At 46.3% G+C, this 72,089-nt stretch overlaps 3 protein-coding genes and 1 pseudogene across 3 annotated transcripts; 3 read left to right on the plus strand and 1 right to left on the minus strand.

Annotated features, from left to right (window-relative positions):
* The first annotated feature begins 6,969 nt into the window (after positions 1-6,969).
* Positions 6,970-9,445, plus strand: LOC123101204 (putative disease resistance protein RGA3; annotated as a pseudogene).
* Positions 9,446-12,297: 2,852 nt separating this feature from the next.
* Positions 12,298-14,828, plus strand: LOC123101214 (putative disease resistance protein RGA3). The gene is made up of 2 exons (XM_044522767.1): positions 12,298-14,080; positions 14,445-14,828. Exons 1-2 carry the CDS (start codon positions 13,250-13,252, stop codon positions 14,457-14,459), a joined length of 846 nt encoding a protein of 281 aa, XP_044378702.1. The 5' UTR covers positions 12,298-13,249; the 3' UTR covers positions 14,460-14,828.
* A 6,853-nt stretch (positions 14,829-21,681) lies between these two features.
* LOC123101225 (berberine bridge enzyme-like Cyn d 4) lies at positions 21,682-23,528 on the minus strand. Its single transcript, XM_044522773.1, has one exon. The coding sequence runs from the start codon at positions 23,493-23,495 to the stop codon at positions 21,879-21,881; it is 1,617 nt and encodes a 538-aa protein (XP_044378708.1). The 5' UTR covers positions 23,496-23,528; the 3' UTR covers positions 21,682-21,878.
* Positions 23,529-47,538: 24,010 nt separating this feature from the next.
* Positions 47,539-60,508, plus strand: LOC123101236 (putative disease resistance protein RGA1). Its single transcript, XM_044522778.1, has 4 exons — positions 47,539-47,882; positions 48,658-49,794; positions 51,612-54,266; positions 60,037-60,508. Exons 1-4 carry the CDS (start codon positions 47,583-47,585, stop codon positions 60,082-60,084), a joined length of 4,140 nt encoding a protein of 1,379 aa, XP_044378713.1. The 5' UTR covers positions 47,539-47,582; the 3' UTR covers positions 60,085-60,508.
* Positions 60,509-72,089: the final 11,581 nt, after the last annotated feature.

Genomic DNA, 72,089 nt, shown 5'->3' on the forward strand with positions numbered 1-72,089 from the left:
TCTGTGATGGTTTTTGGCGATCTACTCATTCTTAATGCTACGGTGGATTGAGGTGAGGTTGCTTGTGTCTTCAAACCACTTAACCATTGTGGTGTTCGTCATAGACTCTCTATTTGCAGACAATGCGACTGTGTTCTTAAAACTAAGGAGAGTGAGTTCGTGGCTATGAAGGAAATTCTTGCGGTTTTCTTCTGGTGGATCTGCAGCCGCTAAGAGATCCTGTAGCCAACAGATGGGCTACCTGGTGGACGTCGATGTTGTTCACCTCTTGGAGGCTTACATTGATTTGATTCAATATGTGCTTACGGCGATCACCATTTATCATGTGCTTTCTCTCGAGCTGCCCCCTTTGTACTCAAAATCATTAACAAAATCTGCCGAGTTTTCTTCTGGTGAGGATCCGAGGAGGTGAAAGGAGGCTATTTTCTGGTGGCCCGGGAACAAGCGTGCAAGCCACGGTGGTGTGGTGGGCTCGTGATTTTATTTTATTTTTGAAACAAGGGTGGGCTCGTGATTCATCGCCTTGATCACTTGAACGACGCGTTACAAATGAGATGGCTTTGGTTGCAGCGGACTAACCCAACCAGATCTTGGTCTGGTCTGTCTCCTGAGGTCTCCCCTAAGGCCACACAATTGTTCCTCGCTGCCAGCCTGCCACGAGGTGTTTTGTTGGAAGGGGAGATAGAGTGAGCTTCTGGAAGGATCTGTGGCTTGACAGTCGTAGTGCTCTTGACATCGCTCGTAATTTGTATCAGTTCATCAAGGCGACCGGTGGTAAAAAGAGGACGGTGGTGGATGCTCTTCATGAGGATAGACGGATCCACTACTAGGAAAAAGCCTACTAATGGTGCACTGGTTTTGCCTACTAATGACACATTACCAGTACGTCATTAGTAGCACGCCACTAGTATTTTTACTAATGGCGCATCACTGGTGCGCCATTAGTATATGGTATACTAATGGCGCACCAGGCAGTGCGCCATTAATTTTGCCAACAGTGTGCCACTAGTGTCTTCTATACTAATGGCGCATCACATGGTAGTGCGCCATTAGTAACAATTTTTTTATTTTTTTTTTCTTAATCTCAGGTCACTATTTCACCTATGAGATATCCAACACATATATATACAACAAGCATCCATATAACAATCATAGCCAACACACAAGTTTCATCATATATACATACATAGCCAACACACAAGTTTCATCATATATACATACATAGCCAACACACAAGTTCCATCATATATATATACATAGCCAACACATAGTTCCATCGTTATATATTACAAAAGTTTCACATTGTTCATCCAACACTGTTATCCATCAATTCACAAAAATTTCACATTGATACAAAATAAAAACATAAATAGAAAAGAAGCACTCCATCCACGCAAGCTTCCGTCAATTAAATCAAATCTGCAAAATGATAAACAAGAAGTTAGAAGAAGAAAAAGAAGAAGATTAGAAGAATACTAGAAGAAGAAGAACACTAGAAGAAGAATAAGAAGAATTTTGGAAAAGAAGAAGAATAAGAAGAAGACTATAAGCTTATTATGTAAACTTGATCATTTTGTGCTAACATAAGTTATTTTGGAGCTAACCTATAGGAAACTAAGCATATAAGCTCTAAGTTAGCATATTAGAGCCAACTTAGGTAAAAATGAAGCTAACCTATAGGAAACTAAGCATATTAGAGATAACATAGGTAAATAAGTATATATATATATATATATCATTTTGGATAACTAACCTATAGGAGATCTGACATACCTGACAAAGTTCAGTTCTCATCCATTGTTCTTCTCCTTCTCCTTCTCCTTCCTCTCCCTGATGCGCCAAGAGCGGCGAGGCGATGGAGGCAGTGGAGGCAGTGGGATGTAGTCTTCTACCACAATTGGCGTGGTCATGTCGCCCAGCTGTGGGATCGCCGGCGCCACCACCGGTGCGTGGTCATTGTCAGGCACCACCACCATCACGAGGCCACCTTCAGGCACGACCATCGCTAGGTCATCCTCAGCCACCTCCATCTCTTGCCCATGGTCAGCCACCACCATCTCTTGCCCTTGGTCAGCCACCACCAGCGCTAGGTCATCCTCAGCCTGATGCCCATCGTCATCCTGCAGCTCCTCATCCTCACTCTGCTCCCCTTCTCCCGCACTCCAGTCCGGATCATCCTTCTTGTTGTCTATGCTGCTGCCAGAATCGCTGCTGCTTTCACTACAGCCAGAATCGCTGCTGCTTCCGCTACGGCCATAGTCGCTGCTGCTTTGGCTGTAGCCAGTGTCGCTCTGCTCCCATTACCTGTCCAAAATGCAACAATGATCATTAACAATCGATGTGAGACAAAGCCAAATGTAGAGGAATAAGAAGAGGCAGAACGTACCGGCATCATCATCGGCAGCGTAGCGCATGCGACACATAGTCGTGTTGAACACCTTCACGATGAGCATGGTGGCGTCGTCGTCGTACCTGAAGAGAAGGAAGTACCCCAGCCGCAGGTCGTAGGCACGGTAGAACTTCTCCCACCCATGAGACAAGTACATGTGGCCCTTCTTGATCACCAACTCCACATCCCACTGCTTGCGAAACCCGCTGCCGGCCTCGCAGCTTCACATTATTTGGCGAATCTTCACCCATCAGCATGTTCATAAAACTGTCAAGCAGCCTCTGCAGTTTGGGACAATGAGTGATGTAGCAAACAACAGATATCATAATGAGATGGGTGAAGGGGAGATATCTCGTTTTATATACCTGCATCATGGATGATACTGAAGTCTCAAGTATGATAGTGAAGAACTCGGAAGCATCCAACTCGTACTGCGGTGTCGTAGATCGGCGGTGGCTGCTTCCCGCCATCTCTGATAAGCAGCAGAAGAGACCAATTAGTACCCTTACAACAGATCATAAAACATGCATGATAACAAGCATTAGTCGCAAGTACCCCATATGTCCTATTTTTAGCAAAGTCATGCTAAAATTCACGGAAAATTTTAGCATTAGCTTTGCTGAAACTAGGACATATGGAGTACCCGAATTTGCCGGAACGAAAGTTAATCGACATTCCGGCAAACTCAAGGGCCTCTCGGGATACCTACAACATCATCACAAGTACAACAACAGCAGCAGTGAATACAGGCATAACAGTAGCAAAACTGACTTGCTGTTAATGTACAGTGGCCAAAGATATATAAAACTACATTGCAAATGTGCCATCTCAATAAAACAACTCATGGAAGTAAACTACTAGCAGGCTCAAAGGTCAAGTAAACTGAAGATTATGACAGCTTGCAAACACAGGACCATGTCATTATCATGGCAGTCCACTATATATTTTTATGACAAAATACATCATTATCAAGGCACATTATGGCCATTTTCTTACATGATGCTAACTGTACCTAACTGAATTTTTTGACAGTAGCTCAAGTTTTTGACAGTAGCTCCTCACTTTCTGTTGCCTGCAACACTTTTTATGCTAGCAGCTCAAGTTTGTGCCATTGGAGCAAATAAGCAGGAACCAACATATGTAAGGTTTCAACAAGACTCATCATCAGTATATATAAGGAGGATCTTTGTAAACAAACGAACACTAAGAGCAGAATGTTCTTGCAACAAACATTATTGTGTGACATCGAAAGGCATCACTCTGCTTAAAGGGAAGGATGACTTAAGTGGCAGATGTATATGATTGCACCACTTGATCTGCACTTCTCTATATTATATGATGTACTGAAGAACTTGAGCAAAAAAAGATAAATAGGAACATATTTCTCACCTTGGAGGTGTTGCTGCTGCTGCACTGTCTGAACTTCACTTCCTTTACCTCCTCGGAAACCTGAAATATGCAGATGTTAGAAAGGTTAATGAACCAACAGATGCCCTAATGGAAGTAATAACAACATGACAGCAAACAACCAACAAACATGATGGGCTTAAGATTAATGAACCAACATCGACAAACCAGATGGACAGAGATGTAGTGAGAGGAAAATTCTTTTCTGAATTTTTTATTTGTCTTTGAATCTGTTCCCAAAGTCAGCCAGAACAAACACAACATTATTATATATGATGCGCTTGCTCCTTGCTACCTTGTACACTTAGGAGCTCACTGAAAAGCAATGACATATTCATGATCTAGTTTAGCAGCAGGTTGCAATATTCCCCCTAATTGCAAGATGCATCATTTCTAATTAATTAGGAGAACCTACCTAGCGAGTCTCTGATTCGTTTATACCGTCAATAAAAAAAATTCTACAAGAAAAAAAGGTAGGCCAAATATTCATGTCACCTCCATTAGGGCATCATCTTCCTACAACTACCCATCTTCAGCAGCACATGATACTACTACTGTATCTAATACAACAACATGACACTTGTTACTGTATCTAATGTTCCTACAACTACTGTATCTACAATAGTAGCACATGATACTGCTACTGTATCTACAACTACAACTACTACAACAACATAAAACTACTATGCATCATCTTCCTACTATAATTGCTACTCATCTTTAGAACCAAACACCAGCAAAAACAGAACCAAACTACTATCCATCCATCTAGCAAGCAACTAGCACAACTCATCCATCCATCCATCAAGCATCATATACCTAACTAACATCAACATACATACATCTATCTAACATCCATTGATCCGTGTAACAAGACAGGAACAGGGAACAGTGACATGGACAAGAAGCATAGAGGCAAGGAAGAGAGGCTCACCCCAGGCCGCGGTCGAAGGAGAGCAGCCGCTGGCCACGCGCAGGAAGAGACGGCGGGAGGTGGTGGCGAGGGTCACGGCACCGTCCTTGGCTCGCCGGCTGCTGCGGAGGTGACCGGTGGTGGAGGACGGCAGGGGCAGGCGGGGTGGGCGTGTCGGGGCCGCGCTCGCCGGCTGCTGCAGGGGCCTGTACCGGAGGCGGGGCAGCGGAGGGTTCGGCCGGCTGGGCGCGCCGCGGCGGCGGGCCGGCAGCGGTGGCGGCGGCTAGGAACCCTAGCTGTCGCGCTCGGGAGGGAGGTTGACGCAGGCGGGACCGCGGGGGGAGGGGGGACGGCGAGGGCGCGGGCGCGGGCGGAGGGGGGACGGTGAGGGAGGTGGTCGGCGGCGGAGGGTGGTCGGGTGCACGGCCGGGGACGGCGAGCACGGGCGAAGTGGTGGTCGGCGGGTGAGATGAGGCAGGGGAGGGATTAGAGTGTGGATTGGGGATTGGGGATTTTAGTGTGGGGGAGGCTTAGCAATGGCGCACCACCCAGGGGTGCGCCATAAGTACATCCATAGCAATGGCGCACCACCGAGGGGTGCGCCATAAGTAATTTAATCTAGCCCGACTTGTCAGGTTATATACCACCTAACCCTATCTACAATAGAACCCGCCCACTAGCACGACTGGTCAGTACGCAGCGCACACACCAGGAGGTCTTGGGTTTGATTCCCAGGCTCCCCAATATTTTTTATGCATTTTAAATCCTGTTTGATATTTATTTGTGTTTAAATATGTTCAAACTTGTTTAAATCATAACAGTAATTTTTTTTTTTAAAAACAATAATAATTTTTTTTAAATATGTTCAAATTTTTACTTGAAAATATCATCGGCGGCGGCGGTGGAGCGGGGGAGGGTGCGGGGGGTGCCCGTTGGCGGCGGTGGAGCGGGGGAGGGTGCGGGGGGCCGGGGTGCTCGTCGGCGGCGGTGGAGCGGGGGAGGGTTGCGGTGGGTCGTCGGCGGCGGTGGAGCTAGCGGGGGAGGGTGCGGGTGGGATCGAGATCGAGATCAAAAAGTATCCATGAAATTTAAAAATATTCATGATATCAAAAAGTGCCCATTAGTAGTTTAAACTAGTAATGGCACACTTTGACACGGTGCGCTATTAGCAGTTTTGCAAAAAAGTAAAATAAATATATATATATATATATATATATATATATATATATATATATATATATATATATACTAATGGTGCACTGTTTATAAGGTGCGCCATTACTTGTTAGAACTAGTAATGGCGCACTTTGACATCATGCGCCATTAGTATGTATGAAAAATGGAAAAAAAATCAATACTAGTGGCGCACCGTGTGTCTGGTGCGTCATTAGTGTGGAAGACACTAATGGCGCACCTCCAACCGGTGCGCCATTAGTATGTAGTAGTGGCGCACTGCTTACCTGGTGCGCCATTAGTATCAATCCTATCTATAACTTTTTTCTAGTAGTGATCAATGACATCATTTCTACGTATGACGCTAAGAGTAAGAGGTGCCAGTAGCGTTTCTCTAAAACCCTGATGCTCACCAATGCTCGCTGCATCCTAGGCATTTTGTATATTCTTGTTGTTGCCAGCGAACATTGATGCTCACTGCATCCTAGCTAGATGCTTTATATCTGTCAAATCCTCTTAAATTAATGAAAAACAAAGATGGATAACACCTATACTATTCTCCAGCGGTTTGATTACTGAACCAGAAGATCAAAAGCTGTAACCAAGCTTAAACTACTCCACGCACTTAGCAGCATGTGCAAGGCACTTCACATGACTCCACTCACTTTCCGGCACCAAACACGTTATGTCTGCCAAAGTTTGCACTGAGGCGGCACATTCGCCGAAACTACCCACACACTTTGGTAATTACTCGCTCTTCCTATATTTTTCTCTTATATTATTGTAGTGTCAAAAAATGTCTTACATTATGAAACGGAGGGAGTAAATTAATAACCATACTAACTCAAGCGCATATAGAGGGACGCGGCTCCCCTGATGTGCCGTTGACATACTGGCATGTGGACCCGGGCCCGCACGTCAGTGGCTCCACGTCAGGGGGCAGTACGTCAGAGGATCCACTTCCCATATAGAGCTGCCCTAGCACACCAAGCATACAGCTGTTAAGTATCGATCTAAACAAAAAATACTATACAAGTCATAGAGATGCGTACAACTCTTCAGTAAAAAATGAACACACACAAGGACTGAGCATAGAGTTGTTGTCTTGATCCAATTACCAAGGTCCGATCCAGCACCCAAACTTCAACAAGCAAGATCCCATCACGCACCTCGTCATCGTCTGCCCTACCAGTCTTCCTCCCAGCACCTTCAACCCAACACCTACGTATTGAGAGGCGGCGGCCATGGCGGCGCTCGGCAGCATGCTTGCTGCTACCATCCTCAAGGTGGTGGGTGACCAGGTTGGTTCTCTGATTGGAGGTCAGATCGCGCTACAGATGAATTTGGACAAGGACCTCAAGAAGATGAAGATGGCGCTGGAGTCTGTCAAGGCAGTGCTCAAGGTCGCGGAGAGGCGGTCCATCACCGACGAACTGACGGGTCTTTGGCTGAAGCGGCTCAAGGACTTCTTGTATGAGGTCTCTGACATGATTGATGAGTTCGAAGCAGACACACGAGCCATCACCCAGCCGTCTGCGCGCAAGGTATGCATTTGTGCAGTAAATTGACGCAGTTCTTTAATTTGTGAGTATGCTACTCTTCTCTTTTTGAGAAACAAGTGCTTTACGTCTGCTGCATCCAGATGCACATCTGGGTGCAGAGTGGTAGCTTTGCTTGGCTACAAAATGAGCTGCCATATAGGTATTCGAAAATAATTTGAAAAGAATTATTTAAACATACTGAGCTGTTGAATCTGCTAGTAGATTGTTTGGCTTGATCTTGGATCTATGATTGTCCACATCCTCACCAACACTATTTTTTAACAAATGACGGATTTTATCGACTCCAAATGAAATATCAAGCGGACACAAACACAATGATTTTAACACTCTGCTTCTTAATAGCTAGGATGCACACAGCTAATAAACAAGTCCACATCTTTACAACACTTGGAAATCTGTTATCCAGTATCGTCAATAATAATTTGGGAACCAGATCCTTGGATGAACTAGACATGGTTTTGACAGGCCTCAGCCTTCGGGCCGGGCATCTGAAACATCTCCATACCATTTTTTTAGCTCAAGTGCTCAGCACATCATTAAAGGTGGCATTGATCTTAACCTTGGCAGTTACAGTCGGAGGTTCTTAGAAATAAGAGGATGTGCCTCTTAATGTTTTAACAAAATTTTCTGTTGGCTGAATGCATTTTGTAATATCCTACTATGCTAAACTGCCGGGTGCTGGTGATTTTGTATTTTACTAACAAAGCAACTGTCTTGCAGTTCTCCTTCAAAAAATATTTGGTGTTCATGATCCCTTGTCTCACAATTGGCCCCAACATTACAATGGCCAATAGGATGAAGAACATGAGGGACGACCTCAAGGTCATAACAGATCAACACAAGGAATTCAAGTTACCAGATTGCACTAATGCCAATGAGCCAAAGGTGAATGATATACGGGAAACATCATCAAACCTGGAGACACAAATCATTGGGAGGACTGAAGAGAGAGACATAATATTGGCTTCTTTATCTGAGAGCATGACAAAGGATATCACAATCCTTCCTATATATGGCATTGGAGGCCTTGGCAAGACAACCTTGGCAAAAATGGTTTACAATAGTTCCCAATTCAATGAATACTCTCAAGTGTGGGTTTATGTGTCTCAGACATTTGATTTGATCAAAATTGGGAACTCTATAATATCACAACTATCAGAGAAAGATAAAGAGAGTGGGTACACTGGAAAGCAGATGATCCATAATTCCCTTGAAAAGCTCCTTGCCAACAAGAAGGTTCTGATTGTTTTAGATGACCTGTGGGAAGACAACATATCTCAGTTGGAAGAACTGAAAGATATGTTAAAAGCTGCGGAGAGCAGTAAGGTGGTTATTATAGCAACCACACGAAGTGAAGGTATTGCGAAGAAAATGTCTACCATCCAACCATACAAATTAGCACCATTGACTGATGATATGTGTTGGTCTATTATAAAGCAAAAGAGTGCATTTGAATCTAGAGGTGACAAAGAACAATTGGAAGAAATAGGGAAGGTCATTGCAATGAAGTGTGCGGGTGTGGCTTTAGCAGCTAAATCACTTGGGCACATGTTGCAATCTATGAAATATGGTCAATGGGAATCAGTGAGAGATAGTAATATCTGGACTGCACCTTCTTTGGAAGATACATCTTCTACACAAGTGCTTGCATCTCTAAAGTTAATTTATAGTGTTTTGCCTTCATATCTGAAGCTATGCTTTGCCTATTGTGCAATATTTCCAAAAGGTCACAAGATACTTAAAGATGATCTTATTCATCAGTGGTTTCTCTTGGTTTCTCTTCCTGGGAACTCGGCGAAAGATACATTAGTCAGCTTTTGGGCCTTTCTTTTCTTGACCATTTCAACTACCTTTTACGATTTGTTTTCATTGTTCTGTTGGAACTGATGTAAGGTAACTCAAGTATAGTTCTAAAGTACACAAGCTGATAGATATTGAAATTGTAATGTAATTCTAAAATTGCTGAGAATGATTCGGAGTACATCACATAATCATTGCTTAGAGTGCAGCTTTTCCAAATATCTTCTTGACAATATCTCAACGATTGATACACACAAATGCAACCCAACACATCCCGACAATATTCAATTATTGGTTTTACTGTAGCATGCTAGTTAAATAAGAAGTACACATTAGTAAGTACTCTGGCGACAAGTAATATGGATCCAAGGGAGAACTAAGGCCGTCGGGAGAATCATAATGTCCTATTGTAAGAAATGCCCACCCCGAGGTCTTTAGTTCGCAATCCAGATGTGGCATATGCATTTGCATAAACACAATCTCTTACTTACACATGCCATTGGGCTTACTGTGACTAGCATGATTATTTGGTGCGAGAAGTTAATCTCCCTGTTCTTTTTTTGATATTCTTTTAGAGTCAGTCTTTTTACAACATTAATCATAAAATATACACCAATATATTTCGGTTCACTGTAGCGGTTATAGATATTCAGGACTAAAACACTCATCCGATGCGGTCTTGGAAACCATCATGGAGAATCACCCCTGGTATACATGCAAACTAGACAGTACCATCACAAAACATAGAACTGTTTCAGACATACTCCCTCCGCAACTTAATACTCCCTCTGTTCCGTAATGTAGTGCCTATAGATTTTTGCAAAAGTCAAACATTACAAACTTTGACCATATTTATAAAGAAAAGTAGGTACATCTAGAATTCCAAATGCACGTCATTGGATACATCGTAAGTTATATTTTCAGAATTTACATGTTTGCTATTGTAGATGTAGACATTTTTTTACTTACCCTTGGTCAAAGTTGACAAAGTTTGACTTTCACAAAAATCTATAGGCACTACATTGTGGAATGGAGGGAGTATAAGATTTTTTGACATTCTTATAGTGCCAAAAACGTCTTATATTAAGTTATGGAGATACTATAGTACATTATGTGTTTTACCAGCCACCAGTACGCGCGGGACAGAGATAGCTCGAGCTAACACACGTGGACAGAGTAACCCGCCAATGAACACATGCATCAGACGGTCAATCAAGGCAATCGCTAGCCATCTTCTATTAGCCAAATGTAATAATAATAATAATGATAATAATAATAATAACAATATTATTATTATTATTATTATTATTATTATTATTATTATTATTATTATTATTATTATTCCTGCTAGCGAGCTCACATTACAAAAGCATTGATGTAATTCCTTTCACACAAAATGGTCAAATAGACAAATAAACGTTTCTGTACAACTAAGAATAAGTTCATACATATAATTATAAGCATATTTTCAGAAACCAGTATTATCCCATGTTTAATGGACCATGGCAGCTATCACCGCCAGGTTTCGTCAAAATTGCTGGTGATGTATCTTATGTGATAGGTTTTTTCGTACTAGTGAGAGACTGAAAAATTGTGGTTGCTGCCGCCGGATATGATATGACGCGGGCTGCCTGTTGCAGCTACCTCACATGGAGGCCGAGGCTACCTACCACCTGCCTACATAGGGAGGTGGGAGAAGATGAACTACAACCCCCTCGTCTTTCTCGTTGATAGGTGATCATCCATAGAGGCGCTGCTGTGTTTTCATTTTCCTACATTTTCTTGTTTTTTTGTGCTTCTGTTGCATTAGTGTTCGCAATATTCTTTTTCCTTCTTCTGAATTTTATCAAATAATTATTTTTCTTCCCAAGTTTCCTTGAATTCACATATTTTTTGTAAATAAAATCATGTTTAACTCGCAGACACTGGCGCAAAAGAACCGTCGCGTCATCGAATATGATTTTGCAATGTTTGAGAGAAGAAATTCGTATGGGCTTGAGACTCAAAGTTTAAAATTGTCCAGTCTAGATCTTAAAGACCAAATCTATACTTTGGAAATAGCAGGGGACCAAGAATAGTATTTAGTATTTAATAAAGGAGTTGACGCATAAAATGGTTTAGATTTAAGGAATGAAGTCATAAATTGTTTAAATATAAATGAGTCCAAAAGTCTGACACTGCTGAATGATTTTGTTGCAGAATTTTGAGCCATATGATGAACATGTTATATTATTGACCATGCATGACCTGGTGCACGATTTAGCAAGACCTGTTCTGGAGGATGAAATTATTTTTGTTGGCAAAGTCAATAATGCTGAAGGAAGCCGCTACCACTATGCATTGCTAGATGATTGTAGCAGGCCATTGGGATCAGACTTATCCAAGATAAGAGCGTTGCGTTTTATGGATTGTGACAAATATGAACTTCATGATGCTGCATTTTCATCTGCCAAGTCTTTGCGTGTCTTGGACTTAAGTGAGTGCGCCATATATACGTTGGCGGATTGTATTGGTGAACTCAAGCAATTGAGATATCTTAATGCTCCAAGAGTCCAAGATGCAAAGATTTCAGACACTATCACCAAGCTCTCAAAATTGATTTATCTGAATCTTCATGGATCTCCTACAATCTTAGCATTACCAGAGGCAATTGGAGAAATTGAGAGTCTAATATATCTTGATTTGTCAAGTTGTTCGGGAATTACAAAACTGCCAGAATCATTCAGGAGGCTACAAAAACTGGCGCATTTGGACTTATCAAATTGCTCTTCTGTGGGAGGAATATCAGTGTTCTTGGAGAGTCTCACACAGCTAGAGTATTTGAACTTATCATACTGCCCAAAAATCGGAGATATACCAGAAGTTCTGGGCAGCCTATCCAAACTGCAGTATTTAAACTTATCAAACAGCTCATATCTTCAACGTGGTAAAGAAGCAGAATTTTTGGGTGCCCTCACCAAACTCGAGTATTTGAACTTATCTTCATGGGATTGTGAAATCAAAAAGCTCCCTGAATCTTTGGGCAGATTCAGTCAACTCAAGTACTTAAACATATCAGGTTGGGCAGATATGAAAAAATTGCCAAGATTATTTGGGAGTCTGAAGAATCTGCTCCATCTTGACCTATCATATTGTTATATGGTTGATGGTGTACATGAAGCTTTGGTCGGTCTTGCCAGTCTGCAATATTTGAATTTAGAAAAAACACATGTCAGTTCCCTGCCAGATGATCTTACCAAGCTCCGGTATTTAAATTTGTCTGGACTAAGAAATCTATCTCCGGTAGACTCCTTGGATGATCCTCTCTCTGCAGAAACCTGGGACAGTCTAATCAACAATATATGCAGAATTGATCTTTCAGAGCTAGAGCATTTGGACTTGTCTGTAAATCATAATATGAAAAGAATACCTGAAAGTATTTGTAGCCTGACAAAACTGCACACATTGGACCTCTCGGGATGCACAGATTTGGAGAAAATACCTGAAAGTATATGCACAGTTGGTAGCTTGAAGTTTCTTTATTTAGAGAATTGTTACAGTCTTGATGAAATACCTCAACTCAGTAGCAGTGCAATGTCGTTACCACACTTTGTGGTGCGTGCTGGTAGTGATGGATCTAGCAGTAATCTAGTCCTGCTTAAGCCCACAGATCCTTCTGAGCTGGAGATAACTAAGCTTGAAAATGTGAAGTCCGCAGGAGAGGCACATAGTATAAAATTAATGGAAAAGCAAAGCATTCGGAAGTTGAAACTGGAGTGGACTCGTGGTGTTGACAGATTTGTGGATGACAAAATATTGCTGGAAAAACTAGTGCCTCCAAGCACATTGAGTAAATTGGAGATATGTGGTTATAATAGTGTCATCTTTCCAGGCTGGGTAGTGGGACAACTACGAAACCTAGACTCACTGGTTCTCAGAGATATGGCAAATCTGGAAGAGTGGGACACTTCATACGCCACCGGTTAGGAGAAGGTGTTAAAAGGAGTGAAAATACTTGGTTGCCCCATGCTAAGGATGAAAAGGCCTCTGCCTAAAGCTAAAAAATGGGAGATAATATGCAGTGACAATGTGTTATTATCGTGGAATGAGTGCATTGTGTCACAGAACAGTGCTTCCTCTTCTCCAGTAACTACTAGGCTGTCAGTTGGAGCCTGCAAGGGGCCTCACCAATGGAGGTGGCTTCAACACTTTCCTGGACTCCTTTCTTTGGATATTGCCAATTGTGGCGATCTAACCTGCTCACCGTATATCATCCAACTACTGTCCTCTTTGAAGGAACTATGCCTAGAAGACGAAGACATGGAAGAACTGCCAATATGGTTGGGCGAGCTACCATCCCTAAAGTATCTGAATATACATGGTAGCAATGGTGTAAAGGAGTTGAATGAGAACATGAAGCAACTCACAAAGCTTGAATCACTGGAACTGTATTTCTGCAAAAGCATATCTGCAGTGCCACATTGGCTAGGCGAATTGACCTCTCTCAAGAAACTTTGGATACATAACAATGAAGGCTTGAGGTCTTTGCCGGCAAGCATCCAACAACTCACCAGCCTCCAGGAAATAGTACTTATTCACTGCTATGCATTAGAGCAGGTGGTTGCTGAAACAGAGGAGGGAAAGATGAAGCTGGCTGACAACCAACAAAGGGAATCTGCACTGCCCACCTCTCTAAAGAGTCTTTATCTGTATGAATGTGTTAGTATCAAGTCTTTTCCCGAGGGAATACATAAACTCACTAACCTACAGGACCTAACAATAAGGAGGTGCCCGGGACTAAAGGAATGGTGTGAATTAGAGGAGACCAAGACCTTTCTGGCTCGCATAGGAAAGAAGGTATGTGCCCTGACACGCCCTAAGTGGGTTCTTTCATGCATAAATGCCGAGATATTCGTCTGCTTTGCTTTGCAATTTCCCTTTTGTTTAAAAGCACCTTGTTTTGCAAAAATATAACAATAGCACAAATACAACTTGTCTAATTTCTAGAGTACCTCTAGCGTCTAGTGAGAGTGTACCGCTACCAATGTAAAGATGGACACAATAAGTGTCTTGGGAATTTGTTTGCAGTACAGGCCAGTGCGTTACACTTTTCTTCTTGATCTGAACAAAACATCTTACTTGTGTATATTGAACCTGCACTTATCACTCATATCAACTAGAACCGAATCTAATCAAGTAATTTTCACCATTCGTTTTACAGCTGATTGAGTTCTAGACAGTGCATGCATGCATATACTGCACAACCAGGTTGCGACCTGAATCAACCTGCAAGATTTTGTTCTGGGTAATTTAAATTGTTGGAGTTGAAGAAGGAGCTGAAATTACAAGCCATGGTGACGTGAAACTCGTTTGCAAGACCTGCAGCATCTGACTTTGAAGCTGCAGGCCATCGCCTGTACTAGTGTTCTTTGTGCTTAGTTTGGAGGTATATGTTCCCTGCTCCTTTCACCGCCTCTCTGTTTTTGTATGTTTACCAAACAGGAGATTGCAGTACTTGTAACGTCTGTGATTTCCATTTATTCGGTCCTGGTGAGCGTGGGGGGTACACCCCTCGCTTGTGTTGAGCATGCCTACCACTTGTAATCTGTTGTTAGTTTGTCTGTAAGGAAACTACTCTACTCTTTACAGTCTTACTCGGTGTTAGCAGTGAAAGCAGAGTTACCTGGAATCAACCCTCAAGGTTTTGTTGTAGGTGTTGTGCTGTTAAATTTACAGAGTTGAAGGAGGAGCGGAGTTTTGCAAGATGTGCAGCATGCATGCAACTCTGAGGCTTTACTAGTGTTCTGCTCTGCATAATTTTGTGCTTAGTTTGCATATTTTTGTTACCTGCTTCGGCAACTGTCCAAATGATTGTAGAACTTGCATGTTCGTGGCTTGTATTCATTCCGTCCTAGAGTGTACTTGCTTGCTTATACAACTTGTTGCTAGTTTAGTTTGTCTGTCAGCAAACTAATCTACTCGGTGTTAACAGGCAGCTAACCATGCTGAAGAAAGCCTGAAACATACTATAACAATGGCAGTACATTGTCTTACACGAGTGGTGCCCACGTGTCGTCGCCGGTGACCTTTGTCTCCCTCGTCATCCCCGGAGGTCGCCGCACGCCGACCTCCTCTGCTCCAGCTCCACGGTGGCGGGAGGGCGAGAGGATGGCGGTGGACCGAAGGTGAAAGAATTCCAGCCGTCCTAGCGCTTGCATGAAGGGGGGAGGAAGATTGATTCCAGCCGGCTCGCCGGCGCTGTGTTGCGCGTGATTTGGGGAATTTGACAAGACGACGAGCCATGTCGGTCTCAGACTGGACTCGAGCCCAGCCCACTGTCGAACAGGCAGAACTTGTATTTCGACGAGAAAGGGTTTCCCTGCTTTGAAATACTTGTCGAAGGAATGGATGTATCTAGATGTATTTTAGTTTTATATACATTCATTTTTATGCATTTCTCCGACAAGTATTTCCGGACGGAGGTTACAAAGCAGAAAACCTATTTAACGCGTTTTCGTCGAACAGTCCACGGGCGACCTAGAGCGGGATTTTGCCAGGCCCAACTGTTCTGGTTTTGGGAATCTTCTAGAGCATTCCCAGCTAGTTTTTACTAGTCTTCGAAACCTTCTAGAAGTCCTGGACTGGTTTTTCTTTTTCTCTTTCCTTTTTTCTGTTTCTTTTTTCTTCTTTTTTTTCCTTTTTTCTGTCTTCATTTATTTCTTTTTTGTATTTCTCTTTCTTTTTTCTTTTCTCTATTTCTATTTTAATTCTTAGTCTACTCGATTTTACTTTCTATTTTTACTTTTCAGAATTCCAAAAATTGTTCAAAAATTCTAGAAATGTTCTGAAGTTAAAAATTGTTCCTGTTTTATTGATTTTGTTCAGAAGTTCCAAAAAATTTAGTGATTTTTACAAAATGTTCTCGTATTTCAAAAAATGTTCATAAATTAAAAAGATGTTCCTATTTGAAAATATGTTCTTAATTTTAAAAAAATGTTCGCCTTTCAAAATATATTCATAACTCAAAAAATGTTCTGCTTTTCAATTTTTGTTCACAAATTCCATCAATGATCATAATGTTCGCTATTTCTCAATTTTGTTCAGAGTATCAATTTTTGTTCACATATGCAAAAACTTTTCCTTTTGTCCAAAATGTTCTTGTTTTAAAATTGTTCATTTTTCGACATTTGTTCATAAATTCGAAAAAGTTCCTATTTTAAATTTGTTCGCATATTGAAAAAGTGTTCACATCTTTTTAAAACTTGTTCATGATTCTAAAAAAATGTTCCAGTTTTCAAAAAAAAAGTCAACAATTCAAAAATGTTCTTGTTCTCAAAATTTGTTCACAAATTCAAATATGTTCACTTTTTAAAAAGTGATCAAACATTCACAAATTATTAGCATTTTGTCAAAACTTGTTCGTTATTGTCAAAAATTGTTCGGAATTTAGAAAACGTTCCTGTTTTTTCAAGATTTGTTCGCAAGTTCAAAAAATGTTCATGTTTTTAAAAGCAAATCACTATTCAGAAAATTGTTCACATTTTCTAGAAACATTTTCTTTTTTATCAAAAAATGATCGTAATTTAATAGAAATGTTCCTGTTTTTCAATATTTGTCCACAACTTCAAAATTGTTCCTGTTTTTCAAGTTTGGTTACAAATTCGAAAAATTGCTAACTTTTGTTCAAAACTTGTTTGTTTTCTGTAAAAAAGTTTGTACTTTCCAAATAATATATTCAGAATTTACAACAAATGATAGGAAAAGGAAAAATAATCCGATTCTTTAGATGTGGCTAGGTCTAAAGGACTCACATTGCAATTTCACTATCGAACAGAGTCTGGCGTAGTGGCTAGCTGCGCTTGTCTACAAGCTCTCGGTCGTGCTTCGAATCATATGCGAAGCCTGGACATTCTGCCGCAGAATGCGACAAATAGAAAGTCCCTACAAAGCAACCAACCGATACAACCAACGATAGGTACTGCGACGAAACATCACAGACGCGCCCAAAAGAAACGAAAGAAAAAATAAAGGGAACAAATGCCGACAACGGCGGATAGACAAAAAGGAAAAAGCCTCACGAGCACTGCACCCACTGTAGATCTCCCACCAAGATCCTAGACTCCGAAGCGCCGGTACCAATCAACACCTCCAATAAGGATCATGACGATGACGGCGTTGCTGCCAAGGGTTTCCCCTGGTACTCGACAAGGAGAGAAGAAGGATAGCCCCCGATGCCCTCCAAGAAGGTCCGGCGGCACCCTCAAGCGATGATACGTCTCCGTCGTATTTATAATTTTTGATTATTTCATGCCAATATTATTCAACTTTTACATACTATTGACAACTTTTTATATGCTAACTTACTTATCCAGTGCCCAGAGCCAGTTTCTGCCAAGGGAAGCCTCTGGTCAAACCTGGTACTCCTCTAACAACGATGATGCGAAGATTTCATGAGTGGTACATGGACATCTGCAGCAAGTCTGAGACGGATACTTTGACGCTGAGAGTTAAAGAGGAGCACGACCTCGTTGGAATTGATCTGTTGTCTGTTCCATATGAGGAGTTCTTCCAGTTTTTCAATCAATAGGCCCTTGATAAAACAATCATCACTTACTACTATCTGTAAGTACTACTTCTGTAATTAAGCCTCTATATATAGCTCAGCTCTTTTATTGCATGTGTATATAATTATCCTCACTATATTATGCAGATTGAAGATCGCCGAATTGAAGAAAAGACAAATCAATAATATTGGGTTCATAACACAAATCTCATGGATGAATGGAATGTTAAACATGATGCCAAACAAATCGAGGCCAACTTGCTCGCATCGTTACTTCGAAATCAAAACAAAGATACATTACTCTTTCCTTATGAATACATGTGAGTGTTACTGTCTTGTGCATATTCGGTTTCCCTTATTACTCGAGGTTATAATAATGTAATTGATGAGTTATGTGTGCGCAACTTTCACTTTATTCTGCTAGAGATTAAACTTGAGCAGGGACTAGTAACCGTCATAGACTCGAAACGAAAAAATCCCGAGGAGTATGCGACCATGACTAAAACACTGCAGGTCATCGCCCGTACTAGTGTCCTGTTCCACGGGGTCTTGAAGCTCTCAACCTAGTTCGTTTCTACTTTGTGCTTAGTTCGCATAGTTTTGTTTCCTGCTTCGATCAATGCATGGCTAGTTTTCGTATGTTTGACCAGAGAGACGGATGATTGTACAACTTGTATGTGATATACGAGTAGGTCCTGAAGAGCGTGATAGGTACTGTACTTGCTTGTTGAGGGTGATAGCAAACTACTCTACTCGGTGTTAACAGGCAGCTAATCATGCTGAAACCTGAAAGATATATATTGCGAAAAGAAATCTGAAACATATGGCAGTGGCAGTACATCGTCTTACCCGAGTGGTTGTCCGGTGGCTTCGCACGATGCCCACGTGTCGCGGTGACCTCTGCCTCCCTCGCCATCTCCGGTCGCCGCACGTCGACCTCCACCGCTCGATCTCCACGGTGGCGCTAGGGCGAGAGGATGGCGGTGGACCGGCGGTGAAAGAACCCAGCCGTCCTAGCGCTTGGATGAAGGGGGGAGGAAGTCAATGGCGGGAGAAGATTGATTCCAGCCGGCTCGCCGGCGTTGTGTTGCACGTGCACGTGATTTGGGGAATTTGACAAGACGACGAGCCATGTCGGTCTCAGACTGGACTCGATTTGCCCAGCCCACTATCGACCATGCACAACTTGTAAAGCAGGAAAACCCCGAAATCACTAGTTAGTTAAGGAGTACTCCTTGCGGAGATCACTCCAACTCCCCCAGGTTGCGACAAGTGGCGCGCTGCATGTGCGCCACTTCTCGCAACCTGCGAGTTTTTCCTTTTTTTTGTAGATCCGTTTATTCAAAATATTTTATCTCTTAAACCGTGCGTCCAAATCTTGAACCGTTTTCGCCGTTGGATTCCTCGCGTCAAGATCTGATAGGTTTTGACGAACTTTTTTATGAAAAAAATGAACGAAGAAAACCAGACGAAAAAACTAAACTGGGAGCACGGTTTTTTCCCCTTTCTGAAAGAAGCACGGCCATGACTCTCGCGAAAGCACAACCGTGCCTCTCGCGGAAGCAAAAGCGTGCCTCTCACGAAAGAAAAAAAACAAAAAATGCGTTTTTCCCGTTTTCGAAGACGCATGGCCGTGACTCTCGCGAAAGCACAACCGTGCCTCTCGCGGAAGCAAAATCGTGCCTCTCGCGAAAAAAAAAGAAAACGTGTTTTTTTTCGTTTTCAAGAGGCACGGCCGTGACTCTCGCGAAAGCACAACCGTGCCTCTCGCGGAAGCAAAACCGTGCCTCTCGCGAAAGAAAAAAAAACAGAAAACAAGTTTTTTTTTCGTTTTCAAGAGGCACGGCCGTGCCTCTCGCGAAAGCACAATTGTGCCTCTCGCGAAACAAAACCGTGACTCTCGCGAAAAAACAAGTTTTCTTACGCAAATAATTTTTTTTCCAATTTTTTTGTCAAAAAGCTAGGGAAGACCGGTGAAAAACCAAAACGTCAAAAAAACCCGAAAAAAATATTTAAAAAGCCAAAAACGCGTGCAAAAAAATAAAAAAATAAAATCCGGAGGGAACGCCCAGATCGCGACGCGTGGCGATGGCTGAGAGTGCGCCAAGTGGCGCTGATCGTTGCGAGGCTCCCGAAGGAGCGCTCGTTAATTAGTTGCTCCCGGAAAACCCCTATTTGCGTCAAACAGTGGACGTATCGCACAGGCGGGCAACCTAGAGCGGGATTTGGGCCAGCCCAACTATAGCGTACGTATAGGTTCTTGTTTTGGGAATCTAGAGCATTCCCAGCCGGTTTTTACTGGTTTTGGGAACCTTCTAGAAGTTCTGAACCAGTTTTTCTTTTTCTTTTTTTCTTTTTTCTTTTTTCTTTTTCTGTTTCTTTTTTTCGTTTTTCTTTTTGTTTCTTTTTTTATGTTTTCATTTATTTCTTTTTTGTATTTCTCTTTCTTTTTCTTCTCTCTATTTCTATTGTAATTCTTAATCTACTCATTTTTTCTATGTCATCAGAACGTCATCGATGTCTCGCCCTATCGCCGAGTGTGATAGGCTGGTGAAAAGGCCGACCTGGTGTGGCGACAACGTTGTGCAAGCCCGTTGTTGCCGTTGAAGATGTTTGAGGGCATAGCATTGCCCCGGTGATGTTGTTGTAGAGTTGCCGTAATACCGACAACTGAGGGGCGGGGCCACCTTCAGTGTCATCATCATGGTTTGAAGCTTGGTGTTGTTGTAGTTGACGATGCCTACGGCTTGTGGTGTTGAAAACGACGTCGTGCAGGGATGCCGCCGTCGAGCGAATGATCGAGGGCCTAGCGTCGCCCTGGTGGTGTCGTTGTTGTGGAGGCGACAAAGTGCTAACACTGAGGGACAGTGCCGCCCTTGACGTCAATGTTGATATATTCTTTTTATTTTAATACTATTTATAGTACAAAATCTCATCAAACAGTCACCATTGCCCTAAGACATGGTAGTCACATTGATGTGGGCCTTGTATACTGGCGCTCATGCATCGAATCATGGAACTTTGAGATGGTTTACGGTTATCTTTTTTGTTGTTCACAATAACCCTTTTGAATCATAGTAATGATAAACTTGTATGAGAACTTTGAGATGGTTTACGGTTGATCCTACTATGTTTAACACCTGGTGGCTGTTTCCTTTGGTTGGAGTCATCTCCTTCGGTATTATTATGAAATGGTTCACATGTACCGTTTTATCCTCGTGCATGCACACTATGATACTTGACGCAGAATAGCACAAAGTGGAGCTCGCATTTGGTGCATTCCAATGACCAACCATCACCTTTGGTGTTTTGAATTTGCTGTAGTAATATGCATATTTGATTGCGTGTCTGTGCTCTGTTCGATAACGAAGAGCCATCTTTGATCGTAGTAGTGTCTTCCGTGCAAAGACACACCTACCGCAGCGAAGAGCCTAGTCACAGTTTGGACAAAAGGGAACGAATCAACTTGTGGTTGGATGGCTTGTACCGCAGTAGTGTCTTTCCATGCTGTAGTACTCCCTTCATTTTTTTTGTCTGCATATAAGATTTGATAAAAAGTCAAACCTTGTTAATTTTGACTAAGTTTATAGAAAAATATATCGATATTCACAATATGAACTCAATATTGTTAGATGCATCATGAAATTAATTTTCATACCATATAGCTTTAGTGTTTTAGATGTTGATATTCTTTTCTACAAAGTTGGTCAAATTTACAAAGTTTGATTTTGACCGAATCTTATATGCAGACTAAAAAGAAATGGATGGAGTAATATGCACATTTGATTGCGTGTCCGTGCTCTGTTCGAGAACAAAGAGCCATCTTTGATTGTAGTAGTGTCTTTCGTGCAAGGACACACCTATCGCCGCGAAGAGCCCAGTCACAGCTTGGACAAAGGGAGAATATCATTCCATTTTATTTCTTATTTTTCATAAACTTTACATTTTTTTTCACCCATGATTATAAACACGTCACATCACCAAGACGCACAACATTTTAGCAGCATCACCAAGAACGAAATTAAGAGACGAAACATGCAAAGACAATACACTCCAAAGAAATGAAAGCTCCCATATCAGATGAAATGGAGTCTACGGTATCATTTTGGCAGCAGCGGGAAGAGGAGGGATGCTCTGCTCATTCCTGAAGAAATCATGGGGATCCACCATGGTCTTCACAGCTGCCAACCTCTTAAAATTTCCTTTGAAATACTTGTGTCCCCAGCTGACTCTAGCCTTCTCATAGCTGGTCACGTTACCGTCCAACTCATTCGTCCCCAGGTCAAGGTCCCTGTAGTTGACATACACAGCCCTTGGGTTGTTGGACACGTAAGGCTCCATCTCCTTGTACAGTCCCCTGACCCAGCTCATTCGCTTCTCCGCTGCCGCCGTCCCGTTCTCGTACCAGACTGAGTAGTACTGGAGCTGGTAAAGGTTCCCCTGCCGGTGCGGGAACGGCGTTTCCGACGGTGAGATGCTGCTCATCAAGCCACCGTAAGGGTCCAGCATGAGCAGCGCCGCCTCGGGCTTCTCGAGCCACGCCGTCCATATGCTCTCCCACACGTCCTTTGGAATGGGCTCTTGCACGTGGTCGGACTTGACCTTGAGATAGTAGCGCGGATTGCTGCTCCTGTTGAGGAGCTGCTTCAGTGGTATGGACGTCGCGGAGAAGCCGAAGAAGACCGTGGACTGGACCCAGCTCACCTCCTGGCAGTTTTGCTCCGTCATTCCAAGCTCAGGGAAGCGATATTGCATGAGCCGATGGAGGTCGCCGCATCGGCCAAGAAACAGCGCCTGGAAATTAGCCTGCTGGTTCAGCACGAGCACGCGGAGGTACAGGTCTTGCGGTGAAGCCGGTGCCATCTCCTGCCATTTGGTAATCAATTCGATAGCGGATTGGTTCCTTGACCGGATGATGCTGAACACCGTGACGGTCTCCGGCACGGGGACTAGCCGCACCTTCCACGACAGCACGACGCCGAAGCTCTCGCCGCCTCCGCCACGGATAGCCCAGAAGAGGTCCTCCCCCATGGTGCTCCTGTTCATCAGCCTTCCGTCAGCGTCCACGACGAGGGCGTCGAGGACATTGTCGGCGGAGAGGCCATACTTGCGTGCCAGCGAGCCGAACCCGCCGCCGCTCAGGTGGCCACCAATGCCCACGGTGGGGCACGAGCCCGCCGGGAACCCGAGCGAGCAGCTGGCGGAGCCGACGGCGTAGTAGAGCTCGCCAAGGGTGGCGCCGGACTCGACCCACGCCTCAGCACGCGCCGGGTCGACGTGGATCGCCCGGAGGGCGGCGAGGTCCAGCACCGCGAAGGGCTCCTTGTGCTTGTTGAGGTGGACGGAGGCGTAGGAGAGGCCCTCGTAGTCGTGGCCGCCGCTTCGCACGCGGACGCGGACGCCGTGGCGGCGGCCGCAGCACACGGTGGTTTGCACGTGGGCGTGCTCGGTGGCCGCGATGATCCCTAGAGGCTTGGAGGTGTCCGGCAGGATGTAGCGGAGGTTCCGGGCGGTGGAGAGCAGGAGGGCAGAGTAGGACGGGGTTGCCGGGGTCTGGATGAGGCGAGACGGGATGTCCGCGGAGAGGCAGCCAAGGAATTCATCGATCGCAGCAGTGGAAGCTAAAGAGGACGTGTTTTGACCCGAGAGGACGCAGAGAGTTAGGACAAGGTGGTGTAAAATTGTCGTCCTCGGTGGTGTCCTTGCCATGTTTGCTTGATCCGCTAGTCAATTGGCAACTATATCTGGCTGTGAGCGCTATATAGAAGGCGGCAACTATCATATATAGTCGAAGCATCATCTGTATGAAATTTGATTTTGCCAACCACAATGTCTCATGCGGTAGTTGAAGCATCATCTGTCATATCTAGTTGACCTAGTGGTTCCACAGCTGGCCAATATGTTCCGTACAAGAAAAAGCAAAACCGTGGAGGAAATCAGAGACACCAAGAGTTCAATATATGTTTTATGTCTAATCTCACCTATACTAATCCACTTCACCCCCATTGCAGTGAAGCTCCATATACGCCTACCTTCGCTGAACCATTTTTGGAAAACAGAACCATTGTGCTGGGATGTTTTTGTTTCCTCGTTTGGTAGAGTTCCTGCAAAAGATGCTGCCTCTATTTTAGTTATTGAGTAACTTTTGTTCGCAACATATTCCAAATTACAGGGACATTTTTTTTTTTGCAAAACAGAGAGATATCTTTTTGTTAACTCAGTTACTCAACATTCTTCAAAATGTTTGTTTGCCATTTTCTATGAACAATTCGGCCGTCTAGTAGCACGGGCAAAGTGGGCGACAGAACAGGGCCCCCAAATTTGTAGGGGCCCCAAATTTCCAATCCTCTTGTGCTGCCAAAGCTAGGAGCACCCTCACTGTCTCAGGTTGAGCAACCGGTGCAAACACCTCCTTATAGTCAACTTCTTGACGTTGTACATAGCCCTTTGCGACGAGTCTTGCCTTGTACTTCACAATGGCACCCTTCATGTCCTTCTTTAACTTCTAAACCCACTTTAAACCTATGTCCTTATGGTTCGGAGGTCGGGTTACCAAAATCTACGTGCCATTTCTCTCGATCGCCTTTATCTCCTCATCCACAGCGTGTGTTCAGTTAGGACATTTGCTCACCTCTACGAAGTTCGCCGGATCCCTAACTCCGAGCAAAAATAGTCCGGAGTACTCGAGCATAACTGGCTTTGCGTACTTGTAGACTTTTTTGAGGGTCTTGTAAAGACTAGGCCCAGAAGAATCTGTTGTGGCTTGTGAAGGAGGCGACACAAATTGTGTCAGCGTCAATGCACTTGAGGAAGACGGTTGAGTCCCGAGCGTGGTAGATGCCGGGTCATTAGTATCCGCGTCGTCGACATACTTGTTATGACCATGACAATCATATTGATTGTCATCGTCACTATGGACCTCGTTGTCGATGTTGTCGCCCGTGTCGTGCATGTCGTTCTCACTATCACCTTGCGATCCATGCGCGTCGTCATCGGTGTTGGCACCATGGTGATCACTGCCATTGCGGTCATCTTGGTTTGGTGTCTTTCCAATCACCTGGATGTCCCCCCCTATATCATCATCAGTTGGAAATTCAACCATGAATATGTTACCGCTTGGAGCATCGTCGGCTGCTGCACTCCAATTCCACGCTTGGTTTTCTTCAAACACAACATCGCGTGAAATCCGTAGACGCTTGGCTCATGGATCGTAGAAGCGGTATGCCTTGGTGCCGGAACTCCTCTCGTACCCGATGAACACCATGTTTGTGCTACGATCGGCAAGCTTTGAGAGATGCGGCTCCGTCGCCTTCACATGGGCCACGCACCCGAACGTCCGTAGATGAGACACATTCGGCTTACGTCCGTAAATTGCTTCATACGGATTCTTGCCGATCACCGCCTTCGTTGGAGCCCGGTTGAGAAGATAGACTGCCATCGAGACAGCTTCTCCCCAAAAAGTTGTCGCCAGGTTCTTGCTCTTGAGTAAACTCCTTGTCGTGTCAATGACGGTTCGATTACGCCTTTCAACAAACCCCGTTCTGCTGCGGCGTATAAGGTACCGTGAGGAACCTTTTTATGCCAATCTTCTCGCAGTAGTCATTGAACTCGTTCGACGTAAACTCCCCGCCGCGATCTGTCCGTAGAGCGCGAACCTTCAACTTGTGTTCCATCTGTGTTGTAGACTTAACTTTTTGAACGCTTCAAATGCCTCATTTGTAGATCGTAGGAGAACGACCCACATGTATCTCGAGTAGTCATCTAACACAACGAAGTACTTCTTTCCTCCCTGAGTTGCTGGGTGATAGGGCCACATAGATTACCATGGAGCAGCTCGAGTGCATCACTTGCACGATAGGTAGACTAAGCAGGGAACGGCTTGCAGTGCTGTTTTCGAACCAAGCACCTATCACATGCTCGATCAACAAGGTCGATAAATGGCATCCCGGATACCATCTCCATCTTCAACATCTTCTTCAAGGTGTAGAAGTTAACGTGTCCAAATCTAGCATGCCATAACCACGAACCATCATCACTCTTAGCGAGTCAACACTCTGGTTGAGATTGATCAAGGTTGAGGATATAGAGTCTAATCCGCGTGCGATTCACACGCGCTAGCACGTTTCGGAGGTTTTCGAAGATTTTCATCACTCCTTTCTCAATATCCACCTTGCATCCATTCTCGTCAAGTTTCCCGACAGAGATGATGTTGCTGCGAAGCCGTCGGATGTAGTATACTCTGGTGAGTATGCGATGTTCTCCCGTGAGACCCTCGAAGAGGACAGAACCTTGCCCGCAAATCTCCACATTTGAACCATCACCGAACTTGACCGAGCCTTGAACATAATATTCTAGCTCGAGAAATTTCTCCTTGCACCCCGTCATGTGGTTACTGGCACCCATGTCTAGATACCATGACACGTTCTGGTTCCTGGATAACTTTGGTATTACTTTTTTCTCATGAAGTAGAACCTTCCGGTTTGGTTTCACAACCACCGTTTGGACGAGATCAAAAACTTCGGCCCTCAGAAGACCTGGACGTTCGTCTTAATGCTTCGCCAAATTTGCCTTGATCTTCCGCTTGTTAGGATCCGGACAATCCTTCGCAAAGTGACCCATCTCGTTGCAGTTATAGCACTTGACCTCGGACATATCCAGTTCTGTGGCTTTCGCTCTTTAGATCAGTCCGCCTTACCACGACCTTGTGGCTTGCCTTTTCCGGTTTGTCCGCCGCGCTTCGCGTTGCTTGAGCCTTCGCCACCGTCACGCCTTCCTTTGCTACTTGGGGACACCCAATCTACGTGCGAGTACATGAATTGGTCACTACCTCCTCCTTTGCCTTTTGGACAGCCACGAGCATTCTATTCCCATGTCCGCAAGCGTCTGATCGCCTCCATTATGGTCATGTCGTCGATGTCGTAAAGCTGCTCGAGCGTGCCGATGATGTACGTCAATTTATCAGTCACTGAACTGAAAATTTTCTCCATGCACTCGGCTTCCTCGAGCTTTGCACCAAGCACATGGATCTCTCCCACCAAAGTCGTTCACCGATTCAGTTTCCTTCATTCGCAACTTGTGAAATTGGTGCTTCAACACTTGTTGACGCAATATTCTCCGATACTCATCTTTTTAAGTGTGTTCCACGCCTTTCTTGCTGTCTCGAACTCCGCCAATGTCATCAGCACAGAATCTGGCATAGACTAGGCTATGGCGGCCATGACGCCTTCATCGCACAACTCGTCGACGTCGTTGTCCGTAAGGGCCTCCCACACTCGTAGGGTTCGGAGAATGATCTTCATCTTAACCGCCCATACACCGTAGTTGGAATTGTTGAGCATTGTGTACTGGATGGGGATGTTGCGATGCGCCAGTACGTTGGCGCCGCCCGTTCCGCCACCACTGGTTGCTGACTTGCCGCCTTTCTTCACCTTGTCGTTGTTCTTGTTTCCCTTGGAACCATCGTCGTCGGACTTGTTTGCTTTGGAACCGCCGTTGCCGGACTTGACAGACTCAGCGTCGCTCTCCCCATCGTAGATCGTCGAGGCTTTAGATACCAATTGTTCGTTTTTTAGCCCTGGATCAAATCAGTAGACCTACAGCGTGTACATGCAGCAAAGCTAGCAAGCAAGCTAGCTAGTAGCTTGACTGATCTTGCATGCAAGAGTACACGTAGGTAGGCGACTTGGTTGAAGTTGGCTTGCCGCGATGGATCGAATCAACTCAGCTCTCTCAACGAAACCTTTCAACAAGAACGAACAAACGCTAAGGCACTAAATTGTTCTGATGGCCACAGGTGCCTGTCGCACCTGTTGATAGGATCGTGTGGGGAAAAGATCTCCGGGCGTGCAACTTTGCTCGTCCACGATGGAGAGAGAAGAGTTGAGGGCTATTCAAAGTGAACGGATGACCCCCAACTCAAAACTTTAGAAGTAGGAAAGATGCATAAGATTTCTGCTAGTCTCCATTTTATAAAATTGGATTGTGATTTGATACAGAAATTCAGTGTCCTCCGGTACTCCCTGACATTTTGTGATTCTACCCCCACTGCAGTATAGATCAATCTTGAGCCATTATATTAGAAAGAATGAAACAGTCCAAACTTATTTTCAAGTATCGTAAAAGATCTTCAAAAAATATTCTGCCAAATCAACCAATGCTTCGCTTAATATAAAAAAAACTTAGAAAATGGTGGATCAGATGGATGATAAGTTGGCTCCGTGTTGGCACGATCTATAAAAAGTAAACAATGCTGTGGCAGACCAGACCCCATTGCAGATATACAGGAAAAACAATCAAATTAGTACTACGAGTTTGATTATTTGTTGGCACCGACAAATTAAGCAGCCGTTGATGCAATCAAGTTACGGTCAACACCAAAATCCATTGACCCGTTTATTCATATAGGCACATGGTTACATGTGGCGTACGATATATGACAGTACACTATCTGCAGTACTCTATCTGGTTACGATACACCAAAATCAAGTTACGATACATGAGCTATATTTTAATAAGTGGTTGTCACGAGAAAGGAAAACTTGATCTGCAGTACTCTATCTTCTACTTGTGGATTTGATACCATTACTGCATAGCCTGATGCTATGTTTCCCGAGAGAGATATGGTCAAGACACGTACCCTTTTTATTGGTTGTATATGGGCTTCATCTATAGTTTCCAGCTCTGATTAAACAACCATGTGATTTTATTCACCGCGTGAACTAATTTGTTCATTTTTGTGGAGGCTGGTGAGTTCTTATAAACTTTCCATCGAAGATGTGTTTTTCATTTCGTTAATGTTCTACTTTTTTTCAAAACAAGGTGTCTTTTGGAAATAGAAAATTGCAAAGAAAAGTAGAACCATGTCTAGAGAAGGTTTTGCCGCCCGATTCAATCTGACTACCTCTTGAACCTGCTTTCGTTTGCTATCAGAGAAACTAGTTTACTCAAAAGGAAATGGAATAAAGATGCCTATCTGAGAGCGTGAGTGGTTTAGTCGTGGTTGAGGTAGCCGTATGAAGAACGCCGTGGCCGATGATGCCTCGGGTGGCCAGTGTCGAGAAAGTCGCCGTGGAGCCGCAGGCGCAAGGAGGCGCGAGTTAGTCATGGGCACAGTGGTGTCGAAGTAGTGGTACGTCGGGAAGAAGATGTTGACGAGGCGATGCGCTGGGTTTGTCAAACTCGGGGACACATCGTAGACGAAGGCACGCCTCGGTGTTGCCAGCACCTGGCATGGGTAGACGGACAAAAATGAAGTTGACGAAGCGCCACACCAGACTTCCCAGGCCCGGGGACACGTCGTGGATGAAGGTACGCATCGGTGTTGTTAGCACCGAGCATGCGTGGACGAGAGACCTGCACGAGCAGTACGCCATGTTGAGGAGTTAGAGGGGCCAGCAGAGAAGAAGACTCTATGACGGTTGTGGTGCCAATCGGCGTGGGGCCGATGTCACCGACGGTGGTCGGAGTAGACGAAGTGGTCGAAGAAGATGACGGCGACACTGGCGATGGGTTGGTGTTGGACGAAGACGAAAGGGGTGGACATGCGGCGGGGCGCCCGATGGTGTGTGACGTTGTGCTCACGAATTTGAGTGTCAACAGGCAATAGGTTCTAGGGTCCTTAAAAACAAAGCGCTGCAAACCAATATTAGCATCATGGACGGATCTATATTGGGATTTTATATTTTGGGATGTTCAATCTCAATCCTATTATTGTATTTTGGGATGTTCACTCCCAATCCTCTTATGGTATGAACCAAATTTTGTGAAATTTTGAGAGAGAAGTTTATTCCTCGATGGGGAGTGAGCAATTTTGAGGATAAACCATAATTTAAAACCCTAACAACTAGTAATCAAGCATGTTTCGGTGAATCGATGGTACCGGCAAGAAGACGACGCATGCCTAGATGGGATTGGACGTGTCGTACGAATTTTAGGCGGGTGCTGCGAGAGGCTGGATGACCGGGGGGGGGGGGGGGGGGGGGGGGGGGGAGGTCTTTGCATGCGTTCGGACTGCTGTCACGCCCGCTTCCGCCCTAGCCGACGGAAAAACCTTCCCCGCCAAGGTCCACTTTCTTTTATCCCCTGTTTTAACATGCAAAAAACTGCGAGCGTGGGCGTGATTTAAACAGGCGACTCATGGTTCTATGTAGGCAACTCTAACCAACCCAACCACCTCACCTAGCGTGCTTACTTACACCTTTTTCCTTCTTTCTTTTTTTTCTTTTTCGAACGGTTTCGTTCTTTTTTTCTTGTAACGGTTTTGTTTGGTTTTTTCTTTTTTATATTTATATTTTTAATTTTCTTTCTTTTATCTTTCCTAAATGCATGAATGTTTTCTTCAAATATGTGAACATTTTACCAAAATCCATTTAAAAAATCAAATTCGTGATTTTTTATAAAAATGATTTATTGATTTTCTTATATTTGAAGTTTTTTTCGAAATCCATGAACTATTTCCTGATTTGTGTTCTTGTTTTCAAATCGATGAACTTTTTCATAATTGATCAAATTTCTCTTTGAAATCTGATGATTTTCTTTTCAAATTTGATGAACTTTTTTTCAAGTCCATGATATTTTTTCATAATTGATCAATTCTTTTCAGATCCTTGAATTTATTCCCAAATAATTTAAATTTTTTTGAAGTTGTGATTTTTTTTTTCACAATTGTTGATTTTTTTTCAAAATCGAAGAACTTTTTTGAAGTTTCATTAACTTTTTTCAAATCTAGGATTTTTTTTGGAAAGTTGGTGAATTTTTCCAAAATTTTCATTTTTTCAAAATCTATGAAGTTATTCAAAATCTGTGAACTTTTTTTTAAATGACTATGAACTTTTGTTTGATTTCATGATCTTTTTTTTCAAATTCATAAACCTTTTTTCAATTTCGTGAACATTTTTGTATTACCATTTTTTCCTTTTTTATTTGAAGTCAACGGTCAACGCTCCATGTCCTCGGGCAATGGTCAAAGGTCGTTGGTCAATGGCCATAGGTCAGAGTGAACGGTCAAAGTGTGCTTGTAATCGGTGCGATCTCATGTAGTGAATGTCGGCTGCGTTCACGTGCTGTTGGGCCGCCCACAACGTTCGTTACACAGGCGCTAGAAGGTGAGTGGGCGCATAAGGTGCCCTATAGGAGGTCCCAGGAACCACGACAAAGGCTAGAGGAACTGGTGGACTGTTTGCATGGTGGCTCGGTGACCTCAAAACTTCCAGCGAAGAATAAATGTTATTTCCCTTTAATTCTTAGGAATGGGCGCGGCTATATGTCGCGTCACGTGCGAGAAGCTTGCGACTAACTGAAGCGACTCGCAGTGGCCCAAGCATATGTGTCGGCCCAGGATGTGGGGGGCCACTGCCCCATTTTGTTCTACTTTTTCACTTTTTATCTTTTTTTACTTTTGTCTACACTTAAAAATATTCCAACTATATATATTACAAATATATTCTTTACATAATGTTTTGCAAAATGTTAATCATGCATTTAATAAATGTTAAATTTATCTAGAAAAAATGTTGACCATTTATATGAAAAATATATACAAAATCTACAAAATGTGTGAAAAAGTTGATCTTGTATTTAAGAAGAATGTTAACCAAAATTTTGACAATAAATTATCGACCATATAATAAAAATAATATTAAACGTGTATTTGCAAAATAATAAATTTTATTGACAAATAGTAACCATGTAATAAAATAATATTAAAATTGTATTTGAATTTTTTTAAATATGTGTACAAAAAATGTTAACCATATATTCAAAAAATTGAACTTGTATTTCAAAAAAGTTAAATCTGGACCATGTATTAAGAAAAATAAACTTGTATTTTTAAAAAAGTTAATTGTGTATATGAATTTTTTTACCATGTATTAAAATATGTTAAACTTGCATTTGAAAAATGTTAAATGTGTATAAAAAATGTTGATCATGTATTAAAAATATTAAACTTGTATTGGAAAAATGATAGTCAAGCATTTGAAAAATGTTAAAAATGTATATAAAAAGTATTTACCATGTATTCAGAAAATATAAATTTGATATTTGGAAATGCTAATAAAGCATTTGAAAAATGTTAAACATGTTCGGAAAATGGTATTAGATATATACCAAAAATGTGTATAGAAAGAAGAAACCCAAGATAAAACTGAAAACCAGTGATAAACGAGAAAGAAATAAACAAACCCGAAGAAAAATGAAGAAAAAAAGGATGAAATTAAGGAAAACTTAATGAAAACCAAGAAAGAAATAAATAAAACCTTAGAAAAACAACAAAAAATGGAAATAAAAGAACCTGTGTAGATAGGAAAAAACCCAGAGAAAAACCCATGAAAAAACAAAAGAAAAAGTAGGAAAAAAAACCCTCGGAAACCGAGTGGAAGAACGGGCTCGTTTCGTGTCCAGTAGGTAGCTTTCCTATTACTTAACACCAATCGGATGCAGCGCTGGGCGCCTTTGGAGACCAGGGTTCAACCCCTTGGGCGGTCCCCTTTTCCTTCTCTTATTTCTTTTAACCGTGCGCGAATGGGCCAGCCCACCCGATTACTGTAGACACTTGAGTGAGACTGAAGAAAAACTCACTATATGCGAGATATAGCCTTTTAATTCTTTGCACGCGATGACATGGGCCGTCTCAGTCCGGATCCACGTTTTGCTAAGCATGTGCTTGTAACGCGTTAGAGTTCTTCGAAACAAAAAGGGTAATCTCCCATCGATACAAGCCAGGGAAGGGGTACGTACCATCATTGATTGATCATGGCGGCGGTGCTTCCAATATAGGCGGCAGCGAGAATGCTCCAACGATCGCCGGCAGAGCACCGGCGTCGGCTGCTACCGCGGCTCTTCCACGGCACCGGTTCGCCGTCGACCTCCTCCGCTGCTGCTGAGGCACGCAATCCACGTAACTCCACCGGCTGCGGCTCCTTCGACGGAACTCGTTCACATCTCGCCGACCCCTGGTGGTGGTCCCCATCAGGGCTACTACGCGCCGCCTTTGCCAGATCATGTCGCCGCTGTTGCACCATTCTACTTCGCACATCTCATCCCGGTGAAGCTCACAATGCATAACTACATGTCATGGTGTGCACAGGTGCTGCCGCTTCTTCGTAGTCGCTACTTGGAGGGCTTTGTTGATGGTACTCTGCCATGCCCTCTGCAGTATCATCCGGGGCATCATGCGTGGGTGGCTTAGGATCAGGCCATTCTCTGTGCTATCCAGTCCTCTCTTACGGAGGGGGTCTCATCACTGGTCATCTTCGCCGCTATGTCTCGGGACGCGTGGATGGCGCTTGCTACCAGTTTTGCTACGCCGTCTCAGGCGCGGGCTCACGCCATCCGCATTGCGCTTGGGGAGGTGAAGCTCCATGATCTCATCGTCACTGACTACTTCAACAAAGTGACCGGTATGGCTGACACACTTGCCTTCATTGGCAAGGTGCTTGGTCCAGAGGAGTTCACCTCTTATGTGCTCAACGGAATGAGTGACGACTATGATAATTTGGTGATAATATCAATGGCCGTGACACTTCCATCGAGCCGCGTGAGTTGTATGCGCGTCTCCTCGCTACGGAACAACACATCTAGGCTTGCCCCTCTAGGCCGAGTTTCCCTTCCGCCAACGCCACAACTCGTGGGAAGGGCAAGCCCTACAAGCCACCAACATGCGGGAAACCTCTGCTGAGCGCGCCTAGTTCGCGGAACACCACTACCTCCACGGGAGATCCACTTCGTGCCTGCTACCCTTCATGTGGTGCTCTAGGTCTCCTGCCAGCTATGTGGACTTGATGGTCACCTTGCCTCCCGTTGTCATCGTTGCTTCAAGCAGGATTTCTTGGGGATCAGGAACAATGACAAGGGTAATGAGAAGCAGGCTACCCTGGCGAGTCATGATGCATCTTGGTACATGGATACGGGAGCTTCCAATCACCCGACGAGTGAGATGGGCAAACTCTCTACACAGGAGCCGTACCGTGGACACGATCAGGTTCGCACCGCTAATGAGGAAGGTATGAACATCTCACATATTGGTCAGGCATCACTTCTTACATGTCGATCCACACAATTATGTCTTCTTGATGTCCTTCGTGTTCCCTCTGTTTCACGTAGTTTGCTTTCAGTTCCTAAACATACTGGTGGTAATAATGTTCTTGGTGAATTTCATCCTTTTCATTTTTTATTAATGACTGGGACACGAGGGACGTATTCCTTAGAGGTCGACTGCGCCATAATGGTCTCTATGCACTTGATATGCCACCAGTTCCTTGTGCTTTTAGCAGTGTTCGTGTGTCTCCATCACATTGGCGTGCGCGCCTTGGTCATCCTGCCACTCCCATCATTCGCCATGTACTTCATCGTCACGAGCTTCTAGTCGTGTCCAATAAACATGTTGATGCAGCTTGTGATGCTTGTCAGCAAGCCAAGAGTCACTAGCTTTCCTTTTTCTGTGTCTAGTTGTGTAGTCAATAAACCGCTTGAACTTGTGTTTTCAGATGTATGGGGCCATGCCCAAACCTCCATTAGTGGTCATAATTACTATGTCAGTTTCATTGATGCTTATAGTCGGTTCACTTGGCTTCATCTACTTAAACGTAAGTCTGATGTGTTTAATATTTTCTTGCAATTCCAAGCGCATGTTGAGCGTCTGCTCAGTCATAAAATCATTCATGTGCAATCCGATTGGGGGGGGGGGGTGAGTATCACAACCTCAATACATTCTCTAATAAGCTTGGAATTACACATCGTGTGTCTTGTCCTCATACACATCAGCAAAATGGTGTAGCTGAGCGTAAGCATCGTCATATAGTTGAGCCTGGTCTTGCTTTGCTTGCCCATGCCTCCGTTCCTTTCCTGTTTTTCGGTGATGCGTTTTCCACCGCATGCTTCTCATTAACAGACTCCCTACACGATCCCGTCAGATGAAAACACCACTTGAGCTCTTGCTGAATGAAGTTCCTGCTTATACGTTTCTCAAGGTCTTTGGGTGTGCGTGTTGGCCATATCTTCGCCCATATAGCCAACGCAAGTTGGATTTTCGGTCTAAACAGTGCGTGTTTCTTGGTTATAGTTCTCTTCATAAAGGGTACAAGTGTCTTCATGTTCACTCTAACCATGCCTACATCTCACGTGATGTGGTGTTTGATGAGAATGTTTTTCCTTTTTCCGCATTTCCGGTCACCTCCACCACTCCCACTGCACCTGAGAAATATGTTTTACCTTTGCCTGGTCAATTTGTTGATGCTGCATATACCCCCTCGTTGCTACATAACCATGGTGCAGGTACTGGCGATGAGCAGCCTTCCGCGTCCCCTCGGACGTCCGTTGAGCCCTCTCGTGACGCCCCTCCATCACCTGGCTTGCCGACGGGGCTGGGCGAGCCGGGCCCTGCCACCTCGATCCAGCATGGGGCTGGCTACGCGTTCGCCGAGCCGGCCGAGCCGGTCGACCTGGCCGAGCCGGCCGAGCCGGTCGACCTGGCCGAGCCAGCTTTGCCCAAGCCAGCCTCTGCCGCAGGGGCCGAGCCGACATCCCTTCCTGTATTGGCCGAGCCGGCATCCATGCCTTCCTCGCCTGGCCGGTCGCCTGGCGCGACTGGTTCTGCGCCTGTGGAGCGATCTGCGTCGTCATCGCCATCTTCATCGACCCCGTCTCTGCCGCCACCTCCGCCGACTACCGCTATTCTGCATCCTCGTACGCGCAGTCAGAGTGGTGTTGTTCGGCCGAAGGAGGGCATTAACGGTACTGTTGCATGGATTGAAGCGTTGTGTTGCACAGAAAGATGCTGACCCCACTACTGAGCCTCGGCATTTTCATGAGGCTCTTCGGATTCCTCATTGGCGAAGTGCCATGGAGCAGGAGTTTCAGGCACTCCAGAGGAATGGTACTTGGTGCTTGGTTCCTCCTGTGTCTGATGTCAACATCATTGACTCCAAGTGGGTGTTTAAGTTAAAGAAACATGATGATGGTTCTATTGAGCGATACAAGGCGCGGTTGGTGGCCAAAGGGTTTAAACAACGGTATGGTCTTGATTATGAGTATACTTTCAGTCCAGTTGTCAAACCTACCAACATTCGTCTGCTTCTGTCATTGGTTGTTGACAAAGGGTGGTCTCTGCGTTAGCTTGATGTTCAGAATGCTTTTCTCCACGGGGTCTTGGAGGAAGAGGTTTACATGCGGCAACCTCCGGGTTTTGTTGATCCTGCTCGTCCTCATCATTGGTGTCGTCTTGTTAAGGTGCTTTATGGACTTAAGAAGGCTCCTTGTGCATGGCATGCCAGACTTGGCTCGGTTCTTCGATGTTTTGGATTTGCTCCGTCCACTTCTGACACGTCTCTGTTCATTTTCCATCATCCTGAGGTTACTATGTACCTGCTGGTTTATGTTGATGACATTATTCTTATTAGCTCCTTAGTGACTGCCGCTGATCGTATGTTGTCTGCTCTGATTGGTCATTTTGCTATCAACGATCTGGATGCTCTCCATTATTTTCTTGGTATGGAGGTTTCACGGTCCCCTGCTGGCCTGACTCTCACTCAGCATAAGTATTCCTTGGACTTGTTGTGACGTGCTGGTATGTTGCAATGCAAGCATGCTACCACCCCTATGACTGCGACTGATCGGTTATCGGCCTTCGATGGTGCCTTGCTTCCTTCAGATGATGCTACAGAGTACCGCAGTATTGTTGGGGGCTCTTGCAGTACTTGACTATCACATGGCCGAACATCTCCTATGCGGTAAACCATGTGTGCCAGTATCTTCATGCTCCTCGGACTTCACACTGGTCAGCTGTGAAGCGTATACTGCGTTATCTCTCTCATACTATCTCCTATGGCTTGCATCTTCGGTCTAACTCCTTGAGTGCTCTCTCGGCGTTCTCTGATGCAGATTGAGCTGGGAGCCTGGATGACCGGCGATCAACGGGGGGCTATGTTGTCTTCTTTGGTCGCAACTTGATCGCCTGGAGTGCGTGCAAGCAGTCCACAGTATCTCGGAGTAGCACTGAAGTTGAGTAAAAGGCGGTTGCCAATGCCACAACTGAGCTCATTTGGGTACAATCTCTGTTGAAAGAGTTGGGAGTCTCTCTAGAGCAGCCACCGCTTCTTTGATGTGATAATATTGGTGCGACATATCTTTCACCTAATCTAGTTTTTCATGCTCGTACCAAGCACATCGAAGTTGACTATCACTTTGTGAGGGAACGTGTTGCACATAAGCTTCTTCATATGAAGTTCATCTCTTTCAAAGATCAACTTGCTGACATCTTCACGAAGCCACTTCCACAACCTTAGTTTGAATGTTGTAGGCGCAATCTTAACTTGTTTTGTACCTCACGGCATAATTAAGATTGAGGGAGGGTGTTAGATAATGTTTATACGTAGCTTCTGTGTGTATCCTATATATTGTACTTGTACACTTCGCGTACCATTATATATATGAGATAGCCACACCCGTATTGGGTGTCGAGCAGTTTCCAAATCCTAACGGTTTACAGATCCATTATCACACGAAACTAAAATAGACAAAGACGAACTACGTAAGACATACTTTTCTGTATCTCTGAAACTAAAAAGCAATCTTTTACATATATGTTTTTAAACAAAATTAGTGATTACACTAATTTTGACTGTATTTATTGTCTCGCTGGGTAATACTAATGCTTTTAAGGTATATATTTGAAAATGAAGTTGGCATTTATTTTGTTAGAGCTATGGTAAAACATTCAAACAAAATGATGAAGCTTGGGAAAAGTTTTGGTGGAGCTCAGGCTCCATGTCACCCGTCTTCCTATTCATGCGCTTAAATCGTAATTTAAAGTTTCAAAAAATTCTGAAAAACGTACACAAGAACATAGATATGAGATAGCTCCATAAATCTGCCGTGACCCTCCAGGGGCGCGGAGCATGGCGGGAAAGTAGTGTCAGGAAGATGGATGTGCACAGTACATGACGCCATCGACACTACCCTCGTGGTGGCCGGAGATGGCAGACGGTGTTCGGATGCCTTCAGCGCCACCTTAGGATCCGAAGTTAGGATTAGGAGTGTAAGCTATGTTGTTAGCTCTTTCTAACAACCTCAAACCCCCCTTTATATTATTCCCGCACTTAGGAACTGAACCATAACCAAGTAGTTGGTTCGGTGCCCGCGATCATGGCACTTATGAGGGAGTTGTCGGCTCCCCTTTACCCTATCAGTTTGTTACAACTAGAGATTAATTCCAACACCCCCCTTAATCATGAGGTTAACAAACATCATAAGCCCACTCTCAATAGAAATAATGCAAGGTAACACTAGTAGAAAACAGGGTACTAGTCCCGGTTCCAGAGGGCCTTTAGTCCCGGTTCTGGAACTGGGACAAATCAAACGGGACTAAAGCCCAAAACCTTTATTACCGGTTTGCTTACGAACCGGGACAGAAGGGGCTCCATGTGGCCGCTGCGGCGCGCCCAGGCAAGAGGACCTTTAGTCCCGGTTGGTAACACCAACCGGGACCAAAAGGCAGCCACACGTCAGTAGCTCACATGCACTGGGGTTTTTGTTTTTTTGAAGGGGGGGTGGGGGGTTAGGGGTTTTGGAGGTTTAATTTAGGGTTTTCATATTGTGGTAGCTAGCTAATAGAGAGAAGTGACCTCTCTTTATCCGGGCTTGGTCGACGCTAGCTACTATACGTATAGAGAGAACTCGACACGCTAGCTAGTAAGCAAATGAAGGAACCATTAATTACACAATATCGTCATGAACATATACAGAGAGAAGTGACCTCTCTTTCTCCAAGATTGGTCGAACAACAAGTTTTTGTGTATATCTATCCGATGCTAATACATATATACAATATTACATCTCTTACAATCCCTAAAATTAATTTATGCAAATGATGTCTCTTTTGAACCAACCATTCATTTACGGTATTTGGGTTAATGAACCCAATATCAAAGATTTGTCCTTTTTTGCATTCTATGATCTTCAATCTGCATAATATAGTGAGGATAATTATATATACATGCAATGAAAAAGCTAAGCTATAGAGACTTAATTACAGAAGTAGTACTTACAGACAGTAGCAAGTCATGAGTTGTTTGTCGAGGGCGTCTTGATTGAATAACTGAAATAACTCCACAAATTCAATAGGCAGCAACTCAAATCCAATGAGGCCATGCTCATCTTTAATTCTCACCATCATACTATCATTCCTAGACTTCCTGCAGGTATCCATGTACCATTCATGCAATCTTCGCATCATCGTTGTTAGAGGAGGATGATCAGGTTTGATGAGAGGCTTCCCGTACTCGTATCTTAAGATCTCTGCTACCTCTAACGTTTCAAACTCTACATCATAGCTCTGGTAATCACCAAGATTGGTACCGGGCACTAGCCTCAGATGATTAGCGACGATATCGCTAGACACCTTGAGCGGGGGGCACGATTGCTTCGCCTGTTCGCCGAGCTGGGAAATTGTTTTCCCACTTCTTTGTTGTGCTAATCTTGCATCGCTGGAAGTACTTCTGGACCGCCACGCCTCTTCATATGTCTTTTTAATATAACAGACATAGTTGGAATCCGGCAGAGGCGGTGATGGTCGCTTCAGGGCATCCAGAGTGCGCTTCGCTTCCATCCGATCTACCATTTCCTTTGGAGGTGGAGGTTGATACGTCTCCATCGTATCTATAATTTATGAAGTATTCATGCTCTTATATTATCATTCTTGAATGTTTTACAATCATTTTATAGCAACTTTATATCATTTTTTAGGACTAACCTATTGACATAGTGCCCAGTGCCAGTTGCTATTTTTGCTTGTTTTTTACATCGCAGGAACTCGATATCAAACGGAGTCCAAACGAGCGAAATTTTTTGGAGAATTTTTTTGGACCAGAACACCTAGGATGGGCCAGAGAAGTACTGGAGGGGTGCCCCGAGGGGGCCACAACCCACCTGGGCACGGCTGGGGGCCCAGGCGCGCCCTGGTGGGTTGTGCCCACCTCGGTGGCCTCTCACACCGTCTCTTCGCCCTATAAATTGTCAAATATTCCAAAAAAAACTCGGGGTAACCCTAGATTGGAAGTTCCGCCGCCGCAAGCCTCTGTATCCACAAAAACCAATCTAGACCCCGTTCCGGCACCCTGTCGGAGGGGGAGATCATCACTGGTGGCCTTCTTCATCATCCCGGCGGCCATCGTGATGAGGAGGGAGTAGTCCACCCTCGGGGCTGAGGGTTTGTACCAGTAGCTATGTGTTTAATCTCTCTCTCTCTCTCTCTCTCTCTCTCGCTCTCTCTCTCTCTCTCTCTCTCGTGTTCTTGAGATGTCATGCTCTTGATGTATCACGGGCTTTCTCAATATAGTTGGATCATATGGTGTTCTCCCCTCTCTATCTTGTTGTGATGAATTGAGTTTTCCCTTTGAGATTTCGTTTTATCGGATTGAATACTTTTATGGATTTGAGAACACTTGATGTATATCTTGCTATGAATACCCGTGGTGACAATGGGGTATCATATTGATTCACTTGATATGTGTTTTGGCACTCAACTAGCGGATTCCCGAGGTGACATTTAGGTAATCTATGCATAGGGGTTGATGCACGTTCTCTTCTTTGTTTCTTCGGTAGAAATCTTGGGGCACTCTTTGAGGTTCTTTGTGTTGCATCGAGTATTATGAATCTGAAATTGTTTGATGCATTGTTGAGAGATTGCACTAGCAAAAGTACAGACCCTAGGCCTCATTTTCAAGCATTGAAATACCGTTTGTGCTCTGTTTTATTAATTGCTACCTTGCTGTTTTTTTATTGTTCATATTACAAAAATCAATATCTACTATCATTACTACACTTGTATCACCATCTCTTCGTCGGACTAGTGCACCTATACAATTTACCATTGTATTTGGTGTGTTGGGGGCACAAGAGACTTCTTATTATTTGGTTGCAGGGTTGTTTGAGAGAGATCATCTTCATCCTATGCCTCCCACGGATTGATAAAACCTTAGGTCATCCACTTGAGGAAAAATTGCTACTGTCCTACAAAATTCAACGCTTGGAGACCCAACACGTGTCTACAAGAATAAAGTTGCATAGTAGACATCAAGCTCTTTTCTGGTGCCGTTGCCGGGGAGGTGAGTGCATGAAGGTATATCTTTAGATCTTGTAATTGAATCTTTTACTTTCTTGTTTAATCACTAGTTTGGTTTAAAAAATAAAACTACAAAAGAAAATGGAATTGAGGTGGCATCACATTATTCATCTTTATAATGTCTTTCGTGAAAATGATGGAAAGGAAAATGCTCAATTGATAGAAGAAGAATCCTATAAAATGTTTGGCATAAATTCCTTGAATGATGAGCATGATTGCAATGTTGTTAGTATGAATTCTTTGAATATATATGATGCTAATGATATGCAAAGCCATAAGCTTGGGAATGCTATGTTTGATGAAGATGATATTTTTAGTGCCCCAAGTTTTGAGGAGAAAATTTATTATGATGATGGCATGCCTCCTATTTATGATGATTATATTGATGAAAGTGGATTTGGAGAAGTCATGACTTTATTTAATGATGAATCCACTATTTTGTAAGAGGTTCCAATTGACTATGACAACAAAGTTTCTATTTATGATAATTATGGTGATGACATGTATGCTATAAAGAATAATGGTAACCATGAAACTTGTCATCATGATTTTAATTTTAAATCACATGATAGTTATTTTTTAAAGTTTGCTCTCAGAACTAATGATAATAAATTTGCTTATGTGGGCAGTAACAAAATTTCTATGCATATGTATCATGAAAAGAATGCTTTATGTGACGGCTATATTGTTGAATTCATTAATGATGCTACTAAAAATTATTATGAGGGAGGAACTTATGCTTGTAGGAATTGCAATAATATCAAGTTTCCTCTCTACGTGTTGAAAATCTTGAAGTTTTGCTTGTTTTGCCTTCCTATGCTAGTTGATTCTTGTTCACATGAATTATTTGCTCACAAAATCTCTATGCATAAGAAGTGGGTTAGGCTTAAATGTGCTATCCATATGATTAATGATGCTCTTGTTATGTTTCAATCCTTATCTTTTATGCGGACATCATTAAAATCATCATGCCTAGCTTAAAATGCATTAAAGAAAAGCGCTTGTTGGAAGACAGCCCAACACTTTTACCTAATGTTTTGGTGTGTTCACTTTATTAGGCTACTTTAGTAATCATGTTTTATAGCTTTTGTTTCAATAGAGTGCCAAGTAAAGCTTTTGGGATAGTGTGGATGATAGTTGACTTGATTCTATGCAAAAACAAAAAAAATTAGCTCAGTACAACAATTTTGAAAATTCACTGGAACGTGCGTTTGATCTGAATTTTTTACACGCGATAGATATACAAATTATATATGTTGTCCTAATTTTTCAGAATTCTTGGAGTTACAGAAGTATGGTTGGAGTACAGATTACTTCAGACTATTATATTTTTGACAGATTCTGTTTTCAATGTATAGTTTGCTTGTTTCCTAGTTTGGCTGCCATGGCTCCCGGAGTGCAGGAGCCCCTTCGAGACAAGGGCGACTGCGTTGGGCGGCGCAATGGGTGGCCTCCATAGACGACAAGCATCCCCTCGCCTTCTTCTTCACGTAGGCATGCTCATGCATAGCATCAGCGAGTCCGAGCACGCATATGTGCTCAAGGTGAGCCACTCGTCCCTTCCCCACGCTGCCACAGCTTGGCTCGAGCAACACCTTGCCCGTGCCACCGCGTATGCCAGCTTCGGCAAGGTGGTCACCACCTTGGTACTTGGTAGGAGGATTGAAAGAGCTGCGTGAGCATGCGGACGGGATGGAGGCGTACGTCCTGCCATTCCCCTGGTCGCTGCTCTGGCGTGGCCCTGGCGTACTGGGCCTTCTTCCATAGCTAGAGAATGAACGCACACAAGGTGCTCGATGGAATGCTCCATAGAAAAAATGGTGCAAAGAAGATGACTTTCTAGTCATTGACAGGTAGGGCCCGTGTCTCATTTGCCACACCAGTCGGTCCAACTTTTTGTTCTTCGCCATGTCTGCCTGACATGCAGACCCTACCTGTCAGTTCAACTGTTTTCGCGAACCAAATCCCAACATCAATGATCAATGTTACATGTTAGGCACAATTTTAATGTTTTTTTGTGACCTAGCGCAAATCTGGTCAAGTTGTTACCCTAGCTCCAAGTATGAGGTTTTGGGTAAACAACTCGATGTCTGTAGATGCTCTTAAGGCCACCTCCGATGTACTCTACTACTATATGACAGTAGTAGTTAACACTGCAAGGCCTAGTAAGCATTGTTCCATTATTGCATATCTATTGAACTCGTTTCTCCATATAAAATGTAATAAGAAAACAAAATCTCAATTTCAATCAGAGACTGGATGCTCGACCTATTCGTCATATTCGACATTGACAATATGATGGACAACAGTATGATCATGTATAACAACCTTGATCGGCGAACTCACGATGGCAGTGATGGACAACAGTATTCGACATTGACAATATGATGGACAACAATATGATGGACAACAGTATGATCCCTAAAATCTCCATCATCGACCAAGGCAAACATGTAGGTGCGCGCTTAGGTTAGAATCGCTCTCCCTAGCGTATTGATTATTCAAACGATTGGCCAAGACCTACCACCAGCGGTCTGATTACTGAATGAATCAACTACACCCTTCGCCCCATAGTATAAGACTTTTTTTAACACACAAATGGTGTCAAAAAAGTCTTACATTATGTGATGGAGAGAGTAATTGAAAGTCGAACCTAAGCCTAGGCTATAACTATGAAGATGGCAGAGCATCTACAGCCGGACTTGGCAAATTCGACCCTCAAACGCCCGCGGATGCGTCCACGGACAGTAACCTGTCACGCCTTAAAAAATGCATACCACATAAGGATACCTTAAATTAGAAACCTAAAATCCATATTATTACATGCAATGCAGCGATCTTTGAGCGGAGCTTCGTCCGGTTCTGCTTCCCGCTCGTCCGGCTCTGCCGTGGCCATGTCCGGCGGCCGGCTGCGCCCATCAGAGTGTTGGCCCGGTCGTCGGCAAGGTAGAGTACGGCATGAAACACGAGACGGCGCACGAGACTCAAGGCGCCCCCGTCTCCCATGCCCAACTCTTCCTCGTCGAAGCCCGAACCCGTTGGGCGCCAGCAGATGCCTGATCGATGATGGATCCATCCTGGGACGACCCGGCAACATCCACCATGATGCCGTTGCAGCGCCCAGACTGATGCACCGTACGGAGCGCCGGAGAATGCGACTCTTCCTCGCCAACGTCCACGGCGTTGAGCGCTGCCGCCGCATACCGCCAGCTGCCACGCACGGCGGGCACGGTAGGCGGACACAATGGATTCCTGACGGAAGGAGTCCGAGCGTTGTGGTGCACTGGCCTCCTCCCGGGCGCGGTGGAGCACAAGTCGGATGGCCATATCCTCCTCGAGGCCGCGTGGGATGAGCTCAGGGTCGACAAATCTGGAGTTGATGGACTCGAATCCGCTGCCCGCCATGCCGAAGACAGTTGGACGGCGCCGGAGAGGAGCTCTGATGATGGAGGGGAGTGAAGGAGAGTGGAGTGAAGTGGATAGGGTTTTATCCAGGGATTGAATGAGAGGAATATATGTGGGGTCGGATGAGCCGACGTGGGCCGAATCCGATGTGACGGGCATTATATCCACCTCATATTTGGGCTGAATATGAGGGATGTTGGTCAGCCTGCGTATTTGAAGGGCGTTTGAGGTATCCGTCTGGGTCAAAATTTTGTGACCAGACAGTGACCATGTGGCCCACCCGAATGTATGAAACGGATTTCAGGCGCGCGGGTGTAGATGCTCTCACGCAAATGATTGAGCCTAGCAGTTTAATGTGCCAAACAAATAAGGCGAAGACTTCGCAAAGGGTTACACTGTCCTTCCATCACCCAAGCATGTTGGACCTATATAAAAATTAACAGAGACGGCACATCAGTCAAAACTACCCCATTTTGGAAAATAAATTAATCTTTGTGATGTTCAACATTTTCCTCCCTAATACTAATATATAGGTGCGACACCAAACACGTTATCGCTGAAACCCTTGGGCGTACCAACACGGCAACACCTACCCCGCTTAGAGCATCTACGATGCAGTCACAAATTCCAGCCCCTTAAACAGACACTGATTATTCCCTCGAAAAATAACAGACACTGATTAGGCATTCCTTATTTTGGTGCGTCTGAAGCCGTGTATCTTAAATTCTGCCCCTCATAACCATGTAACACATGCAACGTACGTAATTTATCTGCGTAGATCAACGCCCGAGCAATAAACATACTAAAACCGTGCATAATTCACTGATACGAATAAACATTTTTCATCTACCAGACAGTACTTAAACAGAAGAAAAATCACTAAATCATGCGGGACTGATAGAGAAAATCATCATTTCCTCAACAGCCCCTTCCCCGTCTGGTCGGCGATGTGGGTGTCGGCCGCTCTGGGGTCATCGTCGGAGCTGGATGTGGATCCGTCGCTGATGTCCGACGCGTCGTCCGACAGGTCCATCTGCACCCTGGGTAGCCTCCGGAGCAAGCGTTCCTTCTTCTCGGTGTGCCTCCTTGCCTTCGTCTTCATTGTCACCTAGGTGCACAGCTACAAAACACATAAGAAATTTCTTTTGTGCCAAATTCCACAAATTAAGCTAGTAGGCATTGTTAGTGCAACTTGTCCTACGTCTTTTTGAATTCTTACAGACAGCACGGATAATATTTTTTTCAAAAAGGAGGATTACCCTAACCTCGATGCACACAATCATGTTTACTATTATTCATGGACCCGCAGCCTTCTATGTGGCGACCAAAGTCACAACACCTACACTCTTAATAATGTGCCCGGTCCACATGAACGTGCACAATCTAATCCAACTGCCTCACACTTGCCCCGCATTAGGACGAGAGCATCATCGGGTCTAGCCGATCCGAAGCATGCACCGTCTGCGCACGCTTTGGATGTGCCATCGCCATCTTCCGTCGTCCCACCTTCAGGAAGGATTAATGAATTCACCTTGCCAGGCTGCTATCGACGCCACCACAACAGCAAACATTGTCACTCTCCTGCACGCGTCCATCCACACACACGCCCGTCGTCGAAACTCCGCTGCACCACGCTGCCGATACCCGTCATCGGTCTTGCGGTAGATTGAACACCGCTCCTCCACTCGTCTTCTCCAGCCAGCTCTCATGCCCCAAAACGCTGACCCGAGGAGGGAAAACAACACCGAAGATGTCGTCCACGTCCGATCCGGGAGTCCCAGATCTAGGGTTTCCACCAGAGCACCCCGAGTGTGGTGCCGCAACCTACAACAACGATGCCTCGGGAAGGGAACGACGTTATAGACGCCACCATTGTCCACCATGGCTAGAGTTGGCACGATTTTCACTGGAAATCGCGTCACCCCGATCTCGTAGCTGGCTGAAACTGTACATAGCCTCGTCGTGAAGACGAAAGCCGCCACACCAGCATGTCGACACACAGCTAGCTGGATAATATAACAGCAGCGTATAACAGTAGCGTTATCTGCAAGCAATCGTTAATTAAACAGGACTGAAGTTGAACTTAGGCCTCCTTTAGTTCATTGGATAGGAATGTCGTAGCTAGGAATAAGAAAATTATAGAAAGTAAGAAGACATGCATCTCAATTCCTACGAGGAAAGAGATGTCATTTAAAGCATAAGATAGGAATTATTCTATTAAGTCTAGGCTAATGTTTTTTTCGTCTGAAATGTGAAAGGTTGATTTCTATCCTACTCCCTCCGTTTCTAAATATTTCTCTTTTTAGAGATTTCAAATAGACTACCATATACGGATGTATATAGACATATTTTAGAGTGTAGATTCACTCATTTTGCTCCGTATGTAATCATATGTTCAAATCTATATAAAGACAAATATTTAGGAACGGAGGGAGTACATAGAAATAGAAACAAATTCCTATAAACCAAAGGTCTCCAAAAAAAAGTTTCCTTTGAAAATCGTATCCTATACAATTTCTACAAAAATCATAGTACAAACCAAAAGAAGCCTTAAATTTTTTGAAACAGGTAGACTCCACTTTGCCATTTCGAAACGAATCTGTGGCAGGCAAGGCCACCTCTGATGTTCCAACGTCGTTGAAACCTAATGGGTGGGTGTGCGCGTTTTGGTTGGGCTCGATCGCTCTCCTCCTCTCTTGGCCGGCGGTTCCATTATTGAACCAAGCGGCATTAAGAAAACTTAAACTATCTCCGTCGTAGGTGTCTTCTGGACGGGTTCAGCAGCTGTGCCGTATCGATGGATGCAAAACACAGATAGCAAAGACTTGTCATACACTCGACTCCGCCACCAAACACGTTATTCAGAAAAAACTAACACTTGGGCGGCACATCAGCAAAACCACCCACTTTGTTAAGTAATTTTGGAGACAAAACACAACCAATAATTGAAATGACGCAACCCAGCCAATAATACTATCATTAGAATAAGCCAAACAATAAAAAAGTAATATAGACCGGAGCAGGTTAGCAGGAGGGCCGGCCAAGCTACCACATGATGCGTACAGCTGTTCACTACAGATATTCCCTCTTTCAAAATGAAGACATACAACGACTTGGGATAGAGCTGACGACGTTGTTGATGCAATGGCCTGGCCCCAAACTCCAACAATAAGTCACCATTGCGCACCTCAGTAGCATTTACCCCACCATTCTTCCTCCCCCGACCTTTGACACCCGCACCTTGAGAGCGCGACCGAGCACGAGCAGCGGCGGCCATGGCGGCGCTCGGCGGCATGCTTGCCGCTGCCATCCTCAAGGTGGTGGGCGACCAGATTGGTTCTCTGATCGGGGGTCAGATCGCGTTGCAGATGAATTTGGACAAGGACCTCAAGAAGATGAAGATGGCGCTGGAGTCTGTCGAGGCAGTGCTCAAGGTCGCGGCGAGGCAGTCCATCACCGACGAACTAACGGGTCTTTGGCTGAAGCGGCTCAAGGACTTTATGTATGTCATCTCGGACATGCTTGATGAGTTCGAAGCAGACACACAAGCCATCACTCAGCCGTCTGCGCGCAAGGTACGCATTTGTTGCAGTAAATTGACGCGGTTCTTTAATTTGTGAATATGCTACTCTTCTCTTTCTGAGAAACAAGTGCTTTTACGTCTGCTGCATCCAGATGCACACCGGGGTGCTGAGCGATAGCTTGTTTGGCTACAAAATGAGCTTCCATATAGGTATTCGAAAACAATTTGGAAATAATTAGTTACACTGACTCAGCTACTAAATCTGCTAGTAGATTGTTTGGCTTGATCTTGGCTAGCTCTATCATCAACCACATCTTCACCAACACTCTTTTTCAGAAATGATGGGTTTTATTGACTTAAAATGAAATATCAAGTGTCCCCAACAAAAAACATGAAATATCAAGTGGATACAAACACAATGAGGACACGCTCTGCCTCTTCATAGCTAATACCAAACACACACACATACACACGCACGCACGTGCACGCGCGCACACACACACACACGCACGCACGCGCGCGCTCGCACGCACACACACACACATCTTCGCAGCACTTGCTAATCCTTTATCCAGTCTCCATAGTAATAATTTGGGCACCAGATCCTTGGATGAACTAGACAGGCCTCAGCCTTCGGTGTGGGCATCTGATACATCTCCATACCATTTTGATTTAGCTCTAGTTCTAAGCACGGTGGCATTGGTCTTAACCTTGGCGGTTATAGTCGGAGCTTCTTCTTAGAAATAAGAGGATGAGCCTCTAAATGTTTTAACAAAATTTTCTGTTGAGCTATTTTGTATTTCACTAACGAAGCAACTGTCTTGCAGTTCTCCTTCAAAAAATATTTGGCGAACATGATCCCTTGTCTCACAATTGGCCCCAACATTACAATGGCCAATAGGATGAAGAACATGAGGGACGACCTCAAGGTCATAACAGATCAACACAAGGAATTCAAGTTAACAAACTGCACTAATGCCAATGAGCTAAAGGTCACCGATATACGGGAAACATCATCAACCCGGGAGACACAAATCATTGGGAGGACTGAGGAAAGAGATATAATATTGGCTTCTTTATCTGAGAGCATGACAAAAGATATCACAATCCTTCCTATATATGGCATTGGAGGCCTTGGCAAGACAACCTTGGCCAAAATGGTTTACAATAGTTCACAATTCAATGAATACTATCAAGTGTGGGTTTATGTGTCTCGTCCATTTAATTTGATCAAAATTGGGAACTCTATAATATCACAACTATCAGAGAAAGATAAAGAGAGTGGGTACACTGAAAAGCAGTTGATCCATAATTCCCTTAAAAAGCTGCTTGCCAACAAGAAGATTCTGATTGTTTTAGATGACCTGTGGGAAGACAGCATATCTCAGTTGGAAGAACTGAAAGATATGTTAAAAGTTGGGAAGAGCAGTAAGGTGGTTGTTATAGAAACCACACGAAGTGAAGGTGTTGCGAAGAAAGTGTCTACCATCCAACCATACAAATTAGCACCATTGACTGATGATATGTGTTGGTCTATTATAAAGCAAAAGAGTGCATTTGAATCAAGAGGTGACAAAGAACAATTGGAGGAAATAGGGAAGGTCCTTGCAATGAAGTGTGCAGGTGTGGCTTTAGCAGCTAAATCACTTGGGCACACGCTGCAATCTATGAAATCTGGTCAATGGGAATCAGTGAGAGATAGTAATATCTGGACTGCACCTTCTTTGGAAGATACATCTTCTACACAAGTGCTTGCATCTCTGAAGTTGAGCTATAGTGTTTTGCATCCGTATCTGAAGCTATGCTTTGCCTATTGTGCAATATTTCCAAAAGGTCACAAGATACTTAAAGATGATCTTGTTCATCAGTGGGTTTCTCTTGGTTTCTCTTCCTGGGAACTTGGCGAGAGATACATTAGTCAGCTTTTGGGCCTTTCTTTTCTTGACCATTTCAAGTCATCATCGGTGAGTTTATTCATACCTTTTACGATTTGTTTTCATTGTTCTTTTGGAACTGGTGTAAGGTAACTTAAGTATAGTTGTAAAGTACACAAGCTGACAAATATTGAAACTATAATATAATTCTAAAATTGCTGAGAATGATTTGGAGTACATCACATATTTATTGCTTACAGTGCAGCTTTTCCAAATAACTTCTTGACAATATCTCAATGATTGATACACACAAATGCAACCCAAGACATCCCTACAATACTCCCTTGGATCTAGTATAAGTTGAACTAAAGCAGCGACAAGTAATATGGATCCGAGGGAGTACTAAGGCCATCGGGAAAATCGTAATGTCCTGTTATAAAAATGCCCACCCCGAGGTCTTTAGTTCGCATCCAGATGTGGCATATGCATTTGCATAAACACAGTCTCTTACTTACACATGCTTCGGCTTACTGTGACTAGCATGATTACTTGGTGCGAGAAGTTAATTTCCCTTTTCTTTTTTCGATATTCTTTTACAATCAGTCTTTTTACAACATTACAGTCTCTTACTTACACATGCTTCGGCTTACTGTGACTAGCATGATTACTTGGTGCGAGAAGTTAATTTCCCTTTTCTTTTTTCGATATTCTTTTACAATCAGTCTTTTTACAACATTAACCGTGAAACGTACAACAATATATTTAGGTTCACTGTAGTGGTTATAGATATTCAGGAATAAAACACCCATCTGATGCGGTCTTGGAAACCATCATGGAGAATCACCCCTGGTATACATGCAAACCAGACAGTACCATCACAAAATACCACGGTAAAAAATAGCGCGTTATAGCGCAGCTAATAGCATGCTATAGCGTGTAGAGAATTGCCCTGCTATATAGATCAGCGCACAATGTATTGCTAATAGCACGTTATAGCACGCTAATAGCGTATTTCAAAGGGCGACACTATTTTGTATAGCGTGCTATTTTTCTCATTACAAAATACAGAACTGTTTCAAACATACTCCCTCCGCAACTTAGTATAAGATTTTTGACATTGTTATGGTGCCAAAAATGACTTATATTAAGTTACGGAGATACTCCCTCCATCCCATAATGTAAGACTTTTTTGACGCTACTAATAGTGTCAAAAAATGTCTTACATTATGGAACGAAGGGAATAGTACATTCTACTAGCGGTTCTGCCAGCCACCAGTACTCGCGGGACAGAGATAGCTCGAGCTAACACACGTGGACAGAGTAACCCGCCAATGAACACATGGATCAGACGGCCAATCCCTAGCCATCTTCCATCAGCCAAATGTAACAACAATAATAATAATATTCCTGCTAGCGAGCTCACATTATAAAAGCATTGATGCAATTCCTTTCACATAAAATGGTAAAATAGACAAATACACGTTTCTGTACAACTAAGAATAAGTTCGTACGTATAATTATAAGCATATCTTCTGAAACCAGTGATATCCCGTCTTTAATGGACCATGGCAGCTATCACCACTGGGTTTTGTCAAAATTGCTGGTGATGTATCTTATGTGATAGGTTGTTCCGTACTAGTGAGAGACTAAAAAATTGTGGTTGTTGCCGCGGGATCTGATCATGCAGGCTGCCTGTTGCGGCTACCTCGCATGGAGGCCGAGGCCGCCTACCACCTCCCTACATAGGACCGAATCTAAACTTGGGAAATAGTAGGGGGCAAAAATAAAATTTTGTATTTAATAAAGGAGTTGACGCATAAAATATTTTAGATTTAAGGAATGAAGTCATAAATTGTTTTAATATAAAAAATCCAAAACACTGACAGTGCTTAATAATTTTGTTGCAGACTTTTGAGTTATATGATGAAGATGTTATATTGTTGACAATGCATGACCTGGTGCATGATTTAGCAACATCTGTCATGGAGGATGAAATTATTTTTGTTGGCAAATTCAATATTGCTGAAAGAAGCCGCTACCACTATGCATTGCTAGATGATTGTAGCAAGCCATTGAGCTCGGACTTATCCAAGATAAGGGCGTTGCGTTTTATGGGTTGTGAAAAATATAAACTTCATGATGACGCATTTTCATCTGCCAAATCTTTGCGTGTCTTGGACTTAAGTGAGTGCACCATACATAAGCTGGCATACTGTATTGGTGACCTGAAGCAATTGAGATATCTTAGCGCTCCAAGAGTCCAAGATGCAGAGATTCCAGACAGTATCACCAAGCTCTCAAAATTAGTTTATCTGAACCTTCATGGATCTCGTACAATCTTAGCGCTACCAGAGTCAATTGGAGAAATTGAGGGTCTATTGTATCTTGATTTGTCAAGTTGTTCTGGAATTACAAAACTGCCAGAATCATTGAGGAGGCTACAACAATTGGTGCATTTGGATTTATCCAATTGCAAGTCTGTTGAAGGAATATCAGTGTTCTTGAAGAGCCTCACACAACTAGAGTATTTGAACTTATCTAGATGCCCAAATATCGGAGACATACGAGATGCTCTGGGTGGCCTATCCAAACTGCAATATTTGAACTTAACACACAACTCATATCTTCGACGCTGTGAAGAGGCAGAATTTTTGGGCGCCCTCACCAAACTCGAGTATTTGAACTTATCTTCATGGCATTGTGAAGTGAAAGAACTCCCTGAATCATTGGGCAGACTCACTCAACTCAAGTACTTAGAGTTATCAGGTTGGCGAAATTTGAAAAAATTGCCAAGAGTTTTTGGGAGCCTAAAATGTTTGGTCCATCTTGATTTATCAGACTGTGGGATGGTTGATTGTGTACATGAAGCTTTGGTGGGTCTTACCAGTCTGCAATATTTGAATTTAAAAAAAACTCACATCAATTCGCTGCCAGATGATCTGACAAGGCTTCGGTATTTGAATCTATCTGGACTAAGAAACATACCAGTAAATTACTGGGATGATCCCATCGAAGATGTAGTCAATTGTCTGTCTACCGAATCCTTGGACATTCTCCTCAACCAGATATGCAGAATTGATCTTTCAGATCTAAAGCATTTGGACTTGTCTGGAAATTATCATATGGAAAGAATACCTGAAAGTATTTGTAGCCTGACAAAACTGCACACATTGGACCTCTCGGCATGCATGAATTTGAAGAAAATACCTGAAAGTATATGTACAGTTGGTAGCCTGAAGTTTCTTTATTTAAACGGTTGTGACCATCTTTCGGCAATACCTCAACTCGGTAGCAGTGCAATAACGTTACCACACTTTGTGGTGCGTGCTGGTAATGATGGATCCAGCAGCAATCTTGTCTCGCTAAAGTCCACAGACTCTTTTGAGCTGGAGATAACTGAACTTGAAAATGTGAAGTCCGCAGGAGAGGCACATAGTATAAAATTAATGGAAAAGCAAAGCCTTGTGGACTTGAAACTGGAGTGGACTCGAGGTGTTGAGAGATTTGTGGATGACAAAATGTTGCTGGAAAAACTAGTGCCACCAAGGACATTGAGGAAGTTGGAGATAAGTGGTTATAACAGTGTCTGCTTTCCAGGCTGGGTAGTGGGTCAACTACCAAACCTAGACTCACTGGTTCTCAGAGATATGGCAAATCTGGAAGAGTGGGGCGCTTCATACTCCACCGGTGAGAAGAACGTGTTAACAAAAGTGCAAATACATGGTTGTCCCATGCTAAGGATGAAAGGGCCCGTGCCTAAAGCTAAAATATGGGAGATAAGTTGCAGTGATAATGTGTTATCATCATGGGATGAGTGCATTGTGTCACACACCAGTGCTTCCTCCTCTTCTCCAGTAACTACTATGATGTCAGTTAGAGACTGCAAGGGGCCTCACCAATGGAGGTGGCCTCAACACTTTCCTGGACTCCCTTATTTGTCTATTGCCAATTGTGGCAATCTAATCGGCTCACGAGATACCATCCAACTACTATCCTCTTTGGAGGAACTATGCTTAAAAGACGAACACATGGAAGAACTGCCGAAATGGTTGGGTGAGCTCCCATCTCTAAAGATTCTGAATATACAGAATAGCAATGGTGTAAAGGAATTGCACGATAACATGAGGCAACTCACAAAGCTTGAATCACTAAAACTGGGCTTCTGCAAAAGCATATCAGTGTCACATTGGCTGGGCGAATTAAACTCTCTCAAGGTACTTTGCATAAATATGAATGATGGCTTGAGGTCTTTGCCGGCAAGCATACAACAGCTCACCAGCCTCCAGGAAATAACCCTTGAGTGGTGCATTGCATTAGAGCACGTGGTTGCTGAACCAGAGGAGGGAAAGATGAAGCTAACTCACAACCAAGAAATGGTATGTCTCCTGCCCACCTCCCTCAGGAAGCTTAAGATCACTCGATGTATTCGTATCAAGTCTTTGCCTGAGGGAATGCAGCAACTCACTAACCTCCAAGAACTAACTCTTCTTATGTGCCCTGGACTAAAGCAATGGTTTGAATTAGAGGAGAACAAGATGAAGCTAGCTCACATAGAAAACAAGGTATATTTGTCCTGCTGATTTTGCAATGGTTCTCTGTCATCCTCAGCAAATTTTGCAATGCTTACCTTTTCTTCTTGTACTGATGTTAGAATATACTCCATTTGTAAACAAATATAAGAAATTTAAGGTCACTAATATATTATGTCCTGCATTTCTTAGAGGGTTCTTCCAAGCCTAAATGCTTAGATATCCGTGACTAGCGGTAGGCAGGAAATGAATGCTTTGATTTTTAGAGTACTGAGTACTGACTGTAGAGAGACAGATTATGGGCTGTGCAATCGCGATGTATTGATCGGTGCACCAGACACGTATATATAAGTACAGAGGTGGGCCACAACCTCAACTATACAAGGAAACAGGAGGTGGGCCCTACACACACATATACACGTACACAATATACTCAACACCCCCCCGCAGTCGAAGCGGCGCCAGTGACGCAGAGACTGGAACGAAACTCCTCGAAGGTGGAAGTCGGCAGTCCCTTCGTCATCACATCAGCGAACTGCTGAGCAGTCGGCACATGAAGAACCCGCATGCGTCCAAGAGCCACCTGCTCGCGCACGAAGTGAATGTCCAGCTCGATGTGTTTCGTCCGGCGATGATGAACGGGGTTGGCGGAGAGGTACACCGCAGAGACGTTGTCGCAGTAGACAACCGTAGCCTGGGAGACATCGTGATGTAGCTCCTGAAGTAACTGTCGAAGCCAGGTGCACTCGGCGACAGCGTTGGCCACAGCTCGGTACTCAGCCTCGGCGCTGGAGCGCGAAACCGTGGGTTGTCGCTTGGACGACCACGAGACGAGGGAAGGACCGAGGTAGACGCAGTAGCCAGAGGTGGACCGGCGAGTGTCGGGGCAGCCGGCCCAGTCTGCATCGGAGTAAGCCACCATCTCCAAAGAAGTGGACGCCGTGAGTGTCAACCCAAGGGACATCGTGCCGCGGATGTAGCGAAGGATCCGCTTCACGAGAGTCCAGTGAGAGTCACGAGGGGCGTGCATGTGGAGACACACCTGCTGGACAGCGTACTGAAGATCCGGTCTGGTGAGAGTCAAGTACTGAAGAGCGCCGACAATAGACCGGTAGAATGGAGCATCCGACGCAGGCGAACCCTCAAGAGCAGAAACCTTGGCCTTCGTGTCAACAGGAGTAGCAACCGGATGGCAGTTGAGCATGCCAGCGCGCTCAAGAAGCTCATGGGCATACTTCTGTTGATGAAGAAAGAAGCCGTCCGGGCGCCGAACAACCTCAATGCCAAGGAAGTAATGGAGAGCACCCAAGTCCTTGATAGCGAACTCGTCACGCAGCCGTAGAGTGATCTGCTGAAGAACGGCTGCGGAGGAGGCTGTCAGGATGATGTCGTCGACGTAGAGCAGCAAATATGCAGTCGTGTCACCGTGGCGATAGACAAACAGTGAGGCGTCCGAGCGAGTGACGCTGAAGCCCAGTGTCTGAAGAAACCCGGCGATCCGCTGGTACCAGGCGCGGGGTGCCTGCTTGAGCCCGTAAAGAGAGCGCGACAGCAGGCACACATGGCCGGGCAATGAGGCGTCGACGAAACCGGTGGGTTGCTCACAAAACACCTGCTCCTCAAGATGGCCGTGGAGGAAGGCGTTGGAGACATCCATCTGGTGAACGGGCCAGCCGCGAGAGACGGCGAGCTGGAGGACAGTGCGGATCGTGCCCGGTTTGACAACTGGGGCAAACGTCTCCGTGAAATCAACTCCAGCGCGCTGGCGGAAACCGCGGACCACCCAGCGAGCCTTGTAGCGCTCAAGTGAACCGTCTGAGCGGGTCTTATGTCGGAAGACCCACTTGCCGGTGATGACGTTGGCGCGAGGAGGCCGGGGCACAAGAGTCCAGGTGCGGTTCCGCTGGAGAGCGTCAAACTCTTCCTGCATCGCCGCGAGCCAGTGAGGATCACGTAGGGCGGCGCGGGCGGACGCAGGAATGGGTGACGGCTCCACGGCAGAGGCGGCGAGGACGTAGTCGTCACGCGAGTACCGGAGGCTCGGGCAGTGAATGCCAGCACGAGCACGGGTGACAGGGCTGGACGGAGCCACCGGGGCCGGCGAGGCGGCCGGCGAGGCTGCAGGCGAGGCGTCCGGCGAGGCGGCCGGTGAGGAGGCCGGCGTCACCGCCGGTGTCGAGGCCGGCGTCGCAGCCGGCGAGGAGGCGCCTGACCCTGCGGCGCCCGGCGAGGCGGCCGGCGAGTGGGCCGACGAGGCGGCCGGCGACGGGGCCGGCGAGGCGGCCGACGGCGAGGCCGGCGAGGCAGCCGGCGGTGAGGCCGTCGAGGCGGCCGGGGAGGCGGCCGGTGAAGCGGCCGGCGAGGAGGCGCCCGACCCCGCGGCGCCCGAGTCGGGGGCGGCGGGTGAAGGCGGGGCGCCGGCCGTGGAAGGCGCCGGCAGTAGGGCCCGTGGACCGCCAAAGCCCGGAGGCGGTCCACGAACCAGGCGTGCTCGTCCACCTGACGAGGTCGTCGATGAGCCGCCGGTGGCCGGCGGTGACGAGACGACGAGGGGTGCCTGCTGCTGAAACGGGAAGACCATCTCATCAAAGTAAACGTGTCGGGAGGTGAAAACACGGTGAGAGACTGGATCGTAGCAGCGGTAACCCTTAGTGTTAGGTGGATAGCCGAGAAAGATGCAGGCGACGGAGCGGGGTGCGAGCTTATGAGGCGCAGTGGCAGCGATGCTAGGGTAGCACAAGCAGCCGAAGATGCGAAGCCCGTCATAAGAGGGGGGTGCACCGAAAAGAAGGTGGTGAGGTGTAAAGTTCCCGCGAGTACGACATGGACGGATGTTTATGAGAAGAGAAGCGGTGGCTAGAGCGTCAGGCCAAAAGCGCGGGGGCACATTGGCGTGAAAGAGAAGAGTCCGAACGCAGTCATTAAGAGTGCGAAGGATGCGCTCAGCACGACCGTTCTGCTGCGAGGTGTACGGGCAAGTGAGACGAAAAATCGTGCCATGTGTGGCGAGAAGATCGCGGACAGCGGTGTTGTCAAACTCCTTCCCGGTGTCTGTCTGCAACGCAAGAATGGGCCGGCCAAACTGCGTGCGGACATAAGAGTAGAAACCGACAAGAGTGGAGATAACGTCCGACTTGCGGCGCAACGGGAAGGTCCACACATAATGCGAAAAATCATCAAGGATAACAAGATAATAAAGAAAGCCCGTGTTACTTGCAACAGGAGATGTCCAAACATCACTATGAATCAACTCAAACGGGTACGATGCAACAAAGGAAGAAGCCCTAAACGGAAGACGAGCATGTTTGCCAAGGCGGCATGCATGACACGAGTGATCCTCGTTCTTATTACACGTGAAAGAAAAACTCCGAAGTATGTGGCGAAGGGTGGCATGATTAGGATGACCCAAGCGAGCGTGCCAGAGATCCACTCCGGTGGCGAGAGCGACAGGGGCGGCGGAAGTGGTGGAGGCGGCGGAGTGAACCGGGTAGAGCTCGTCGGGGCTGTCACATCGGTGGAGCACCATCCGCGTGCGAGCGTCCTTAACAGAAAAACCACATTCGTCAAATTCAACGGTCACCGGATTTTCACGTGTAAGAGAACGAACGGAAACAAGATTTTTAATAAGATCAGGAGAAACAAGAATATTAGACATGGATATAGGAGTGGAGTTAGACGGAAAATATGTATGTCCAATATGGGTGATAGGAAGAGAAGAACCGTCACCGACGGTGATGCGGTTGGAGGTGTGGACAGGGTGAGCAGTATGGAGGTTACCGGGGTACGCCGCCATATGAGCGGTTGCGCCACTGTCCATGTACCAATCGCCGCCGCCGGTGTAGCTGGACGGGGAGGGGGCGGTGTGGTGAGCCGCCAGGAGAGCCGGGTCCCACGGCGCCGGTGGAAGGGACGACGCAGACGTCAGGGGCAGCAGCGGCGGCCCGCCTGGCGGGCTGCTGCCCGTAGGGCGCCGCATAGGGCTGCGGCGCGGCGTAATACGCCTGGTGTGACGGAGGCCGAGTGCCGAGAAGACCCGGAGTAGGAGCCCGTGGAACCGGCATGGAATAGGCGTGGACGACGCCGGTCCACGGGTTCTGACCGGCGTACCACGGGGCCGCCGGCTGAGGGGCCGGCTGCTGCTGGCGTGGCGCTCCTCCCTGAGCACCGCCACCGCCACCGCCGCCTCCCTGCTTGCGGCCACCCCGGCGGCCGCCGCGACGGCCTCCTCCATTGGCCGCCGGCTGGGGCGGCGGGAAGGGGGCTGGTGGGGCGGGCGGGAAGCCCGGCGGGAAGGCGGGCGCCGCCTGCGGGGGCGGCGTCTGGCGAGGCTGTGGCGGGGCCGAACCCCCGCGGGTGCCGGCAACAAGGGCCGTGTGGGTGGCGCGCGTCCGGGCCGCCCGCATCCGGCGTTCCTCCAGCTTGAGGTACGCGACCACCTTGCCAAAGGTGGGCTCCGGGATGAGGGTGAGGTTGGAGGCGGCGTTCCCGAAGTCCTCGTTGAGGCCGCCGGAGAGGGTGCTGATGAGGAGCTCGTCGCCAATCTTCTCCCCCAGATCACGGAGCTCATCGGCGAGCTTCTTGAGGCGCATGCAAAAATCATCGATGGACGAGTCAAGTTGCTGGCACCCGTAAAACTCACCATAGAGGAGGACCTTGCGCTGCAGCCGATTGTCGGTGAAGAGGCCGTTGAGCTTGGTCCAGACCGCGTGGGCGTCGTCCTCGTCGTTCACCACGGTGTGGAAGATGTCGCTGGAGATGGTGAGGTAGAACCAGCGGATGATGGTGGCGTCGAGGATCATCCACTCCTCGTCGTGGATCATGAGCGCGGAGTCCACGGTGCCGTCCACGTGGCCGTGAAGGAGGTACTCACGGAACACGAGCGAAAAATACCGCTTCCACGCGGAGTAGGAGGCGGTGGTGTGGTCAAGCTTGACCGGGACGCGCTCATGGATGTTGAGGTCGCGGACGAGGGTGACATCGGGACCGGCGAACGGGTTGGAGACGGTGGATGAGGAGGAACTCATGGTGGCGGCGGGATCGTGTGAGTGGCGCGGCTCGGGTGGGAGGGAGAGGTGGTGCGGCGCGGGTGGGAGGGAGGCAGAGAGGCGCGGCGCGGGAGGGAGAGGAGCGACGCGGGAGGGAGAGGCGGAAGCGGCGGAGCGGCGGCGGCGGCCTCGGACGGGAGGCGGCGGCGGCGGCTAGCGGGGCGGGTGGGGGGCGGCGGCGGTACCAGGCGGCGGCGGCGGCCGATGGGAGGGCGGCGGTGGCGGCGGCTGGTGACGGCGGCGGCGGGAGGCAGCGGCGGCGGCGGCGGCGGCGCGGAGGCGCGGCGGCGGCGGCGGCGGCGGCGGCTAGGGTTAGGACCTTACTGCGATAGATACCATGTAGAGAGACAGATTATGGGCTGTGCAATCGCGATGTATTGATCGGTGCACCAGGCACGTATATATAAGTACAGAGGTGGGTCACAACCTCAACTATACAAAGAAACAGGAGGTGGGCCCTACACACACATATACACGTACACAATATACTCAACACTGACTAGCGATAATCTGCCAGCGGCCCACCGCCAGCATAAAGACTATAGATAGACACGGCAACCCACTTAGGGATCTGTCTGCAGCATCAGCCAGTGCGTTACATTTGGAACCATTTTTACGAGATCTGAACAAAATAAAAATGTACACTTGGAACCATTTGTACGTGATCTAAAAAAATCCTTATGTACACTACATTCTTATCATTCCCTTGAACTGGAATATCCAGGCTAATCAATGAATTGCCATTATCCATTTTGCAGAGTTTTGCACACATGTACTCTCAGCCTTCATTGTTTTGTTATGGATGATGTTAAATTCACAGAGTTGAAGGAGGACCAGAGTTTTACAATGTCTGCGGCATGCGTGGAACAGGGTCTTGAATGTTTTGTTATGCGTGGAACAGGCTGCAGGTAATCATTGTACTAGCTAGTGTTCTGTTCTACAGGGTCTTGAAGCTCTCAGCCTAGTCCTTTGTACGTTGTGCTTAGTTTGCATAGTTTCGTTTCCTGCTTCGTTCAATGCCCAAGCGCACGGCTTCGTTGTAAGTTGTAACAACCACTGTGCTAGTTTTGTACGTTGCAAGATGTGCAGCGTGCATGGAACTCTGAGACTGCAGGTCATCGCCCGTACTACTGTCCTGTTCTACGACTTCTTGAAGCTGTCAACCTAGTGCTTTGTATTTTGTGCTTTGTTCGCATAGTTCTGTTTCCTGTGTCGATCACTGACCAAATGCACGGCTTCGTTGTAACAACGACTCTACTAGTTTTGTATGCTTGACCAGAGAGATAGATGATTGTAGAACTTGTGTGACAGTGTACACGCTTGTTGAGCATGCCTAACACTTGTTGTCTGTTGCTACTCGCTAGTTTGTCTGTCTGTCAGCAAACTACTCTACCGGTCCTGTTGCTACTCTACTCTGGTAATATGACAGTGGCAATACATCGTCCTACCTAAGTGGTCGTCCGGTGGCGTCTCCTCCCGCTCCGCCGCGCGGTGCCCACACGTCGCCGGTGGCCTATCTCCCTCGCCATCTCCGGTCGCCGCACGCCGACCTCCTCTGCTCCAGCTCCACAGTGGCGAGAGGGCGAGAGGATGGCGGTGGGCCGTCCTAGCGCTTGGAGGAAGAGGGGAGGAAGTCAAGGGCGGGGGAAGATTGATTCCAGCCGGCTCGCCCGGCGTCATGTTGCACGTGATTTGGGGAATTTGCGAAGACGACGAGCCATGTGCGTACTTTTTTTTTGAGACAACCTCACGAAGCTTTTATTAAGTCATCACAATGTTTACACGGACGAATGTAAGATCTCCGGGTTGGCCCAACCACACATGGGGGCCAATCCTGAGCGACAAAGCGTTCTTCGCTAGGTTGTGAGCTTCAAAATTTGAGCTCCTAAATTCGTGACTGAAATTACAAAAATCAAAGACTAACGAGTGGTCTATTATTTCATGTACGATGGCTCCATATGATGACACATTCTCCTTCTTTAGGTCCTCCACCACATTCTTGCAGTCCGAAGCAACATGAATTCGCCTCTGGTAGAGATCATCAGGTAGCGCCAAACCCTCCCTTATAGTAATGGCTTCAAGAATCTGTGGATCGGCAATATGTCTCACCACCAACACGGACGCGCCCAGAAACAAACCTTCTGAACTTCTGCAAATTGCCCCCACGGCCCCATATCTAGCATGCCTGGGGGTGGCGGCATCAACGTTGACCTTGACACAACTTGCGGCTGGAGGCTGCCATTGTGACGGCCTGTTAACACTTGTAACTCTCTGCTGTACTTCCCTCTTAGTGATTGCGCTAATATCCTGGAGATAGCTCGTTATGAAACCATATATGGTATGTGGGGATTGGAAGATATCTTCATAGATCGCTTTCCTCCGAGCTCTCGAAATAGCCCACATAATGACAATCATATGTGCAAACATGTCTCTGTCCAAAATCTCGCTAAGCGCAAAAAGCCAGTCCTTGGGATTCTCTTCTTGCCTCTCCACTAGATGATGAACCAGCTCCTCCGGCGCTAAGGCCCAGACACTGCTTGACATTGGACACGTGAAAAGGGCATGCCTCCATGTATCAATGGCCCCGCACAAGGAGCAATTATCCTCGGTGGCCATGTTCCAGTGCTTCAACAGGTCAGCCGTCGGCATTGATCGTCTTGCTAGCTTCCACACAAACATTCTAAGTTTTGAGGGTACTTGAATATTCCAAATGTTGCTCCACTTGTCCACCTCATTGTGCACGCTGGATGAGCCCTCATCTTCATTCAACCATGCCTCCCTCTCAAGTTTAGTGCGAAGAACCATACGGTAGGTGGATCGTACACTGAAAACTCCTCTTGCTTCCTCATGCCATGCCCAAAAATCATCTACCTGGCGAGTACACAAAGGGATCTTGAGTATCTCGCCAGCATCAAATCTGGTGAAAGTGTCCCGAATCATATCTTCCTTCCAGGTCGCCGAGGAACTGTCAATCAGGTCAGAAACCAAACTTGGTGGGTCATGAGATAGTGAAGTTATCGGTCGTTTCAGCCCATCTCTTGGTATCCATCTATGCCTCCGTATGTCAGTAGTTGTGCCATCCCCAATTCTCTTCACAACTCCTTGCGCCATAATATCTCGCCCGTCCAGAATCGCACGCCAAATCTGGGAGGGGTGTGATCCAAGCTCAGCATCAAGAATTGAATACCCTGGAAAGTAGACAGCCTTCAGTATCCTGAAACTCGAAGAGAACTCTCCCGTGAGCAGCCTCCAAGCTTGGCGAGCCAGCAGCGCCAGATTGAAAATCTCCAGGTCCCGAAAACCTAGGCCTCCAAGGTGTTTTGGTCTGGTCATGATGTCCCAAGCGACCCAGCTGGGATTCCGCTTCCCTGTTTGCTTCCCCACCAAAACTGTCTAATGATAGACATAATATTCTCACATAGGCCTCTGGGTAACCGGAAACAAGACATCGAATATACTGGTATTGCTTGTGCCACCGACTTAATTAGCACCTCTTTGCCTGCTGATGATAGGAGCTTCTCCATCCACCCCTTGATCTTCTCCCAAACACGATCCCTCAGATATTTGAAAGTACCATTTTTCGAGTGGCCCACATCTGTTGGCATACCTAGGTAGCGTTCACTCAAAGACTCCTTGTGCACATGGAGGATGTTTTTCATGGACTCCTTTATGTTTTCCGGACGCCTCTTACTAAAAATATCGAAGATTTGTCATGGTTGATCCTTTGTCCCGATGCTGCACAATAGGTTTCTAGCAGGTTTGACACCTCTTCTGCACCCTCTACACTGGCCTTGAAAAGCAATAGGCTGTCATCTGCAAACAAAAGATGGTTAACGGTGGGAGCCGTTGGGGCCACCTGAATACCTGCAAACGATGACGAAGAACTGGATTTAAGGAGGCACGACAGGCCCTCTGCTGCAATCAAGAATAAGAAGGGGGAGATTGGGTCTCCCTGCCAGATTCCTCTAGATGGAATAAAAGACTCAAGCTTCTCCCCGTTGACCATAACCGAGAAAGAAACTAATGACACCATGCTCATAACTGTATCTATCCAAGATCCAGCAAATCCCAGTTTTGTCATGATGGCTTTTAAGTATGACCATTCCACCCGGTCGTAGGCCTTCATCATATCTAGTTTTAAAGCACAAAAGCTATTTGATTTTGACCTGGACTGTTTCATAAAATGCAGACACTCATATGCACTGATAATATTATCTGTAATAAGCCTCCCTGGAACTAAAGCTGTCTGCTCCTCAGAGATTATATCCGGAAGGATTAGTTTCAACCTGTTTGCTACCACCTTGGATGCTATTTTATAAATGACATTGCATAGACTAATTGGCCTGTATTGAGACAAAACAGTGGGGTTTGTTACCTTGGGGATAAGAACCAATATAGTGTCATTTATGCATGTTGGGCTGTCCTCCCCACTCAATATCCTGAGAACGATCTTTGTTACATCCGCTCCGCATATGTCCCAATGTCTCTGATAGAAGTGAGCAGGGAAGCCGTCAGGGCCTGACACTTTGGTTGGAAACATTTGGAAGAGAGCCACTTTTACCTCATCCTTGGTATAAGGGGCACATAGAGACTCGTTCATTTCAGCTGTCACCTTCCTAGGAACGTGACAAGAACATCATCCATGTTCTGCACCACTTCAGAAGTGTACAAGCTTTGGTAGAACTCATTAACCATAGCCCGCAGCTCTGCCGGGTCATCCACCACTGCTCCAAGTGAATTTTGTAGGGCCTTAATCATATTTTTCTTTCTACGGATGCTCGCCTGGAGGTGAAAAAATTTGGTGTTTCGATCACCCGCCGACAGCCACTCAACCCTTGCCCTTTGTCGCACATGACCTCCTCTCGGTGGTATAATTCAATCAGCCTCTCATTGATCTTCAGTTCTGCGTGAGAGGGGCCAACCGCAAAGGATCACCCCGGAGTTCCTTTAGTCTTTTTCAGCTTCTTTATTTCCTTTCTCACACTTCCAAAAGTGTCTCTACTCCACTTCACCAATTCTGTAGAGATATTCTGAAGTTTCTGTCTCATGTCATCCACTGACAAGCAAGGTGTGTTAGCTGCCCACACACTTGATAGGACTTGGCCCAGCCCTTCATGCGACTCCCACATAAGTTCATATTTAAAAGATCTCTGCGCCTGAACTTGCACCGTGTTACCAAAATCAATGACAATGGGTGCGTGATCAGATGTGGAGCAAGAAAGATGTGTAACCGATGCAAGAGAAAATCTGTTTATCCATGCAACATTAGCTAGGGCTCTATCTAGCCTACATTTTGTATAACTCGCCCTCCCGAAACCTTCTTCTTGGAGGTCCAAAAATTTTCATTGAAGCCCAAGTCTTGCAACATGCAAATATCTGTGGTGTCCCGGAAGGCTTGGATTTGCGCATTGCTTCGCTGCCCTACACCCTCATGTTCTTCTGGACGTAGAACCTCGTTGAAATCTCCCGTGCACAACCACGGCAAAGTGCTCAAAGTGCTAATATTTTTCAAAATTGTCCACGTTTGATGTCTCAAGTGTGTTTGTGCCTCGCCATACACACAAGTCAATCTCCACTCGTCCTGATTGTGCTCCTCAATCTTAGCATCCAAATGATAGACCGAATAACCAAGAATCTCAACTTTTATTGCATTATTCCAAAACATACCAATACCACCACTATGACCTTGACTACTAACTGCATAAGCATTTCATAACCCAAAGTACTTGCTAAAGCTTCTACCCTAGCGCCATCAATTTGTGTCTCAACAATACACAATAGGGTAGGGGCAAATTGCCTCGCGAAGTCACAAAGCTCTCGAACTGTCGCGGCTTTGCCCGCGCCGCGGCAGTTCCAAACAAAGGTACTCATTGGCCCCGGCGGCGCCCGTCGACCGGACCCGCCAAATTCAGATCACCTTTCAACTGTGTCCCGGCCCTTGCTGAGCTGCTCTTTTCTGATTCCACAATTAGCTTCGCTCTCTTCTTGTCCTGAGTGGTACTGGGGCCGGCTGGAGCATTAGGAGCAAGAAGAGCCAGCTGCTTAGCTTGCTCGGTGCTTGTTGACGCCGGGGGTGCAAACTGTTGCGCTAGAGCTGCAACTCTCTTTCTGTTATTCTCTGCATCTTGCATATCCAAGTCCCTGCTTTCTTCGAACTCACCGTATCCAGTAGCGTCCTCTGAACTGGCTTGGTCGTTCCTACCACGACCTCCACTACGGCCACCACGACGGCCTCCTCGCCGTCCTCTCCCATTGCCGGGACCTCAGCCCGTCCTCATCGTCCAGGTTGCTCACAGATCCTTGAATACCAGCGCTGATGGAGGATGGACAACATTCCAATGTTCTTTGAAGATGTGCCCTAGCATCCCGCAGACGGCACCAGTCAGGTAACTTCTCATACTTCACGCGGTATATCTGGTGCTTCCCATCGCGAATCATTGAGACTGCATTCTTGAGGGGTTTATTGACATCAATCCTAACCCACACCCGATGAAAATTGCCAACGAAATCTTGAGATTGTGGTTCTGCATAGAGCACCTCCCCCACCTTCGAAGCCATGGATGGGACTAGGTGCGCATACAGCTCTGGCACATCATGTATCTGAACCCATATCTCTATAGAATCCAGCGAAACAGTCGAAGGTTTTACCAGGCCATCATATGGCTTGATGATCACCGCATCTCCTCTGAAGTGCCATGGGCCATCTAGGGTAACTCGCCCCCAAGCACCTAAGCATCAGAATTGGATAGTGTACAGATTGTCTTCCAAGGGTTTGAATTTAACCTCTTGCTCCAGATCCCAAGCAGCCCTCATGTTCTTGAAAAACCAAAACTGGCTATAGGTCTTGGTTGAGTGCACCCTAGCCAGCGCAATCCATCTAATCGCCTCTGGTGGAGCTTCCTTCTCGTCGAACACGACGTCATCCAGATCCTCCTCCCTCATACCCAATTCTTTCATCATCTTCTCCACCTCATCCGTCTGCCCTTGATCTGATGCCACCGGTTCTGGAGCTCCGCCCGAAGACATCTCGAACCCTAGCCCGATTTCAAACGATCGGACCCTGTTGATGCTGCCCTAGTTCCTCCACTATCCTGCGACCCGCCAGCGCGGATCAGGAGACGAAGCATGGCGGTAGGGAAAAACGATCTCGATGGCGGTATGGAATCGCCTCCGAGAGGAACAAAACCCTAACGAGAGGGAACTTCCTTTTATTTTCCCTTTTAGGAGAGCAACCAGTTAACGAATGCTCCTTCGGAGCGCTCGTAACAAGCGGTTCGGGAGCGCCCCACGCTTGACAAGTGTCGCGCGCGGAGCGCTCCCGCCAGGGAAAACCAGGTGGCGCGGTTGGTTCCCGGTTTTCCCTTTCCGGTTTGTGGTTTCGTGCGTTTTGCACTTTGACCCTCATACTACCACATTTTTCCGTTTTCCCTTTCCGCGCGAAAATACAAAAAAATATCAGTTCGCGCGCTTGGTTCCCTGTTTCCCTATCACGTTTCCCTTTCTGTTCCCATTATATTTCTGGGTAATGGAGATTTATGGGGTAGTTACGGGCGGGGACTACCAACACTATAAAATGTGACCTTTCAAGTAACGAAAAAGCAACTTTTAATGTAAAACGACAGTCTTCAGAATTGTTCAATCGTGTGACTTCTTTATAGGCACATGTGAGCACTAGGAGAGGCACGGGTATATAACTTTACTAAATTGAAGAAAAGCGTGCCGGTTCGTGCGGCGTGCTGGTTCATGCGGCGCGTCGTCCGTCGCGGTGTGACATGGCGCCTCCGGCGCGAGGGAACCTCCTGCTCGCCTTCGGCTCGTTCAATTTTCATAAACATCTTGAAGGGGGGGCATAGGTCGAAGTGTGTGTTGGTCGAAGTGTGTGTTGGGTCGTGCAGCGTGCTGGTTCGTGCGGCGCATTATCCATTGCGGTGTGACACGGCGCCTCCGGCGCGAGGGAACCTCCTGCTCGCCTTTGGCTCGTTTAATTTTCATAAACATCTTGAAGGGGGGGCATAGGTCGAAGTGAGTGTTGGTCGAAGTGTGTGTTGGGTCGTGTAGCGTGCTGGTTCGTGCGGCGCATTGTCCGTCGCGGTGTGACACGGCGCCTCTGGCGCGAGGGAACCTCCTGCTCGCCTTCGGCTCATTTAATTTTCATAAACATCTTGAAGGGGGGCATAGGTCGAAGTGTGTGTTGGTCGAAGTGTGTGTTGGGTCGTGCAGCGTGCTCGTTCGTGCGGCGCGTTGTCCGTCGCGGTGTGACATGGTGCCTTCGGAGAGAGGGAACCTCCTGCTCGACTTCGGCTCGTTTAATTTTCATAAACATCTTGAAGGGGGGCATAGGTCGAAGTGTGTGTTGGTCATGCACCGTGCTGTTTCGTGCGTCGCGGTGTGACACGGTGCCTTCGGTGCGAGGGAACCTCCTAGCAGGTCATGCAAAAGGAAAGCTGCTTTGTTTTGGAACGCACATGTTTGAAGAATGTGCAGTCACGTCTGGTTAAGAGTTATGCTTTGTTGACAATATATAGGTTTGTTTGTGTATGCACATGTGCATACTACAAAGGCATTGTTATGTTGCCTCCGTAGGCACGGGTTTGAAGCTTGTGAAGTCACGTGTGCGTAGGAGCTAGCAACGGTTGAGGCGCTCTTGGTTTGTGTGTGTATGGATATTGCTCGGAGGCATGGTGACCCAGGGTTTGGTGGCACGAGGCCATGTCGCCTCTAGAGGCACGGGACGGTGCTTTCCAGAGTCATGCGTAAGGGTATGTGTGTGTATGGATATTGCCTGGACCCAGGGTTTGGTGGCACGAGGCCATGTCGCCTCTGGAGTCACGGGACGGTGCTTTCCAGAGTCACGCGTAAGGGTAGATGTGTGTATAGATATTGGCCAGACCCAGGGTTTGGTGGCACGAGGCCATGTCGCCTCTGGAGGCACGGGACGGTACTTTCCAGAGTCACGCGTAAGGGTATGTGTGTGTATGGATATTGCCCGGAGGCATGGTGACCCAGGGTTTGGTGGCACGAGGCCATGTCGCCTCTGGAGGCACGGGACGGTGCTTTCCAGAGTCACGCGTAAGGGTATGTGTGCGTATGGATATTGCCCAGACCCAGGGTTTGGTGGCACGAGGCCATGTCGCCTCTGGATGCACAGGACAGTGCTTTCCAGAGTCATGCGTAAGGGTATGTGTGTGTATGGATATTGCCCGGATCCAGGGTTCGGTGGCAGGAGGCCATGTCGCCTCTGGAGGCACGGGATGGTGCTTTCCAGAGTCACGCGTAAGGGTATGTGTGTGTATGGATATTGCCCGGAGGCATGGTGACCCAGGGTTTGGTGGCACGAGGCCATGTCGCCTCTGGAGGCACGGGACGATGCTTTCCAGAGTCACGCGTAAGGGTTCGTTTTGGGAGTCACTGCTGTTGTACAATTAAGAAGAGGCATTGTTGTTTATAGTTTACTGGCGCTCTCTTATGATGTAAGACGCACTGTTGTCGAAATATTTAGGGTTTAGGGTTTAGGGTTTAGGGTTTAGGGTTAGGGTTTAGGGTTAGGGTTTAGGGTTTAGGGTTTAGGAGCAAGAAGAGCCAGCTGCTTAGCTTGCTCGGTGCTTGTTGACGCTGGGGGTGCAAACTGTTGCGCTAGAGCTGCAACTCTCTTTCTGTTATTCTCTGCATCTTGCATATCCAAGTCCCTACTTTCTTCGAACTCACCGTATCCAGTAGCGTCCTCTGAACTGGCTTGGTCGTTCCTACCGCGACCTCCACTACGGCCACCACGACGGCCTCCTCGCCGTCCTCTCCCATTGCCGGGACCTCAGCCCGTCCTCATCGTCCAGGTTGCTCGCAGATCCTTGAATACCAGCGCTGATGGAGGATGGACACCATTCCCATGTTCTTTGAAGATGTGCCCTAGCATCCCGCAGACGGCACCAGTCAGGTAACTTCTCATACTTCACGCGGTATATCTGGCGCTTCCCATCACGAATCATTGAGACTGCGTTCTTGAGGGGTTTATTGACATCAATCCTAACCCACACCCAATGAAAATTGCCAATGAAATCCTGAGATTGTGGTTCTGCATAGAGCACCTCCCCCAACTTCGAAGCCATGGATGGGACTAGGTGCGCATACAGCTCTGGCACATCATGTATCTGAACCCATATATCTATAGAATCCAGCGAAACAGTCGAAGGTTTTACCAGGCCATCATATGGCTTGATGGTCACCTCATCTCCTCTGAAGTGCCATGGGCCATCTAGGGTAACTCGCTCCCAATCACCTAAGCATCAGAATTGGATAGTGTACAGATTGTCTTCCAAGGGTTTGAATTTCACCTGTTGCTCTAGATCCCAAGCAGCCCTCATGTTCTTGAAAAACCAAAACTGGCTATAGGTCTTGGTTGAGTGCACCCTAGCCAGCGCAATCCATCTGATCGCCTCTGGTGGAGCTTCCTTCTCGTCGAACACGACGTCATCCAGATCCTCCTCCCTCAAACCCAATTCTTTCATCATCTTCTCCACCTCATCCGTCTGCCCTTGATCTGATGCCACCGGTTCTGGAGCTCCGCCCGAAGACATCTCGAACCCTAGCCCGATTTCAAACGATCGGACCCTGTTGATGCTGCCCTAGTTCCTCCACTATCCCGCGACCCGCCAGCGCGGATCAGGAGACGAAGCGTGGCGGTAGGGAAAAACGATCTCGATGGCGGTGTGGAATCGCCTCCGGGAGGAACAAAACCCTAACAAGAGGGAACTTCCTTTTATTTTCCCTTTTAGAAGAGCAACTAGTTAACGAGCGCTCTCCTTCGGAGCGCTCGTAACGATCGGTTCGGGAGCGCCCCCCGCTTGACAAGTGTTGCGCGTGGAGCGCTCCCGCCAGGGAAAACCAGGTGGCGCGGTTGGTTCCCGGTTTTCCCTTTCCGGTTTGAGGTTTCGTGTGTTTTGCACTTTGACCCTCATACTACCACATTTTTCCATTTTCCCTTTCCGCGCGAAAACACAAAAAAATACCAGTTCGCGCGCTTGGTTCCCTGTTTCCCTATCACGTTTCCCTTTCTGTTCCCATTATATTTCCGGGTAATGGAGATTTATGGGGTAGTTACGGACGGGGACTACCAACACTATAAAATGTGACCTTTCAAGTAACGAAAAAAGCAACTTTTAATGTAAAACGACAGTCTTCAGAATTGTTCAATCGTGTGACTTCTTTATAGGCACATGTGAGCACTAGGAGAGGCACGGGTATATAACTTTACTAAATTGAAGAAAAGCGTGCTGGTTCGTGCAGCGTGCTGGTTCATGCGGCGCGTCGTCCGTCGCGGTGTGACATGGCGCCTCCGGCACGAGGGAACCTCCTGCTCGCCTTTGCCTCATTTAATTTTCATAAACATCTTGAAGGGGGGCATAGGTCGAAGTGTGTGTTGGTCGAAGTGTGTGTTGGGTCGTGCAGCGTGCTGGTTCGTGCGGCGCATTATCCATTGCGGTGTGACACGGCGCCTCCGGCGCGAGGGAACCTCCTGCTCGCCTTTGGCTCGTTTAATTTTCATAAACATCTTAAAGGGGGGGCATAGGTCGAAGTGAGTGTTGGTCGAAGTGTGTGTTGGGTCGTGCAGCGTGCTGGTTCGTGCGGTGCATTGTCCGTCGCGGTGTGACACGGCGCCTCTGGTGCGAGGGAACCTCCTGCTCGCCTTCGGCTCGTTTAATTTTCATAAACATCTTGAAGGGGGGCATAGGTCGAAGTGTGTGTTGGTCGAAGTGTGTGTTGGGTCATGCAGCGTGCTCGTTCGTGCGGCGCGTTGTCCGTCGCGGTGTGACATGGCGCCTTCGAAGAGAGGGAACCTCCTGCTCGCCTTCGGCTCGTTTAATTTTCATAAACATCTTGAAGCGGGGCATAGGTCGAAGTGTGTGTTGGTCATGCACCGTGCTGTTTCGTGAGTCGTGGTGTGACACGATGCCTTCGGTGCGAGGGAACCTCCTAGCAGGTCATGCAAAAGGAAAGCTGCTTTGTTTTGGAACGCACATGTTTGAAGAATGTGCAGTCATGTCTGGTTAAGAGTTATGCTTTGTTGACAATATATAGGTTTGTTTGTGTATGCACAAGTGCATACTACAAAGGCATTGTTATGTTGCCTCCGTAGGCACGGGTTTGAAGCATGTGAAGTCACGTATGCGTAGGAGCTAGCAACGGTTGAGGCGCTCTTGGTTTGTGTGTGTATGGATATTGCTCGGAGGCATGGTGACCCAGGGTTTGGTGGCACGAGGCCATGTCGCCTCTAGAGGCACGGGACGGTGCTTTCCAGAGTCACGCGTAAGGGTATGTGTGTGTATGGATATTGCCCGGACCCAGGGTTTGGTGGCACGAGGCCATGTCGCCTCTGGAGTCACGGGACGGTGCTTTCCAGAGTCACGCGTAAGGGTATATGTGTGTATAGATATTGGCCGGACCCAGGGTTTGGTGGCACGAGGCCATATCGCCTCTGGAGGCATGGGACGGTGCTTTCCAGAGTCACGCGTAAGGGTATGTGTGTGTATGGATATTGCCCGGAGGCATGGTGACCCAGGGTTTGGTGGCACGAGGCCATGTCGCCTCTGGAGGCACGGGACGGTGCTTTCCAGAGTCAGGCGTAAGGGTATGTGTGTGTATGGATATTGCCCAGACCCAGGGTTTGGTGGCACGAGGCCATGTCGCCTCTGGATGCACGGGACGGTGCTTTCCAGAGTCACGCGTAAGGGTATGTGTGTGTATGGATATTGCCCCGATCCAGGGTTTGGTGGCACGAGGCCATGTCGCCTCTGGAGGCACGGGATGGTGCTCTCCA

The sequence above is a fragment of the Triticum aestivum genome, chromosome 1B (genome assembly GCF_018294505.1).
Source record: "Triticum aestivum cultivar Chinese Spring chromosome 1B, IWGSC CS RefSeq v2.1, whole genome shotgun sequence".
In the NCBI taxonomy this organism is placed as follows: domain Eukaryota; kingdom Viridiplantae; phylum Streptophyta; class Magnoliopsida; order Poales; family Poaceae; genus Triticum; species Triticum aestivum.

Bases quoted from the DNA above. Each gene is read 5' to 3' on its own strand.
- LOC123101225 (XM_044522773.1), bottom strand. From the start codon at position 23,495: ATGGCAAGGACACCACCGAGGACGACAATTTTACACCACCTTGTCCTA.
- LOC123101236 (XM_044522778.1), top strand. From the start codon at position 47,583: ATGGCGGCGCTCGGCGGCATGCTTGCCGCTGCCATCCTCAAGGTGGTG. The intron at 47,883-48,657 runs GTACGCATTTGT...ACTGTCTTGCAG, and splicing joins CTCAGCCGTCTGCGCGCAAG to TTCTCCTTCAAAAAATATTT. The intron at 54,267-60,036 runs GTATATTTGTCC...TCCATTTTGCAG, and splicing joins TAGCTCACATAGAAAACAAG to AGTTTTGCACACATGTACTC.
- LOC123101214 (XM_044522767.1), top strand. From the start codon at position 13,250: ATGCTAAGGATGAAAAGGCCTCTGCCTAAAGCTAAAAAATGGGAGATA.